Source organism: Trichosurus vulpecula, chromosome 4 (assembly GCF_011100635.1).
Source record: "Trichosurus vulpecula isolate mTriVul1 chromosome 4, mTriVul1.pri, whole genome shotgun sequence".
Lineage (NCBI taxonomy): Eukaryota > Metazoa > Chordata > Mammalia > Diprotodontia > Phalangeridae > Trichosurus > Trichosurus vulpecula.
This window is the reverse complement of record NC_050576.1, coordinates 354,825,145-354,897,233: the sequence shown is the minus strand read 5'-3', so window position 1 is coordinate 354,897,233 and position 72,089 is coordinate 354,825,145. Positions and strand designations below refer to the sequence as shown.

The 72,089-nt window shown below is 36.5% G+C and overlaps 1 pseudogene; it reads left to right on the top strand.

Annotated features, from left to right (window-relative positions):
- Positions 1–33,265: 33,265 nt before the first annotated feature.
- Positions 33,266–43,082, top strand: LOC118847242 (annotated as a pseudogene).
- The last annotated feature ends 29,007 nt before the right edge of the window (positions 43,083–72,089 follow it).

Genomic DNA, 72,089 nt, shown 5'->3' with positions numbered 1-72,089 from the left:
TAGTGAAATGGATCGTAAACCAGAATCCAAAAATATCTTGTGTATGAGAGAAACACTTGAGACAGAAAAACACATAAAGAGTTGAAATGAAGTGGTGGAGCACAGTCTTTTATGCTTTGCCTGAAATAAGGATAGGGGAGGTAATCATGATCTTAGACCAAGCAAATGCAAGAAATAGACCTAACTGAAAGAGATAGCCATGGTAACTACATTTTGGTAAAAAATCAAAGTACCACAGACAATGAAGTATTATAAAAACATTACAGAAAGTTTCTCTGATAGAGACCTCATTTCCCAAATATATGGAGAACTAAGTCAAACTTATAAAAAAAATAATGAGCTATTGACAATTGATAAATTATCAAAGGATATGTATAGGCAGTTTTCAGAAGAAGAAATTAAAATTATAGTCATATAAAAATAATCTAAATCACTGTTCTTATGGTGTGTCCTTCATTTTCAAAGAGGAGTAATGACATCACAGGGGGACACCTTGGCTCATGTGTGGATTGGATTTAAGCGAGGGCAAGTTTCACAAAATCATCAGCCTCACTCTCTCTTCCCAAATTATTGAAATCCCGTGGTAAGAAAAAAGTCAAGACAACTGGAGATGGTCAGGAATGAAATGGATGATGACCTTGGTGTCTTCAATTACTCACTGTGTACTAAAAGCTCCACAGAACTTACTTCAGCTGCCTCCATCATTTTTCGAACAAATTGTTCTGATCTGCTCATTTTGCCAGGGTAAGTCATTACACATTTGGGGTAGACATCCCACTAGTTCACGGATACGTTTAAGACTGGCCAGTTACCCTCAACCTGTTTTTGCCTGTCTTCTAACATGTTTTACTGGTGTGTGGCTGTTGTGCATGATATACCTTCTTCAAGCCACTGGTGAGAGTTTAGTGTCACATGTACACCAAAAGTGAATTAGTAGTAAGGAAAAAAGAACTTAGGAGCCCCTCACATATAAGACATACTAGTCCTCCTTAAACACCTATACACCCTTTCAAATCACTATTGATAAGAGAAAGGCAAATTAAAACAACTTTGAGTTTCCACCTCACACCTATCAGGAGTGGATGAGGGGAAATAGGTAATTATTGAAGTATTGGTAGAGTAGTGAAATGGTCCTACCATTCTGGAGAACAATCTACAAGCATGTCCAAAGGGCTTTTGATCCAGCAATACCAATACCACCTCTCTGTATGTGAAAAAAGGTCAAAAGAAAAAGTTCATATGTGTGTAGGTATGTATGTACACATACACACATGTACATATATATACATATATGCATATATATGTATATGTATATATGTGCATATATATGTATATGGATATATATGGATATATATGTATATGTGTATGTGTATATATATATATATATGCATACACATACACACATATTTATTTGCTCATCGTGAGTTCTTTGTAATTGTCTTGGATCACTGTACTGAACAAAGCAGCCAAGTCATTCACAGTTAATCATTACTTCAACATTGCTATTACTATCCATGGTGATCTCCCAGTTCTTTTAAACTTCACTTTCCATCAGTTATATAACGGTTGTAATGTTGTTGTTTTTCTGAAACCATCCCCTTATTATTTCCCACAGAACAATGTCACTCCATCAGAACTATATGCCACAATTTTTTCAACCATTTCCCAATAGATGTACAGCCTCTTGTTTCTAATTCTTTGCCACCAGAAAGAGAGGTGTTACAAATAATTGTATGTGTATGTGTATACACATGTATGTGCATGTGCATGCATATGTGATAAATGTATTCAAGAGGGGAATTTTTTCCTAATAATTGTTTTGGATTGTGATGCCATCAGTGACATCAGGAATGTGCATTTAGAGGCAAGGACATTGAACATACTTTTGGAAATGTTGAGTATAAAGCAATAGCAGAACTACAAGACATATATGTTCTTATGAAGTCAATATTTCATGATGATAGTTCAAAGAAGAAACTATGACTGAAAAAGTTTTGTGTAGTTTATCCTTTGCACACTATATATAATACACACACATTCATATATATATATATATATATATACACACACACACGCACATATATCCCCTTTTTGGGGGGATGAAGAAGTAGAACTTAAGGTCCCGTTCATCTATTGGGAAATGACTGAACAAGCTGTGGCATATGCTTGTAAAGGAGTAACTTTGTGATGTGGGAAACAATGAAGGGATGGTTTCAGAAAACAACAACAACAACAACAACAACATGGCAGTACCTTTAAATTGATGCAAAGTGAAAAGAACTGGGAAATCATTGTGCATAGTGACAGCTATGTTATAATAATAGCAACTGTGAATAACTTGGCTATTACAATCTGTTCCAGTGATCCAAGATAATTACAAAGAACTCATGATGAAAAAAAATCCTATTCACTTCCAGACAAAGAAATGATGAACTGAGTGAAAATTGAAGTACAAATTTCTCACTTTTTTTTTCTTTTTTGTGATGTAGCTAATATGCAAATATGTTTAGCATGATTTCACATGCATAATTGATAGCATATTGTTTGCCTTCACTTTTAGTGGTGAGGATTAGGAGTGAGAGAAAGCATCTGAAACTCAAAATTGAAAAAAGTTTAAGATAGAAATACATTTTAAAAATAATTATACAGTTCTCAGACTAAGTTTTATCTCTTACTCTCAATCAATATGTGGTATACATCCTTTTTCTGATTTTATATATTCTTGGAGATGTAGTTTTAGAATAAGTCTTGTGTATCATTAGTACTACATGTTAGCCTCCTTATATTATAGTACTTAGACTTTATTATTTCCTATTAAATATGAGACTATCCTCAAAGACTAGAACTTTTTGTAAGATCATGATTTTATTATATATTTAGATTCTTGGTATTTGTTTTTCAATGTGCAATATAAATTTTGATTTAAAAAAAAGCTGTATAGCTTATCTAATGTCACAGACTTTTCCTGTAATAACAATGAGGGCATACACACACACACACACAGACACACACATGCACACACACACTCACACATATATATATTATATATATATATATATAATATATATATATACATACATACATACACAAATATGCATATAAGACATTTATATATAATAAAAGATTGCTACTTGGAATCTAAATTTCAAAATATTTAACGTCAGAAGATTAGTGATTAAGTGCTTAATTAAAGCATGACAGCACATTTCAAAACTCTCTATCTGGATGAGGATATATTTCAATACTGTTGGGTGGAGAGATTACAAATAAGTGCTTTAAAAAAACTGACAAATTATCCATACAATTTTTATAGATTAGAGAGGTCAGTGAAGAAAAAATAGCATCATTTATTTTGGAACAAGCAATGTCTACTACATAGATAATATTATTTTTCTGATTGTCAGATGTTTTCTTTTGTTTATATTGAGAGATTTCAAATAGTATCCAAATTTCCTTATTTTTAAGAAGACATATTTCATTTTTAATATCATACTGAAAGAAGATGAATAACTTAAAACATTTTATTATATTTATTAATTTTTCTTGTCAAAATCATAACAGACACTTTTTTATCTAACAGAGTTAACATTATTACAATTAAACATTAAATAATTAAAACAAGAAGATATATACTTAGGCCCAAAACATTTCTGAACAAAGCCTTCAATTTTGAACACCTACATTTGAACAAATTTGAGTCCAGATGTTGTATCTACTTATGTTTCTCTACCTGAAAAATATTTTTAATGGTGTTAAACAAATAATTACCAAGAAGTTGTTTTATTTTCTGTTTTTTCTGAAGAATTTATAAATATATTTAATTTTTATTGTAACATCAAACAATTTTTAGTATTCTAGAATGTTTTTAGGCTTACCTTTGTGAAAGTTAAAGTTGAATTTCCATTCAATTCCAAACATGCATTTTTAAGTAACTAGGTTAGGCCTTGGGGACACAAGTAAACTTTAAAATTCATACCCTGCTTTCCCTCAGTGTGCTGATGTTGTACTAGATTTTTCATATGAACCGATAACTAAAATCAAGAGTGTACTGGTAAGGTTTGACAATCTGTTCTCCAACAACCCAAAACAAAATTTTAGTTTAATGCTTATTATTAACATTTTTACTTCAGTTTTGTATATTTAATTAGTCAATAAACAAATCTAGCACAGTTTTCTAGTTTTTGACATTTGCAAGGAGAAAATGTTCATACTAAAAATTTAGCAATCAGATTTCAGTAATCAGAACAACCTGGTTCCAACACATCCCTCCCTGAACAATGCAAGGGAGAAAGTGATAAGGACAAAAGACAGAACCAATGTATCAAAGATCCTTTGAGGAGAGAGAGAAAATAGTTTCAATTGAGGTATTGGTGATGGTACTCAAACTGAAGAAAAAGAAAGATTCATAAGAAGCTCTTGAAAATAGAAGTCATTTAAGAAAAGCAGCCTATGCAAATGCAATTGCAGTCAGATTACAATTTCCATGCCCTGTAGTCTTTCAATGGTTTCCATTTAATGATTCAACCCCAATATCTTATTCATGTGAACACAGACTGAATTATCTCTGTGACAGACTGTTCCCCTACCAAGTATCAGACTCTGTTACCACTACCCCCCATTCATGTTATTTCTTTTCCTCTCAAGATGGGGATTTTTTGCCTCACAATTATTATGAATGGTGGTGCCATCAGTGACAACAGGAATGTAGTTTCATAGGTAAGGACACTGATTATACTTTTGGAAATGCTGAGTTTAAAGAACTAATGGAACTACAAGATGGTGATGTCCTTATACAGTAGATATCCCATGATAATATTTCAATGAAGAAGCTAAGACTGAAAAAGTCAATTTGTAAATCATTCACATATAACTATCAATTGAATCCATGAGATCAGCTTTCAAAGAAAGAGAACAATATTAAAAAAGGTGAAAAAAGTGTATGGACAAGGTCAGTCTTGTTTAGAGGTGATGGCCAATGAAAAAGAAAATGAGAATGAACTCTCAGATTGATAGGATAAGAACTAGGGGAAACTGTGCAAGTGGAGGAAGAGAACATTATTTAGGAACGACCTATGAACATCAATGAAAACTAAAGAAAGGTAAAACAAGAAAGAGGTCTGACTTTTTTTAAAAAAAGGTTATACTATTTGGAAATTAAAAAGTAATTAATAAATTATGAAAGGGTAGTTTCAGGACAATGGTAGGTGAAGTAGTTTCAATAGATGCTAAGAAGTGGTACAATAATAGAGTTGTTCAGAAAAAGAAGGAGCTTTAATAGGCAAATATTTATAACACGTAAAAGTTTCCCAGAAAGTTCTAATTATTTCTCTGGAATCCTATTACATGTACTGAAAACACTATGTGGACACATATGTATATACATGATTATTTTAAAACACTGTATTTTAATATATCAAAAGTATAAGAAATCCCTTAACAAAAAAGATGATGCATTTCATGAAAGAATCAAGTCAATCCAGGAGTTTCACAGACAATGGACGTGGGTGATCAATGAGTAATGGGTTTAAAAAAATTAGTAGATTCATTTGATTGTATCATGTATAAATGCATATTACAGTTGTGACTCTAGTGCCAGTAGCTTCTTATTTCAGGTACAAATGTGATGAAATGAGGCACTCACAAGTTACTGAACATTTAACTAAGTTTTCCTTTGCAGTGACACAGAAAGAATATGTAACAAAAAGTCAGTACCTTTTACCTTCGTTAGACAAAGCCCTCATTATTTCCATCTAGAAACATCCATCTAGAAACAGGCCTTGTCAATAAGTAGATACCCACCAAGTCTGAGAAGCATAGATTATATAAGGCTGGGACTTGTGTGTCCCTGGATGACCAGGAAGAATAGTCAAGGAAGCTGACTCCAATCAGGACCTGAGAGCATCTTTTTTCTTCTTTTGAATAAGATGTGCTCATATTATGGTACTGAGAAAAGAAGTTGTGTTATAGAAATGCTGGTCCTGGTGCAGAAACAAGAAGGCAGAGTGAATGCAAAAACTTGCCTGAACTTTACAAAAGGCCCCTTTAAACAGCTTTAAAATCACATCTGAAAATGAAATCTGGTGAAACAAAACTAACAAAAGGACTAGTGAAATTATTGTTCCAGTCCAAGAATACTTAGAAGTCAGTGGCAAAGGTCTGTCTCACTTAGATGAGAGTGGGGTGAAGTGTAGTGCAGGCCTTGCTTCAGCAAATCATCAGCAGGCCTTAAAAATTACTGAATTGGCAGTGGTGATTCTGTAGTTCTCAGCCTACAGGGAAAAAAAGAGGTTGGAGACTTCATCAGAAGGATATTACAGGGGCCCTTTGCTACCACTCGGGATAGGACTTTATTACATTACTGATAAAATTTTCCAGGTTGAAGTTTCAGGGTGAGAGGAGCACTAGAACAGGAGACTGTGCAGGAATAGTGGAGTGGGCACCCTGGTCACAGTTGTAGGGTGGAAAAGAGTGCTTGTGTTCACTCACAAACCAAAGCACTGATGAGGGAAACTGACCACACATCTCACCAGATAATATCACCTTGGAAGAACTTAAACCTTGTAGACCTCTAGATCAATCTCTTAAAAATCAATGTTAAAAACCTGAAGTTTGCAAACTGCCCAATCAACTCCAGTAGCAGAGCCTAATTATAACCTAAAGTTAAAAAACAAGAAATAGGCTGGAAAGATGAGTAAATAACCAAAAAAAATTGCCTTACAACAGACAGTTACTATGATGACAGTAAAGAAGAAAATTAAAATACAGAATATGTCAACAAAGTCAAGATTGCTACATCCAAAGCCTCAAAGAAAATTGTGGATTGGTACTGGGTCCAAAAAGAATTCCTAGAAAAGCTCAAAAATCATTTAAAAATCCGGTAAGAGAGGTAGAGTAAAAAGGGGAAAAGAAATGAGAAGGATGAAAGAAAATCACAAGTTAATAGTTTGGTAAAGAAGAGACAAAAATGGTGAAGAAAAACACCTTAAAAAACAGAATTGACCAAATGGTAAAAGAGGTGTCAAAATCCCCTAAAGTGAAGAACTTTAAGCAGAATTGGCCAAATGGAAACAAAAAGACATAGAAAAACTCACTGAAGAAGTAATTCCTTAAAAACTAGAAGTGTGGAAATGGAAGTTAATGACACCATGAAACATCAACAAACAATAAAACAAAATGAAAAGAAATTTCTTTTTAAAAAAAAAGATGGAAGAATTTGTGAAATATGTGATTGGGAAAACATCTGACTAGGAAAGTATATTAAGGTGAGATAATTTAAGAATTTTTAGACTACTGAAGGGCAGAGGCAAGATGGCAGCTGGAAAACAGGAACTTGTTAAAATATCCCCCAAATCCCCCCAAACACCTGTAAAAGTGGCCCTGAAAAATTCTAGAGCTGCAGAAACTATGAAATAGCAGAGGGAAACAGATCTCCAGTCCAGACGAGGCTGGATGGTCACTGGGAAGGGTCTATCACAGGATGCTGAGAGCGTAGGGTAGCCCAGCCTGGGCTGTGCCCCAACAGACCAGAACCAGGAATTATCCAGCTGGAACAAGCCTTGGGCCCATGAAACAGTGATCTGTGGCAGTTACCAAACTTATCAACCCACAAATGCCAAAGAGCAGGTTAGGGGGAAACTGTGGGGTCGATTTCAGAGAGGTATGGCTGCCAGTTCTGGGGCTGGAGGAGGTTGTGCAGTAGCAGTGGTAGCAGCATCAGGAAGCTCCAAAGCACCGGTGTCAGCAGCTTCCTGAGTCCCTGGCCCAAATGTTGGGAGGAATCTAGCAACAGATCAGAGCAGGAGTACAAGGACCACTTTGAAGGCACAAAGGTAGATTCTCTTGTTGTGCCTTGCTTGGATCTGTATTGCGGTCCTGGTTCAAGGGTCAAGTAATTGGCTTGGAACATTAACAGTCAGTGAAAATAAACTCAGACTCAAATACAAACTCTAAATTCCTTTCTTGGTGACAAAGAAGATCAAAACATACAGCCAGAAGATGTCAGCAAAGTCAAAGAGCCTACATCAAAAGACTAAAGAAAAATACAAATTGGACTCAGGCCATGGAAGAGACCCCTTTACTTTTCCCTTCCCCTCCCCCTTCCCCATCTTCTTCTTCTTCTTCTTCTTCTTCTTCTTCTTCTTCTTCTTCATCTGCTTCTGCTTCTTCACTTTCTTCTTCTTCTTCTTCTTCTTCTTCTTCTTCTTCTTCTTCTTCCTCCTCCATCTTCTTCTTCTTCTTCCTCCTCCTCCTCCTCTTCTTCTTCTTCTCCTTCTCCTTCATCTTCCTTATTATTTTCCTCTCCTTCTTCTCTGTTTTTACATGTAATTGCTCTGTCAATATGAATATAATTTTCTGCACTCATACTTTGTAAGCCATTTGATTTTTTGAAAATCATTTTTCCATTTATTTATTTACTGCTTTTTCATTTGTGATTTCTTGAAATATAGTTCCGATAAAATTGAGGTACTCATATTGTTATAAATTGAGCTACTTGACTAGACCTTTAAGCTCAAATCACTCTGGGTCTCCTGAATGGCTAATAATAGTCCCCAAGCCTCTTTGGATCATTGCTTGGTTTTTGATACCTTAGAATGAGTGTAAATAGCAGGTTTTTTTTTTTCTGTCCAGAGACTGTAAGGATCTTCCTGTCCTGATCTGATCATTTTGGGAAGGTAAATTGGATCTTCTTTTGTCTTAAATCTTATCTAGCCATTAGTGAATGGGCTTTGCTTCACACAAACTGAGTCCTGGGAAAGATGTAGTTTAGAAAGGCCAAGGTAACCAACTGAATCCTGGGTCATTGCCAGTTATTTTGATTTTTGTCTTCCCGTTGGACTCAGATAACTCCAGAGAGGATATTGAAGCTAATAACTTTGAGCACCTCTGACTCACTTAAATTCAGTTCTCATGCAAGTCAAGACATTACCCTCTTGATATCATCAGTTCTCTTTTAGAGCAAAGGACAGATATCAATACAAAGTTGCTAGAAAGTTCTGATGGATACATGATGAAGCTATCTACCTCCAAATAAAGAATTGGTGGAGTATGAATGCAGAAAAAAACATAGTTTAAAACAAATATTTTTTGAATGTTTTTGTCTCCTTTACAACGTGCTTAATATGAAAATACATTTGGCATAACTATACATGTATAAGCTGCATCAAATTCCTTGACTTCTCAGTGAAGAGGGAGGAAAAACAGGGAGGGAAAGAATTTGGAACTTAAACTTTTTAAAAATGTAAAACAAATTTGCATGTGATGGGAAAATAAAATAATAGAAAGAAATGCTGGTTCTATCACAATTAAACATACAATTTGCTAATTTTTACTTTGGGGTCCTTAAGTGACTATGGTAAGGACTTGGAATGCAAATTTTTAAAAAAGCAAGACAGTCCATGACACTTGAATTTAGATTCTAATTGAGGAAGAAAATACACATTAAGGAGTCCTTGCTAAAGGATGAGGTATTTTGGACTGGGAAATCATAGACATCAAGAATGGTGACTGGGAATTATCATAAATATGTATTTTCAGTAATAGTGGTGTTATGTGGTATAAGGGGTGGCAGAAATGGAGATAGGTAAGGTTTTATCTGATATACCAAATAAGGTGATGTCAAGAACATTGGAGCACAGCAGCAATGTGATGTGTCAGGTTGGACTAATTATAGAAAGGTCTCACCAAGTCTTAAGAAAGACCAAAGTATTTCAAGGTCAGAATGTTATTTACCTGTTGTAATGTCAACAGAATAGTTGGACTATAGAGAACTCTCACAAAGTGTAGATATGGTATAAAAAATAAAAATGAGGTTTTGAACAAGATTTGGAGAATGGACCTTAACATCACTAAATTAAGGGATTCATATTTTATTCAAAAGACAATTGAAAATCTTCAATAAGAGGGTGAATTCTATGTATTAGTGATATAATGTTGACATCTTTATGAAGGAGATATTAATGATGTCACAGACTGTGGAAAGATCAATCCAGTTAGTAGATAATTATAATAGCAAAACAGAATATACTAAGGCCACTACCAACCTTTTTGGGGGCTCTCATCTTTGATAGTGGTATTGAGGTCCTGGGTTCTATTTCCACTGGGACATAATGCAAGTCCTCCATGCCTTATATTTTGAGATAATGAACATAAAGTATCTGCTTATTAATCTATTATTAGTCTTCCTCTTAGTCATTTGCTAATAGCAAAGCAATGCTTAGAAAGCCCACTCATTCTTTACTTTTTCATGTTGGAACAGAGTGGTTTTTGGTTACATAAGTCATTTTTATAACACTTCTGGTAAACAAGTCATAATTGGTAATATTCAATAATTGGTATAACTACACCATGTGTTTCCTTCACTGCTAGTATGAAGTTGATTCATTAAATATTATGTTTACTAGTGTTCTGCAAATATCAAAATGTTATATAAAGGTAAGATAATCCAATAATACAACATCCACAAGAGTGCATGGGAGTAAAAGTAATAGGTAGCAAAGACCACTATATGATTAAAGAAATTAGTGTAACAGCTCCCAAATGACCAAACTACAGTTTTATTAAATCTCTCTGAACTTTGTGTAAGAAGTGTTACATCCTTTTCATTGGTCCCATAAATGGAGAGCTTCCATACAAAAGTGTAAAATTAATGTTGCTAGCAGCTGTTGTGGGGGTAAAAGAGCAACAACACCAGGACACAGAAGGGCCATTAGCACAGGTCCTTTGATCTGCTTTTCTAAGGAAAGCCACTTTAAGGGGCTAATAATCTCACTTTAAATAAATATTACATACATGTTTCATTTAGTTCAGGGGAAAAAGCCAGAATGCTGAACTTCAGACAGAATACAAACAGAAATTACAAGCATACATTATATAAAAAGAGCAAATAAACACAAATCAGTCTATCAATAGCAATATATAGTTACCAGAAAGAAGCACCAACATCTGGGTTTTCAAATCTGGGGTGTGGGGGTTGCTTCAATGGCTACCCAGAATCTCTTTCATTGAATGTGCCACCCAAAACAAAATGCCAACCTTAGATCTTATGTAGAAGTCTCAGGGTCCTGGGACACTTCATTACCTCAGTGCTGAGAAGCATTCAAACAAAGAACAGCAAATAGTCCTATTTTGCTTGCCATTACATTTGAAAAGCAATATTTCATCAAAGGTACTTCATTACCTCAGTGCTGAGAAGCACTCCAAAACCAAAGACAAAAGAGTCCCACTTAACCTGCCCCATTCAAACAAAGGCAAGACACACTAAAGACATTTGATGGCCTTAGCATTCCAAAAGAGAAGAACAGCAAAAAAAGTCCCATCCTAAGTACGATAACAAAAAGTCTGTTCCAGTAAAGTTCCTAAATTACTACTTAAATCAAGTTCCTCATTTGCTCAAAAATGATCAATTAGAGCTTCAATATCTAGAGATAATAACGTTCAAATAGATTGACATTCAAGAGTTTTCACAGATGCGCCCTGTCCTTACTTATTAAACTAATTTCCCAATTTCTCTCACTGTGAATCTTATAATGCAACTAATTTGTTCTACTTATATCACAGACTGCCAAGATGGCAGAGTAAAAACAATCGCATCCCTGAGCTCTCTCAAATTCTTTCAAATACCTCTTGAAAAGTAAATCAAAGAGTTTTGAGAGAGGTAGAATCCCAATAGGCAACAGGATGTGGCAGATTTCCAAGCTAGGAGAGTCCAGAAAGAGAGAGAGCTGTGGTACCTAGCTTGGAGAGCACTTAGTGTGAGGAACCACCCCAGAGAAGAACACAGCAACATAAGAGAATGACACCAGGTCCAACCCACCAACTGTAGTGCTGATCCCTAGGCCTCTCCACACAGGATGGAGACTGTTGGAGAAAGATAAGATAGAAGCACAGAGCCTCTGGCAGCAGCAGCAGCAGCTATTCCTGGAGCTATCAGCCCATAGTCTAAAGGTTTAAAACTCACCTTCTTGAACTTCTTGGAACCCCATAATAATACAGAGAATACTGCCCTAGAAGAAACCCTGGAATAGAGGAGCCAAAAATGGGGATGCTGAAGAGGGTGAGGAGACAGGCTCTTCTTGCAGTGATTGAAGGAGACCAGCATGGAAAGACAAGCATTCCAGCAAGCCCCACCTTACCAGAGCAGTAGGAGTTCCTGAGCCCCAGGAGGATGGAGCTGGCAAGCACCATCACCAGGATCCCGGGTGTGCTTTGCACTGACAGGGGAATTGGCAGACGCCAGTGCAGACACATGATCCATGATGGTGGATATGTTGAAAATATACAGGGTGTCCATAAAGTCTGTATGCAATTTAAAACTTTGTAACTATATGTCAAAAAAAGAATCTGTAAAAAGCAAAGGAAAGAAGAAACCTTTAATTTTTTATTGTTCTTGGTCATTTGCAACATGTCCACCATCATTACTAATACAAAGGGTAATATGATTTGGTAGTCTGTGGAAAACATTTTCTAGCTGATTATCAGTAATGCCAGCAATCACATCACATGTTTTCATCCACTGGGATATGGAATTCCTGTGCTTCTTTCTTGTACTGAGTTCTAAACTCTCTTTGGACAACAGTGGTAGATTTTAGTTTAGCCAACCAAAGAACACAGTTTATTTTCTCTTCTAGTGAAGCCATGGGTCAACAGTCACCCTGAAAAATAAGTCATTTTTAAGTTGAATTTCTAAAAACAAAAATAAAATAAACATATAATTTCTAAAGACTAAAATAAACTATCTACATCAGGCTTTCTAAACCTTGTTACAGATTCTTTCTATCACATATAATTACAAAGTTACAAGTATTTTAAATACCATATGTATGTCAATTCTGAGAATGGTACAGTTATTATGGCAATAAAAAGGGATACAAATAGAGTGAGGATGTCAGTATGAAATAACTGATATATTGATAAAAATATAATTAAGGGTTATAAAGGGATGGTACTGGGAGAAGAGGTAAGGAGTTGGTAGAAAAGGGTAAGTAATATCACATGAAGAGGCAGCAAAACATATTATATTAGAGGGAAAGAAAGGAGGGAGGAGAAGAGTATTTGAGCTTTGCTCTCATCAGATTTGGTTTAAGAAGAGAATGAAATACTCTGATAATTATAGAAAACAAACCTGCCCTACAAACAGTAGGAGGGGAAAGGGGAAAGAAAAGGTGGGTGGTCAAAAAAGAGGAAAGAAGTAGCAAGGGGAAAAGGGTAAGATAAGGGAGGGGAATCAATAGGGAGATTAAGCTGAGGAAGGCAGTGGCCAAAAGCAAAACTCTTCTGAGAACTAGAAGGGAGAAATAAAATGATACATTGGTGGAGGGGGAGGATGGAGAAAAACACACAGATTGTAATCATCACTGTGAATGTGAATGGGATGAACTCGCCCATAAAATGGAGGTGAATAGCAGAATGGATTAAAAACCATAATCCTATAATATCTTGTTTTCAAGGAAAACATTTGAAATGGGGATACACACAGTGTAAAGAAAAAAGGCTAGAGTGGCATATATTGTGCTTCAGCTAGATTAAAAAAAACAGGGGTAGCAATCCTAATCTCAGAAAAAGCAAAAACAAAGATAGATCTAATTAAAGGGGATAAGGAAGGACACTGTATCCTGCTAAAAGTCTCCACAGACAATGAAGTAATATCATTGCTTCATTAACATATATGCGCCAGGTACTATAGCATAAAAATTTGTAGAGAAGTTAAGGGACTTACAGGAAAAAATGGACAGCAAAACTATACTAATGGGGGAGGTCAACTTCCCCCTCTCTGAACTTGATAAATCTAATCTCAAAATAAACAAGAAACAAATTAAGGAGGGGAATAGAATTTTAGAGAAGGTAGATATGATAGACCACTGGAGAAAACTGAATGGGAATAAAAAGGGATAAACCTTTTTCTCAGTGGTACCTGGCACATACTCAAAAAACTGACTATATACTAGACCATAAAAACCTCACAGTGCAGTGCAGAAAGGCAGAAATAGTCAATGCATCTTTTTCAGATCATGGTACAAGAAAAAATATTTGTAATAAAGAACCATGGATAGATAACCTAAAAATGACTTGGAAACTAAATAATCTAATCCTAACAGATGAGTGGGTAAAAGAACAAATCATAAAAAAACAATTAATAACTTCATTCAACAAAATGACAAAAATGAGATAACATACCAAAACTTATGGATGCAGCAAAAGCAGTTCTTAGGGGATGTTTACATGAATAAAAGAGAGAAAAAGGAAATCAATGAATTAGGCAGGCAACTGAAAAAGAAAAAAACTAAAAAAAGAACAAATTGAAAATCCCCAATTAAATATCAAAGTGGAACTACTGAAAACCAATGGAGAAAATGATAAAATTGAAATCCAGAAGACTATTCAACCAATAAATAAAACTAAGAGGTGGTTTTATGAAAAAGAAAAACAATATAACTGATCAACATTTGGTCAATTTGATTTTAAAAAAGGGAGAAGAAAAAAAAATTACCAGTATCAAAAATGAAAGGGTGAATTCACCTCCAATGAAGAGGAAAGTAAAAGAATAATTAGGAAATATTTTGCCCAGTTCTATGTCCATAAAGTTGACAACCTCAGTGAAATAGAGGAATATTTACAAAAATATAAATTTCCCAGGGTAACAGAAGAGGAAAAAAAAATACCTAAATATTCCCATCTCAGAAAAAGAAATTGAGCAGGACATCAATGAATTTCCTAGGAAAAAATTTCCAGGGCCAGATGGTTTTACATGTGAATTCTATCCAATATTTAAAGAACAGTTAGTTCCATACTTTCTAAACTATTTGGGAAAATAATTGAAGAAGGAATCTTATCAAATTCTTTTTAGGACAAAAATCTGGCACTAATACCTAAACCAGGAAGAATCAAAACAGAGAAAGAAAATTATAGACCAATTTACATAATGAATATTGATGGAAATTTTTTAAATAAAATATTAGCAAAAAGATTGCAATAATTCATCACAAGAATAATATACTATGAACAGGTAGGATTTATTCAGGAATGGAAGGCTGGCTTAATATTAGGAAAACTATCAGCATCGTTGATCATATCAACAACAAAACTAGTAGAAACCATATGACTTTCTCAATAGATGCAGAATAATTTTGGCAAAATACAACACCCATTCCTATTAAAACACTAGAAAGCATGGGAATGAACGGAGTCGCTTCTGAAAATTATGAATAGCATCTACCAAAAAGAGTCAGCAAGCATTACCTGTAATAGGGATAAACTACTTGCATTCCCAATAAGATTGGGGGGGAGCAATGATGTACATTATTACCCCTATTATTTAATTTAGTACTAGAAATGTTCACTTTAGTAATAAGAGGAGAAAGAGAAATTGACCAAATTAGAACAGTCAAAGAAGAAACTAAGTTATCACACTTTGGCAATGATGTGATGATTTACCTAGAGAATTCTAGAGAATTAAGTAAAAATCTTCTTGAAATAATAAAAAAAAAACTTTAGTAAATTCGCAAGATATAAAATATACCCACATAAATCATTGGCATTCTTATATATTACTAACAAAGCCCAAAAGCAAGAGACAGAAAGAGAAATTCTATTTAAAGTTACTGTATACACTATATATATTTGGGAATCTACCTGCCAAGACAAACCCAGGTCCTATATGAACACAATAAAAAAACACTTTTCACACAAATAAAATCTGATCTACATAAATGGAAAAAAAATCAGGTGCCCATGGTTAGGTCGAGCTAATATAATGAAACTGACAATTTTACCTAAATTAATTTACTTATTCAGGGCCATAACAATCAAAATGCCAAAAATTATGTTTTTCAGAGTAACATTTTCCATACTTTATTATTTAATACTGTTTTAGTTTTCAGCATTGATTTCCACAAGATTTTGATTTATAAATTTTCTCCGCATTTACACCCTCCCCCCCACTCCAAGATAGCATACAGTCTGATTTCCCCATTCCCTAGTCAGCCCTCCCTTCTGTCTCTCCACTGTCCCACCCCCCATGCCATTTCCCCTTACTTTCTTCTATGGAAAGATAGATTTCTATGCCGCATTGCCTGTATATCTTCCTTCCCAGTCACATGCAAAACAACTTTTTTTTTTAAATTGTTTGCTTTTAAAACATTGAGTTCCAAATTCTCTCCCCTCTTCCCTCCCCAACCACTCTCCCTAAGAAGGCAAATAATTCAACATATGCCACACCACACATCTATCTTTAAGTAAAACACTCCTTTGTCACCAAATAAAGAATCCAAAGTCTGAGATGGAATCTGGGTGTGTTTTCACTGCCTGGCCATATTCCCAACCAACTAACTTGACCCTTGAATTTTACAGCCTAAAGAAGTCAATAAAGTGCAAGAGCCTACACCAAAAGTCTCCAAGAAAAACATGAACTGGTCCCAGGCCATGGAAGAGCTCAAAAAGGATTTGGAAAAGCAAGATAGAGAAGTAGAGGAAAAATTGGGAAGAGAAATGAGAAGGATGCGAGAAAACCATGAAAAACAAGTCAATGACTTGTTAAGGAGACCCAAAAAAGAGCAAAAGAGCACCAAAAAGCCAATGAGGAGAAGAATGCCTTGAAAGGCAGAATTAGTCAAGTGGAAAAGGACGTCCAACAGACCACTGAAGAAAATACTACCTTAAAAATTAGATTGGAGCAAGTGGAAGCTAGTGACTTGATGAGAAATCAAGATATTATAACACAGAACCAAAGGAATGAAAAAGGAGCAAAATATAGTTAGTCTTTCACAACATGAGTATTGTGGAAGGGGTACACATGTGGCCTACTTTTAATTGCTTGACTTCTTGGGGAGGGTGGGTGGGAAGTGAGGGGGAGGGAGAATTTGGAACTCAAAGTTTTTCAAAACAGATGTTCAAAAACCAAAAAAAAAGTTTTTTGCATGCAACTGGAAAATAAGATACACAGGCAATGGGCAGTAGAAATTTAGCTTGCCCTACAAGAGGGGAAGGGAAAAGGGGATGGGAGGGGAGTGGGGTGACACAAGGGAGAGCTGACTGGGGAACAGGGCAACCAGAATATACGCCATCTTGGGGTGGGCGGGGAAGGTAGAAATGGGGAGAAAATTTGTAATTCAAACTCTTGTGAAAACCAATGCTGAAAACTAAATATGTTAAATAAATTAATTAAATTAAAGTACAAAAAAAAGGAAAACACTCCCATAAATAGTCGTGCTGTTAAAGACTACCTATATTTCCCTTCATCCTGTCCTGTCGCCCTTTATTCAATTTTCTCCCTTGACCGTGTCCCTTTTCAGAAGTGTGTGCTTTTGATTGATTCCCCCATCTGCCCTCCCTTCTATTGTCCCCCCTTTTTATCCCCTTCCCCCTACTTTCATGTGAGGCATGGAATCCGATACAGCTTCTGCATATAACTTCACATTGAACTTATTTACACAAAAGTCAAGTTATAAAGAAGAACTTTTTCCAAGGGAATGAATCATGAGAAAGAAGAAGCAAGACAAAAGAGAGAGAGAGAGAGAGAGAGAGAGAGAGAGAGAGAGAGAGAGAGAGAGAGAGAGAAATAAGGAAAAGAAAAAAAAAAGTAGAGCAAACAGTTTGCCTCAATCTGCATTCAGTCTCCATAGTTCTTTCTCTGGATGTAGATGTCTCTCTCCCTCATGACTCCTTTGGACTTCTCTTTGCATCTTGTATTGCTGAGAAGAGTGAAGTCTTTCAGGGTTAGCCATCACAGAATCCATATATCTGTGGTTGTGTATAATGTTCTCCCAGTTCTGCTCCTCTCACTCAACACAATATCATGTAGGATTTAACAGGTTATTATGAAGTCTGTATCTTCCCTATTTCTTATAACACAAGAGTATTCCACTACATTAGTATACCTCAACCTGTTTAGCCATTCCCCAATTGATGTGCATCCCCTTGATTTCCAGTTCTTTGCTACTACAAAAAACCCACTATAAATATTTTTGTACATAAAAGTACTTTTCCCACTTGTGTGATCTCTTTGGGATACAACCCTAGAAGTGGTATTGCTGGGTCAAAATATATGAACATTTTTATAGCCCTTTGGGCATAGTTCCGAATTGCTCTCCAGAATGGCCGGATCAGTTCACAACTCCACCAGCAGTGTAAAAGGTTTCAATTTTCCCACATCCTCTCCTCTATTTGTCATTCCTCTGTTTTGATATTTTAACCAATCTGACACTAGAAATGTGGTACCTAAGAGGTGTTTTGAATTTGCATTTCTCTAATCAGTAGTGATTTCAAGCATTTTTTCATATGCCTATAGATATATTTAATTTCTTCCTCTGAAAACTGCCTGCTCATTCCTTTGACCATTTCTCAATTGGGGAATGACTTGTATTCCTATAAATTTGGCTCAGTTCCCTGTATATTTTAGAGTTGAGGCCTTTATCAGAGACGCTAGTTATAAAGATTTCATCCCAATGTTCTGCTTCCCTCCTAATCTTTGTTTCAATGGCTATATTTTATACAGGAATATTTCAGTTTAACACAATGAAAGTTATCCATTTTGTATTTTGTAAGCTTTTTATTTCTTGTTGTGTCATGAATTCTTTGCTTTTCCATAAATCCGATGGGTAAACTATTCCTTGCTCTCCCAAATTGCTTATAATATCAGCCTTCATTCTTAAATCATGAACCCATTTTGAATTTATTTTGGTATATGCTGTAAGATATTGGTCTATGCCCAGTTTATGCCCACTATTTTCCAATTTTCCCATCATTTTTTGTGAAATAGTGATTTCTTAGTCCAGAAGCTGGATTCTTGGGATTATCAATGAGTAGATTTCTATAGTTGTTGACTACTGCATATTTGGTACCTAATCTATTCAACTGATCCATTACTGTTTCTTAGCCAGTACCATGTAGTTTTGATGAGTGCTGCTTTATAGTACAGTGTAATATCTGGTGTGACTAGGCCACCTTCCCTAGCATTTCTTTTCATTAATTCCCTAAATATTCTAGACATCTTGTTCTTCCAGATGAATTTTGTTATTATTTTATCCAGCTGTGTAAAATATTTTTTGCTAGTCTGGTATGGTGCTGAATAAATAAATTAATTTAGATAAAATTTTCATTATTATTATATTAGCTCAGCCTAACTATGAGCAAGTGATATTTTTCCATTTATTTTGATCTGACTTATTCATGTGAAAAGTGTTTCTAATCATGTTCATATAGGCCCTCGGTTTGTCCAGGCAGATAGACTCACAAATATTTTATAGTGTCTACAGTAACTTTAAATGAAATTTCTCTTTCTATCTCTTGCTGTTGGGCTTTGTTAGCAATGTATAGAAATGCTGAGGATTTATGTGCATTTCTTTTATATACTGCAACTTTGTCAAAGGTGTTTATTATTTCAAGTAGGCTTTTTTTTTACTTGATTCTCTAGGATTCTCTAACTAAATCATCATATCATGGGCAAAAAGGTGATAATTTAGTTTCTTCTTTACTTATTTTAATTCATTCAATTACTTTTTCTTCTCTTATTGCTACAGCTAACATTTCTAGTACCAAATTGAATAATAGGGTTGATGATGGACATCCTTGTTTTACCCCCGATCATATTGGGAATGCATCTAGCTTATCCCCATTACAAATAATGCTTGTTGATGGTTTTAGGTAGATGCTATTTATAATTTTAAGGAAGGTTTCTTTTATTCCTATGCTTTCAATTGTTTTTAATAGAAATGGCTGTTAAATTTTTCAAAGTCGATATTTCGGGGCGGAGCCAAGATGGCAGCTGGAAAGAAGGGACTACCATGAGCTCCATGCCGAGTCCCTCCAAAAACCTATAAAAATGGCGCTGAACCAATTCTATAACTGCAGAACCCACAAAACAGCAGAGGGAAGCAGGGCTCCAGCCCAGGACAGCCTGGATGGTCTCTGGGTGAGATCTATCCCATACAGAGCTCGAAGCTGGGAGCTGGGAGCTGGGAGTGGGGAGCTGGGAGCTGGGAGCAGAGCAGAGCCCAATATGAGTGTCTCAACCAACCAGACCAGGAGTCAGGCGGAGCTGGCCCTAGCGCCCTGAATCAGTGAGCTTTAGCAGTTACCAGATTTCTCAACCCACAAACATGAAAGACAGCAGAGAATGTTAGTGGGAAAAGCTGTGGGAGTGGAAGGAGTTTGCAGTTGGGCCACCGCCCCTGGGGCAACGGAGGTGGGGCTGCTACAGCTGCTGTTGCTTCTGGCCCCAGGCCCACCTGGTGGGAGGAATTAAGTGGCAGATCAGAGCAGGAGTGCACAGCCTGCTGAAGATCTAAGCCCAGTCCAGGTTGGGGGTTCTTGGGGAAGGAGAAGTGCTGGTGTGGCAGAGCTTGTGCATCCTCCCCAAACGTGGAACATAGAACTCTTTAGTCTACAAGCAGTCATACCCTGATGAAAAACTCTAGGGTCAAGTTAGCTGGTTGGGAATATGGCCAGGCAGCGAAAACACACCCAGATTTAGTATGAGACTTTGGATTCTTTCTTTGGTGACAAAGAAGACCAAAACATACAGGCTAAAGAAGTCAACAAAGTGCAAGAGCCTACACCAAAATCCTCCAAGAAAAACATGAACTGGTACCAGGCCATGGAAGAGCTCAAAAAGGATTTGGAAAAGTAAGATAGAGAAGTAGAGGAAAAATTGGGAAGAGAAATGAGAAGGATGCGAGAAAACCATGAAAAACATGTCAATGACTTGCTAAAGGAGACCCAAAAAAATACTGAAAAATACACTGAAGAAAACAACACCTTAAAAAATAGACTAACTCAAATGGCAAAAGAGCTCCAAAAAGCCAATGAGGAGAAGAATGCCTTGAAAGGCAGAATTAGCCAAATGGAAAAGGAGGTCCAACAGACCACTGAAGAAAATATTACTTTAAAAATTAGGTTTGCAGCAAGTGGAAGCTAGTGACTTGATGAGAAATCAAGATATTATAAAACAGAACCTAAGGAATGAGAAAATGGAAGACAATTTGAAATATCTCATTGGAAAAACCACTGACCTGGAAAATAGATCCTGCAGAGAATTTAAAAATTATTGGACTACCTGAAAGCCATGATCAAAAAAAGCGCCTAGATATCATCTTTCAAGCAATTATCAAGGAGAACTGCCTGGATATTCTAGAGCCACAGGGCAAAATAGAAATTGAAAGAATCCACTGATCGCTTCTGCTAATAGATCCCAAAAAGAAATCTGCTAGGAATATTGTCGCCAAATTCCAAAGCTGCCAGATCAAGGAGAAAATATTGGAAGCTGCCAAAAAGAAACAATTTGAGTATTGTGGAAACACAATCAGAATACCCAAGATCTGGCAGCTTCTACGTTAATGTGGAGGTCAATGAAGCTAGGAATAAAACCTAGAATCACCTACTCAGCAAAACTGAGTATCATGCTCTAAGACATAATAAGGATTTTCAATAAAATATAGGATTTCCATTGATTAGGTTTTGTTTGACTGAGTCTTGATGTCTCAGAGTCATTAGCTTCTACTTGCCCGATTCTAATTTTTAATGTTTTGTTTTCTTCCTTTATTTTCTCCATCTTTTCCACTTGGTTGATTTTACTTTTAATTGAGACATTTTGTTCATTTATATTTTGATTTTCCTTTACCAATTCTCCAATTTTACCTTTTAAAGATTTGTTTACCTCATTGAATTTTTTTTTCCATTTTTTCTTTTGCTTCCCTATTTTGGTTTTTAAAGTCCTCCTTGAGTTCTTCCAGGAATTCTTTGTAGTCTGGAGGCATGTTCACTTTCCATTTTGAGGTTTCAGATGTGGGTGTAGTGTCCATGCTGTCCTCTTCTGAATTGGTATTTTGGTCTTCTCTGTCTCCATAATACGAATCAATGTTCTTTGCCTTCTTAGCATGTTTTTTCATGGTGTTTTTATTTCTCCTGTCTTTTAAAGTGGATCTCTGTTTCTGAGGCTCATGGAGCTCTGTCACAAGTTTTTTTGTGTTAGAATCTGTGGGTCTGCTCACTGGCTTTATGTTCTATGGCCTCTGGTTTCATGAGGTGTGGGTGAGGGGTGATCTGGCTGCTGGAGTGTCTCCTCTTCCCCTGGACTGTTCTACAAAATGGGTGGTCTCAGCCATTGTCTGTGCTGATGATTGCCACTTCCCGTTGCTGGGCAAAGCCAAGTCTGGGTTCCTAGAATTAACATTTGTTAGCTTAGCCCCCTGGGGCTCAGTTACTCTCATTGTTCTGCTGTGGTGAGGGCTGCTAGGAAACCTCTCTTTCTGCAGTAGTCTCCCTCCACCACAGGAAGGGTCCTCTCCCCCACTTCTCTCACTACTGAAGGCCCCTTCTGGCTCCTCTGTTTCTCCTGATGTATTATCCTCTGGGTTTATTCAAAGGAGGGATAAAAGCCTTTTTACCTAGCCATCATGGATCCCAGAAGTTGAAGAAGCTGAGTTTCAAACCTTTAGACTTTGGGTTGGAGGCCGCTGGGCTAGCTGCACCTGTGTCCGCAGTCTCTGTGCTCTGACAGACTCATGTCATGGGCTGAGAGGCCTGGGGCTCAATCGAGGCTGTTGCCAGCACTTCCACCCTGAGCTTGTTCCAGCTCCCGGTGTTTAGCTCACCCAGCGCTCTCCAAGACACGTGAGCTGACTGGATTCTTCTGCTGTTCCTGGTTGGTTTGGTCTGGGTGCTTTTCTGTGATAGAGCTCCTACCCCTATCTGTCTACTACTGGCTTCTATCTCTCTCAGATCTGCTCAGATTCACTTCTCTACGCATATCTGACAGGATTTGTGAGAGAGCTCTGGTGGTTCCTTCCTTTCACAACACCATCTCGACTTGGAACACTGTTACACTGCTGGTGGATTTGTGAACTGATCCACCCATTCTGGAGAGTGACTTGGAACTAGGCCCAAAAGGCTATAAAAACATTCATACCCTTTGACCCAGCAATATGACTTCTAGGGTTGTACCCCAAAGAGATCACATGAGTGGGAAAAGGACCTGCATGTACAAAAATATTTATAGTGGCTCTTTTTGTAGTAGCAATTAATTGGAAATCAAGGGGATGCCCATCAATTGGGGAGCTGCTGAAAAAGTTGTGGTATATGAATGTAATGGAATAATATTGTGCTATAAGTAATTGGGAAGATACAGACTTCATAATAACTTGGAAATCTTATGTGATATAATGCTGAGTGAGAGGAACAGAACTAGGTGACCATTATACACAACCACAGATATATGGATTCTGTGATGACCAACACTGAAAGACTTCACTCTTCTCAGCAATACAAGGTTCAAAGGCAGCTTGAAAATACTCATGAAGGAAAAAGCTATCCACATCCAGAGAAAGATTTATGGAGTCTGAATGCAGATTGAGTCAAACTATTTGCTCCCTCTTTTTTTTTCTTTTTTTCTTCTTTGTTGGTTTTGTGTCTTCTCTCATGATTCATTCCATCGGTTTTACTGGTACTTCATAATTTGAATATATTGTAAACAAGCTTAATGAGAAGGTATATGTCAAACTTATGTCAGATTACATGCTGTTTGGAGGGTAGGGGAGAGGGAGGAAGGAGGAGAAAATTTGAAACTCAAAAATTTGTGGAACTGAATGATGTAAACTCAATTTAAAAAAAAAATATTTTTTTTAAAAATTGGTCATCAAAAACGTTGCTATTACTATGTACAAAGTTCTGGTTCTGCTCTTCTGCTCACTTCACTCAACATCACTTCATATAAGTCTTTCCAGGTTTTTCTGTTTCTCTCTCTCTCTCTCTCTCTCTCTCTCTCTCTCTCTCTCTTTCTATCATGTATTTATTTAATAATAATTTGCAACATTCACTTCCCCTCTCCTATGCCAAGATGTTATTCAATATAATATAGATTCTACATATACATTCAGATTATAGATATTTGTACATTAGTCATGTTGTAAAGAAAAATTAAAACCAAAGGGAGGATTCACAAGAAAGGAGAAACAACAACGAGAGAGAGTGAGAGAGAGAGAGAGAGAGAGAGAGAGAGAGAGAGAGCAAATAGTATGTGTCAATCTGTATTCACACTCCATAGTTCTTTTTCTGGATGTGGATGGCATTTTTCCTCATGAGTCTTCTGGAATTGTCTTAGATTATTGCATGGCTGAGAAGAAATAAACATATCAAAGTTAGTTATTGCATAATAATGCTGTTGCTATTACTGTGTACAGTGCTCTCTTGGTTCTGATCACTTCATTCATCATCAGTTGATGTAAGTCTTTCCACATTTTTCAGCTCATCATTTCTTATGGAACAATAATATTCCATTACATACATAAGCCACGATTTGTTCAGCCATTCCCTAACTGATAGGCATTTTCTTAATTTCCAATTCTTGGCTCCACAAAAAGAGCTGCAATATTTTTTTTTGTACATAAAGGTCCTTTTCCCTTTTTTATCATCTCTTTGGGATACAGACCAAGAAGTGTTATTGCTGGGTCAAAGGCTATGCACAGCTTTATTTCCCTTTGGCCATAGTTCCAAATTGTTCTCCACAATAATTGGATCAGTTCACAACTCCACCATCGATACATTTCCCACAACTTTTCTAACATTTATCATGTTCTTTCTGTCATGTTAGCTAATCTGATAAGTGTGATATGGTACCTCAGAGTTGTTTTGATTGGCATTTCTCAAATCAACAGTGATTTAGAGCATTTTTTCACATTACAATAGATAGCTTTAATTTTTTTTCATCTGAAAATTGCCTGTTCATATACTTTTACCTTTTGTCAATTGGGGAATGACTTGTAATCTTATAAATTTTATTGAGTTTTCTATATATTTTTGAAATTAAACCTTTGTCAGAGACAGACTGTAAAAAATGTTTCCCGGCTTTCTGCTTCCCTTTAATTTTCCCTTCTAACTTTTATTGTTATAAATTTTACTCAGTTCTCTATATATTTTAAAAATGAGGCCTTTATCAGAGATACTGGTTGTAAAAAAAAAATTGTTTCCCAGCTCTCTGCTTCCCATCTAATCTTGTTCACATTAGCTTTCTCTGTGCAAACATTTTTTTTTAATTTAATGTAATCAAAATTATCCATTTTACATTTCATAATATTTTCTATCTCTTGTTGATCATAAATTCTTCTGTTCTCTGTATATCTGACAGATAAACTATTCCTTGCTCTCCTGGACCCTTTATGTCTAAATTGTGTACCTGTTTTGATCTTGTCTCATACAGTGTAAGATCTTGGTCTATGCCTCATTTCTGCCAAACTAACTTCTAGTTTTCGCAAGAGTTTTTGTTAAATAATGAGGTTTTTAATCCCAGAAGCTGTAGTCTTTGGGTTTATCAAACAGTAGAATGCTGTGGTCGTTGACTATTATGTCTTGTATATGTAACCTATTCCACTGATTCACCACTCTTTTCTTAGCCAGTACCAAGTAATTTTGATAACTGCTACTTTATAATACAGTTTTATATAGGGTACAGCAAGGCCACCTTCCTTTGCATTTCTTTTCGTTATTTCTCTTGATATTCTGGAACTTTTGTTATTCCAGATGAATTTTGTTATTATTTTTTTAGCTCTATAAAACAATTTTTGGTAGTTTGGTTGGCATGGCACTAAGTAAGTAAAATGGTTTAGGTAGAATTGTCATTTTTATTATATTAGCTTAGCCTACCCACAAGCAAGTGATATTTTTTCCAGTTATTTAGATGTAACTTTATTTGTTTGAATGATTTTGTAATTTTGTTCATTTAATTCTTGCATTTGTCTTGGCAAGTAGACTGACACATATTTTACATTGTCTACAGTTACTTTAAATGGAATCTCTCTCTCACTCTCTCATATGGAGATACACACATACATACATATACATATACATACATATACATACAAACATATATACACAAACCAATTTGTATCCAAGAAAAAAATAAAATAATTTACGTGAAAATTTTTTTTCAACATTTGAAATAAATAGCAAATTGTACATGGTAGATTTGATAGTTCATGTACAATTGTCATTTTTATTGTATTGTGTTAAGAAAATAATTGTTTTGTTCCATAAATTAAAAATTAATTTTTAAAAAAGTACTTAATGGTATACAACAATGGAGACTTGCACTTCTTCAACAAGAGGTCAAGATAGGTAAGGGAAGTAAGTGTAGCTAGTGCTATACTCCCACCCCCAGGGTGTTCAGGTTTGGGGAAAGCTGAGGTGTTATACAATTGAAGGGGAGAGGGAGAGGTGGAACAAAAACAGCCAAGCACATGGTAGGTGCTCACAGTCTATAATTTTGAGAGTGTAACTCCATAGAATACCCTGCAACTTCCTTAGCCTCACTTTCAGGAAAACTAAGTTGAATGAAGAGTGCTTTATTTCTTTCCAAAGTAGGTCTATCACTAAACTGACCTCTTTGCTCACTCCTAAATAAAATATTCCTTCTCAGCTCTGTTCCTCATTCCAATAAATATGTTCCATCCTTTTCCCCACCTCTTAGAATCTCTAGTTTTCTTCAAAGATTCACTAAAATGCTCTTTCTCTCATTGATACTCTAAGACATTCAATTACTAATAATCTCATAATTACTTTGTATTTGATCCATGTTAGTCTCTGTGTGTGCACTACATAAATATAATCTTGCCTTTCTACATGTTTTCTACATATAGAATAGAAAATATGTTCAGAACCTTTTATTTTTATCTTTGTATCCCTAGTGTATAACCAAGTCTCTGATACATAGTAGAAACTTAAAAAATGCTTATTGAATGAATGGATGACTAATTGAAATAATGTAAATAAAAATCAACTGCAAAATTGAATGAGAAATGTTCAAGATATTGGAATTCTGTAAGTTTATTTATTATTTCTTTGTTCACAAATTCTTTGCCTTTTCTGATACAATCTTGCTTTGAAGTTTGGGTCCACATTAATCGTGCTCATTGACTACAAAACCTTGATTCAGAATCCAATCATGGTATAAAAAGGTGTCTACACAATGTACTACCATGAGAATCCATTGTTTCCTCTATAGGTTTATATCCATGTGTTTCCGTGTCGGTGGGTGTGAGACTTGGAGTTAGAGGATGTTTTGCAAGAACAGCCCTAAGAATTTTATTAAGTAAGCCTAGTTATGCTTGCCTGCCATCCCTTTCCAGGATCCTTGTTATTTCCTTCAACATCCCTTTAAAAAATATAACATCTCATTCCCTTGTGCTGCTTTTAATTTTCAGATATCTCCACTCTGCCATACCACACAGACCTACTTTGTATTGTCACCATTCATGCCTCAGACCTTTTTCCCTCATTAACTTGCTATAAAAAATGTTTTAGTTTTTCATCTCCCCAGGGCCCTTTTCTCAGGTTTCTAAAGTGTGTTATTAAAGTAATTTGTGCTGATGTGTTAATAGGTGCTCATTTAATATGTTACCATTGCCAGGTAAAATATTAAGGCCCTCAATATCTGGTGTGGTTCTGAATTCTATAAGCTTTCTTAAGTATGAAGATAAGCCACCAATATAACTAATAGTAATAGAGAGCCAGAAGGTAGAGGACATCTAGCACATATCTGACCTTTCTTTTTCTTTTCCTCCTTTTTTTGGAAGAAGAGATTTAATGAGGAAATGTTAAGTTCAAAGGATATTAATTGACTCAGTAGCATTTAGTAAGGAAACTGTGTTGAACTTGAGGGATTTTGTATCTATACCCTTCTAAATTATTTATGAAATATTAATAAAGTAATTGGCACTGTAGGGATAATCAGCATATTGACTTGCAGTAAATTTCTATGAAAAAATACAAAATAGAAAATACAACTTTTGCCCCACTCAACATCATTTCTGAATGAATCTTCCTGATGCCCAGAAACTTTGTACTTCAATGATGTTTTCTAATTATGCAAGGCCAACCAATCACCTCAAATATTAGATAACTATGGTAAACATTTTCCATTTTATTTTTTCACCCAACAAAACTTCAACTTCTAATCTTTGTAAGAGAATCAGTAACATAGTCATTGCTTGTTATGAGTATAATTTGGCCCAGAAATTCATGAATGTGTGATTAAGATGTTTGCATTTCTAAGTAGGTCTTCTGAAACCATTTTGATCAATCTCCCCCAAAGTGAGTGTTGTGGTAAAATTATGAACAATATATTTAATGTCAATTTGTTTATTTTTTTTTTACTAAATAAACTTTAGTAGAGATGACATGGAAATTTTCATTTCATATTATGACAAAAAATAAGCCTGCCAATCAAAAAACTGAATACTCACTACTTCAAAACATTTAATTTCAGTACAAAAGACAATCATTTTTTAAAAGATCAACATTTCAGTAATAATTTCTGGAACAAGGAACATGAACAAGATGAAAATAACAGAGGTTATCTTGAATACATTCAGCACAATTATCACTACTTCATAGTAATTTTAATGCTTAAGAGAAAAAAAAAGATTTTCCTATGTTCTTAGCTAATCAACAAACTTGCTTCAATTTTCTTGAATTTATATGATAAACAGAAAAAAATATTTGGTGATGCAAAAATGTGTAAGTATGACACAGGTATAATGTAAATCTGTATATTTGTGTACAGCTCCATATATAATAATATATAGAATAATATATGCACTTACACATGTATGTATATATATATATATATATATATATATATATATATTTGTATTTGTGTATATGTATTTCACATAGATGCTATATACTTGGAATTTTAAATAATAGTAGCATATATCTCTTTATAAATTTATATGAAGTACAATGTAAAAATAATTGAAAATGCATAATTATTTTCTTGATGCATTCTAGGAAGTAGAAAAAAAGATACATTATATGTTCATAAACTTATCATACACTAACATAATTTACAGCATATTATTTTAAGATAAATAATATTGGCTTTTAAAGATCACCATATATATATATATATATATATATATATATATATATATATATATATATATATATATATATATATATATATATATATCTTCCAAGTATGCATACCTCTTCTGTTTATTTCATAACAATTTTGTAAATATTTCCTGATTTAATCAAGAAATAAAGCAACTATTTGCAAAATGTAACCAGAATAAAGCAAGGATATTATTTGTTTTTAAAGGGTTTAATCAACCTTTAATAAAATTAGTTACAAAGATGGTGGCTGGAAAGCCGGAACTAGAGTGAGCTTCCCACCAAACCCCTCCAAAAACCTATAAAAGTGGCTCTGAACCAATTCTAGAACTGCAGAACCCACAAAACAGCAGAGGGAACCAGGGCTCGAGCCCAGGACAGCCTGGATGGTCTCTAGGTGAGGTCTATCCTGCACAGAGCTGAGAGCAGAGCAGAGCAGAGTGGAGCAGAGTCCAATGTGGGTGGCATGGACCAACCAGGCCCGGAGCTGGGCAGAATGGGCCATAGCGCCCTGAATCAGTGAGCTGCAGCAGTTACCAGACTTCTCAACCCACAAACACCAAAGACAACATTCCCATTACTGGGAAAAGCTGCGGGAGTGGAAGGAGTTTGCAGTTAGGCTATCACCCCGGGAGCAACAGAAGTGGGTCAGCTACAGAACTACACCTGCAGTTGCTTCCGGCCCCAGGCTGACCTGGTGGGAGGAATTAAGTGGCAGATCAGAGCAAGAGTGTGCAGCCTGCTGAAGATCTAAGCCCAGTCCTGGTTGGGGGTTCTTGGGTAAGGAAGAGTGCTGTTGTGGCAGAGCTGGTGCATCCCCCCAGGCTTGGAACATAGTTCTCTTAACTCTACAAGCAGTCATACCCCACTGAAAAACTCAAGGGTCAAGTGAGTTGGCTGGGAATATGGCCAGGGAGCGAAAACGCACCCAGATTGAGTCTCAGACTCTGGAATCTTTCTTTGGTGACAAAGAAGACCAAAACATATAGCCTAAAGAAGTCAACAAAGTCAAAGAGGCTACAACAAAAGCCTCCAAGGAAAACATGAACTGGAGTCAGGCCATGGAAGAGCTCAAAAAGGATTTGGAAAAGCAAGTTAGAGAAGTAGAGGAAAAATGGGGAAGAGAAATGAGAAGGATGCGAGAAAACCATGAAAAACAAGTCAATGACTTGCTAAAGGAGACCCCAAAAAATACTGAAAAATATACTGAAGAAAACAACACCTTAAAAAATAGACTAACTCAAATGGCAAAAGAGCTCCAAAAAGCCAATGAGAACCATGCCTTGAAAGGCAGAATTAACCAAATGGAAAAGGAGGTCCAAAAGACCATTGAAGAAAATACTACATTAAAAATTAGATTGGACCAAGTGAAAGCTAGTGACTTTATGAGAAATCAGGATATTATAAAACAGAAACAAAGGAATGAAAAAATAGAAGACAATTTGAAATATCTCATTGGAAAAACTAGTGACCTGGAAAATAGATCGAGGAGAGATAATTTAAAAATCATTGGACTACCTGAAAGTAATGATTAAAAAAAGATCCTAGATATCATCTTTCAAGAAATTATCAGGGAGAACTGCCCTAATATTCTAGAGCCAGTAGGCAAAATAGAAATTGAAAGAGTCCACCGATCGCCTCCTCAAATAGATCCCAAAAAGAAATCTCCTTCGAATATTGTAACCAAATTCAAGAGCTCCCAGATCAAGGAGTAAATACTGCAAGCAGCCAGAAAGAAACAATTTGAGTATTGTGGAAACCCAATCAGAATAACCCAAGATCTGGCAGCTTCTACATTAAGAAATCGAAGGGCTTGGAATACAATATTCTGGAGGTCAAAGGAGCTAGGATTAAAACCAAGAATCACTTACCCAGCACAACTGAGTATCATGCTCCAAGGCAAAATATGTACTTTTAATAAAACTGAGGACTTTCAAACTTTCTCAGTGCAAAGACCAGAGCTGAATACAAAATTTGACTTTCAAACACAAGAATCAAGAGAAGCATGAAAAGGAAAATAAGAAAAAGAACAAGAAAAAAGAAATTGCAAGGGACTTACTAAAGTTGAACTGTTTTGTTTACATTCCTATATGGAAAGATGATGTGTATGATTCATGAGACCTCAGTATTAGGGTAGCTGAAGGGAATATGCATATATATATATATATATATATATATATATATATATATATATACACATATATATGTCTATATATGTATATGTGAGCATGTATGTATGTATATATGTATGTGTATATATATGTGTATATATATATGTTTGGAGAGAGAGAGAGAGAGAGAGAGAGAGAGAGAGAGAGAGAGAGAGAGAGAGCGGGAACTGGGTAAGTTGAAGATGAAGGGAAGATATTTAAAAGAAATAAAATCAAATTAAGGGATGATAGAGGAATATATTGAGAGATGGAGACAGGGAGAGATAGAATGGGGTAAATTATCTTGTGTAAAAGTGGCAAGAAAAAACAGTTCTGCAGGTAGAGAAGAGAAGGCAGGTGAGGGGGAATGAGTAAATCTTGCTCTCATCAGATCTGACCTGAGGAGGGAATACCATACACACTCATTTGGGTATCTTACCGCACAGGAAAAAAGGAGAAATAAGATTAAAAAGGTGGGATGATAGAATGGAGGGCAGATGGGGGTGGAGGTAATCAAAAACAAACACTTTCAAAAGGGGACAGGGTTAAGGGAGAACATTCAATAAATGAGGATAGCTTAGGAAGGAGCAAAATATGGTTAGTTCTTCTCAACATGAGTATTGTGGAAGGGTTATATATAATGATCTGCATGTGGCCTTTGTTGAATTGCTTGACTTCTTGGGGAGGGTGGGTGGGAAGGGAAGAGGGGAGAGAATTTGGATCTCAAAGTTTTAAAAACAGATGTTCAAAAACCTAAAAACATGTTTTTGTTTGCAACTAGAAAATAAGATACACAGGCAATGGGGCATAGAAATTTCTCTTGCCCTACAAGAAAGAAAGGGAAAAGGGGATGGGAGGGGAGTGTGGGGACAGAAGGGATGGCTGACTGGGGAATAGGGCAACCAGAATATACGCCATCTTGGAGTGGGGGGGGTAGAAATGGGGAGAAAATTTGTAATTCAAACTCTTGTGAAAATCAATGCTGAAAACTAAATAGAAAAATAAAATAAAATTGGTTACATTTTATGTTCAATTACAATGGAAAAGCTTACAATAATTTCAGTTAAATTTGTATTTGTAGATGCTTATTTCTGGGACTGCTCTAAATGTACTGATCTCAAAGTAGTACATGATGTAAAGATAGTTTAGGGCAATGCAAAAACAAAGAAACACTCAAAACGTAAGTTCCATTTCCTTATCCTCAGTTCTTTAAGCTCATCATAAAAGCAGACTCTTAAATAGTGAGTAATTGATAATTAAGGCAGTAATTCATTAAACTGGACTTCTCCACAGTGCTCAATAAACCTATTTGAATTAATCCAAGTGTTAAGTAATCCAATTTAAACTACTTTTTTCTAATCGGGAAACAATCTGCTTAACAAGGGAAACATCTTAAGAACTATAACCTAACAAGAAGAGCATTTAGTTACCAGGAGTCTTACTTAAATATATATAAAATTTGACAAAGAAAATCAGCAATTTCCTCAAGATAGTTGGCCATTAGCCTGAATAAAACATCTATTTTCCCTTACACTTTAGCAATCAGAAATTTAATGAAAGTACTATTTAAAATCTAAATTAAGTTATCTCTTCTCATTGGCTTTCTCTTAATCAATAGAATGATATAAAACTGTCAATCCTACTTTGAGACACATATTTATTCAAGTTCATTCTAAAAGGAAACAAACAAAAAGGAACAAAGGTGAAGAAATCATAGAAACATTATGTAAAATGGCTTACCCATTTGAATGCTTACTTCAAATAAAGAAATCTCAGGGTCAAAGGAATCTTTGCCAGTTACTGTGACACTATACTCCATAATGACAGAATTATATGAACAAAATTGACAATTAATGATCCTTTTGTTATCCAGGTTCTTGTTAACCTGCAAGTCTGAAATTTATTCTTGACAACTGTCAAGAGAGCATTTCCAAATAATTCATTTTTCACTGGGCAAAATTGTTTCAAAACTTGATGTACTCTTACAGTTGCAAATAATCGAAAGAGTAGGGATAAAATTACTGAGGGCTCTCATAAAGGAAATTTTTGATCACTAAAGCAATTTTACTTTTAAATGCTCTTCTGAGGACAGAACCCATTGACTGCTACAATTTTCTATTAATTGTTTTCATCTATATGAAAACATAACCTCGGCAGTCTGTCTCTCCCTGCTTGCCTTCCTGCAGCCATCACCAACACCTCCACCATTCCCCACTGGCCCAACCCCCCCACCCTGACTGTGGGCTCTTTTCTTAGATTCAGGAGCAGTGTCCACGAAGACTGCCCAGCCGCCCAGCAAGCCCAGTGCTGTGGGCAAGGAAATGTCCCAAGAAGAGAAACTGAGGCTTCAGAAGGAGAAAAAGCAGCAGAAAAAGAAGCGGAAGGAAGACAGAGGGTCAGAACTGGAGTCTGCTCCCACTGTGTCCACTGGCCAGTGTCAAGTGGGCCCACCAAAAGAGGTTCCAGGCCCTGGTGGTCAGGAACCTCAGGTGAGAAAATTCCATGTGGGCAGGGACAAAGGGGGAGACGACAGGATAATCTTCTCAGTCCCACCCTGACACATTTGGAGAAACCCCCTTAAGAGCAAAACATCCTCCAGAGCATGTTCAGATGAATAAGACCACAGCTTTAAGGAGACTTATTAAGAAACCAAAGTGGCAAAATCTGCCTTCTCAAAAGGATTATGGCTCCAAATTAGCCTATACTCCCACCTGCACCAGTACAGCCCCTGTATTCCTCTAACCAAGTATATGAGCATCCCATCCCCTGTGATCCATCCATTTGTGGTGCTTTCCAGCAGATGATTCAGGACTACAACACACCTCCTAATGTAGAACTCCCCAAATATCTGGTTAATAAGCTCAAACCCCATGTCAACTTCTTGACTCAGTGTCATTCACTCTCAGCCAGCATATACAGTGCCATCAAGTTCCTTACAAAAGAGATCACCACTGTGAGCAGCACCAAATGAGAGAAGGAGGCAAAGTCAGAACTATGAGTAACCATAGACTGGCTGTGCAAGAGAAGATTGTGTTGGCAGCTCAGGCAATCTTCTGCTCAACCTATGAGAAGATCAGTAATGAGGATATAATACTGGTGTATGAATGTTCATCCCCAGTATTCTTTATTCCTGAAAAAGTCTGGACTAGAGGCCGGCAATTTGGGGTGGGAGCAGTAGATCAGCAACAACAGCTTGGGGGACAGTGTCCTTTACGTTGTCTGGTATGTTTTGGAGTCCCTGCCTATTACTTGGTTCTTGTAGCTTACTCTCTGTTCCCTGAGGTATCTAAGGTGCTGTTAGTGGCTCATGCACTCCTGTACAAGGAACTGTGATGTCACGGATTAAGACAACACAGCTAGACCTGGTTGTTGGAGCTTATAATGTAACAGTTTTGGTCTGCTATGACACCTACACATTTTGTGACCATGTACAGAGTGATGCCTTTGTTTCAAATGAGCTTGATGGGGGGTGGAGACAAGATGGCGGCTGGAAAGCAGGGACTTGGGTGAGCTCCCCTCCAGGACCCTCCAAAAACCTATAAAATTAACTCTGAACAAATTCTAGAGCTGCAGAAGCCACAGAATAGCAGAGGGAAGCAGGGTTCCAGCCCAGAACAACCTGGATGGTCTCTGGGTGAGGTCTATCCTGCATGGAGCAGGGAACTGAGTGGAGTAGAGCCCAGCCTGGGCTACTCCAGGACCAAACAGACTGTAAGACAGGGGGAACAGTCCCTAGCACACTGAATCAGTGAGCTGTGGCAGTTACCAAATTTCTCAAACCACAAATACCAAAGACAACAGAGAAGGTTAGTGGGAAAAGGTGTGAGAGAGAGTGAAAGCAGTTTGTGGTTTGGCCACCACACTGGGGGCAGTGGAAGAGGTACAGGTACAGAACTAGAGCTACAGTTGCTTCCCGCCCCAGGCCCACCTGGATAGGAAGAATTAAGTGGCAAATCAGAGCTGTAGAGCAGAGCCTGTTTGAGATCTGAGAAATGGTTGAGGTTCGTGGTTCATGGGGGAGGAGGAGCACTGCTGTGGCAGAGCTAGCTGTGTAGAAAAAGGCTCTGAAAAAAAAAAAAACAGTTCAACTCCTCAAGCTTGGGACAAAGTAAGCTCTACTCTGCAAGCAGTCATACCCCCACGAAAAAATCAAGGGTCACGTATTTGACTGGGAACGTGGCCAGGAAGTGAAAATGGACTCAGATTCAGATTCTGATTTTGGAATCTTTCTTTGGTGACAAAGAAGACCAAAACATACAGCCAGAAGTCAAAAAACTCAAAGAGCCTACAGCAAAAGCCTCCAAGAAAAGCATGAACTAGTCTCAGGCCATGAACGAACTCAAAAAGGATTTGGAAAAGCAAGTTAGGGAAGTAGAGGAAAAATTGGGAAGAGAAATGAGAGTGATGTGAGAAAACCATGAAAAAAATAAGTCAATGACTTGCTAAAGGAGACTCAGAAAAAACACTGAAGAAAATAAGACCTTAAAAAATAGACTAACTCAAATGGCAAAAGAGCTCCAAAAAACCAATGAGGACAAGAATGACTTGAAAGGCAGAATTACCCAAATGGAAAAGGAGTTACAAAAGACCAATGAAGAAAATAAAACCTTGAAAATTAGATTGGAGCAATTGGAAGCTAGTGACTTGGTGAGAAATCAAGATATTATAAAATAGAAACAAAGGAATGAAAAAATGGAAGACAATGTGAAATATCTCATTGGAAAAACCACTGACTTGGAAAATAGATCCAGGAGAGATAATTTAAAAATTATTGGACTATCTGAAAGCCATGATCAAAAAAAGAGCCTAGATATCATCTTTCAAGAAATTATCAAGGAGAACATCCCTGGTATTCTAGAGCCAGAGGGTTAAAATAGAAATTGAAAGAATCCCCAGATTGCCTCCTGAAATAAGATTCCAAAAAGAAAACTCCTAGGAATATTGTTGCCAAATTTCAGAGTTCCCAGATCAAGGAGAAAATACTGCAAGCAGTCAGAAATCCAAGGCAAAATATGGATTTTCAATAAAATAGAGGACTTTCAAGCTTTCTCAGTGGAAGGACCAGTACTGAATAGAAAATTTGACTTTCAAACACAGGAATCAAGAGAAGTGTGAAAAGATAATCAAGAAAGAGAAATCATAAGGGACTTAGTGAAGTTGAACTGTTTTGTTTACATTCCTACATGGAAAGATGATGTGTATAATTCATGAGACCTCAGTATTAGGGTAGCTGAAGGGAATATACATACATACATACATACATATATACATACATACATATATATATATACACACATATATATGTACACCAACATCCACACCCACACCCACACCCACCCACACCCACTCACACCCACACCCACACCCACACCCACATATATATGTATATATGTATATATATAGACAGAGGGCACAGGGTGAGTTGAATATGAAGGGATGATATCTATAAAAATAAAATCAAATTCAGTGATGAGAGGGGAACATATGGAGAGAGGGAGAAAGGGAAATATAGAATGGGGTAAATTATCTCACATAAAAGTGGCAAGAAAAAGTAGTTCTGTTGGGAGGGATGAGGGGGCAGTTGAGGGGCAATGAGTGAATCTTGCTGTCATCAGATTTGATCTGAGGACGGAATAATATACATATCCATTTGGGTACCTTACCCCACAGGAAAGAATGGGGAAGGAGATAAAAAAGGGCACATTATAAGCGAGGGCAGATAGGGGGAGGATGTAATCAGAAGCAAACACTTTTGAAAAGGCAGAGTGTCAGGGGAGAAAACTGAATAAAGGGGTATAGGATAGTAAGGAGCAAAATATAGTTAGTTTTTCATAACATGAGCACTGTGGAATGGTTTCGCATAATCATACACATGTGGCTTATGTTGAATTTCTTGCCTTCTTAGGGAGGGTGGCTAGGGAGTGAAGAGGGGAGAGAATTTGGAACTCAAATTTTTAAAAGCAAGTGTTCAAATAAAGTTTTTGCATGCAACTAGGAAATAAGATATACAGGCAATGGGGCATAAAAATCAGTCTGGCCCTACAAAAATGTAAGGGAAAAGGGGAAGGGGGGGAGTGGGGTGACAGAAGGCAGGGCTGACTGGGGAACAGGGCAATCAGAATATATGGCATCTTGGATTGGGGGGGAGGGTAGACATGTGGAGAGAATTTTTAATTCAAACTCTTGTGAAAATTAATGCCGAAAACTATAAATGTTAAATAAATAAATAATGGTTTTAAATGAGCTTGATGAAGCTGGTGATCTGCTGTGTGAACAAGGAGATGAAGTGTCATGGAATAACTGGCAAAAATACTGTTTTCTGTGTCTGCTGAGTTTGGTGTATGATGTAACGCCTCCAGAATTGTTGGACCTAGTGATCACAGAGCTCAGAATTATTCCTTGCTGTTCTATGCTTCTTTTCATAAGAGTCTAGAGTGATGATCACTGACGTGTGGAATGTCTAGGGTTAATAAATGATATCCTCTTTCCCCCTAGCCAAAAAAAAAAAAAAGAAAACCTACAGCCTTGCTAATTCTTCATGTATTTTGCCTCATGAATATAGTAGATAGATATATAGTGTTGACTCAGAGCTATGCTGGTATAATCATCATCATCATCATCATCATCATCATTAATGATAATGTAAAGTGCTACAATATATTATTTGATTTGATTTGCTTACCATAACAACACTATTAGGGTTTTTTATTACTATATCTATTTTTTGATGTCTAACCTGAGACTGAAAGTGGGTAAGTTACTTCTCCAGAACCACAGAGCTATTTGGCATTTTATTTTTTTTTATCTTTTTTAAATTAAGACTTTTTATTTTTAATTGACAACACTCAGTTTTGCATGATTTTCAGTTACAGATTTTCTTCCCTCCCCCCCCCAAAACGGCATGGAATCTGATATGTCTTCTACATATAACTTTGCATTAAACTTATTTACACACTATTCAATTTGTAAAGAAGACTTATGACAAAAGGAATGAATCATGAGAAAGAAGGAACAAAATAAAAAAAAAAAAAAACAAAAAACAAAAACAAGAAAAAAGGGAGAGCAAATAGTTTGCCTCAATCTGCATTCAGACTCCATAGTTCTTTCTCTGGATGTAGATAGCTCTCTCCATCATGAGTCCTTTGGAGTTCTGTTTGAACCTTATATTGCTGAGAAGAGCCAAGTCTATCAAGGTTAGTCATCACAGAATCAATATATCTGTGGTTGTGTATAGTGTTCTCCTAGGTCTGCTCTGCTCATTCACCATAATGTCATGTAAATTTTTCCAGGTAATTATGAAGTCTGTATCTCCCTAATTTATTATAGCACAATAGTATTCCATTACATTCATGTACCAAAACTTGTTCAGCCATTCCCAAATTGATGGGCATCCCCCTGAATTCCAATTCTTTGCTCCTACAAAAAGAGACACTATAAAGATTTTTGTACATATGCGTGATTTCCCACCTGCGTGATCTCTTTGGTATATAGCCCTAGAAGTGTTATTGCTGGGTGAAAGTGAATACACATTTTTATAGCCCTTTGGACATAGTTCCAAATTGCTCTCCAGAATGGATGGATCACTTTACAACTCTACCAGCAATGTAACAGTGTTCCCATTTTCCCACATCCTCTCCAGCATTTATCATTATCCTGTTTTGTCATTTTAGTCAATATGACAGGACAGATATGGTACCTAACAATTGTTTCAATTTGCATTTCTCTAATCAGTAGTGATTTAGAGCATATTTTCATATGCCTATAGATATCTTTAATTCCTTCCTCTGAAAACTGCCTGTTCATATCCTTTTACCATTTCTCAATTGGGGAATGGTTTGTGTTCCTATAAATTTGGTTTGGTTCCCTATACATTTTAGAGATGAGGCCTTTATCAGAGACACTGGTGGTAAAGATTTTCTCCCAATTTTCTGCTTCCCTTCTAATCTTTGTTGCATTGGCTTTTTTGCGCAAAAACTTTTCAATTTAACATAATCAAAAGTATCCATTTTTGCATTTTGTAGTGCTCTCTATCTCTTGTATCATGAATTGTTCACATTTTCATAAATCTGATAGGTAAACTATTCCTTGCTCTCCCAAATTACTTATAGTATCAGCCTTTATTCCTAGATTATGAACCCATTTTGACTTGATTTTGGTTTATGGCATAAGATTTTGGTATATGCCCAGTTTCTGCCCTATCATTTTCCAATTTTCCCAGCAATTTTTGTGGAATAGTGAAATCTTAGCCCAGAAGGTTGATTCTTTGGGTTTATCAAAGAGCAGGTGACTATAGTCATTGACTACTGTGCCTTGTGTACTTAATCTGTTCCACTGATCCACCACTCAGTTTCTTAGCCAGTACCAAGTAGTTTTGATGACTGCTGCTTTAAAGTACAGTTTAATATCTGGTATGGCTAGGCCACCTTCCCTAGCATTTCTTTCCATTAGTGCCCTAGATATTCTAGACCACTTGTTTCTCCAGATGAACTTTGTTATTATTTTATCCCGCTCTGTAAAATAAATTTTTGGTGGGTTGATGGGTATGGTGCTGAGTAAATAAATTAATTTAGGCAAAATTGTCCTTTTATTATATTAGCTCGGCCTAACCATGAGCAACTGATATTTTTCCATTTGTTTAGATATGGCTTTATTTTTGTAAAAAGTGTTTCATTATTATGTTCATGTAGTCCCTTGGTTTGCCTTGGCAGGTAGATTCCCAAATATTTTATAATATCTACAGTAACTTTAAATGGAATTTCTTTTTCTATGTCTTGCTGTGGGGCTTTGTTAGTAATGTATAGGAATGTCAAGGGTTTATGTGGGTTTATTTTATATCCTTCAACTTTGCTAAAGTTGTTTATTATTTCAAGTAGTTTGTTACTTGAATGTCTAGGATTCCCTAACTAAATCATAAAGCATCTGCAAAAAAAGTCACAATTTAGTTTCTTTTTTGCCTTTTCTAATTCCTTCAATTACCTTTTCTTCTCTTATTACTACAACTAAAATTTCTACTGCCAAATTGCATAATTGCATAATATTGGTGATAATGTATATCCTGATATTATTAGGAATGCATCTACCTTATCCCTATTGCAAATAATGCTTGTTTATGGTTTAAGGTAAATGCTACTCATAATTTTAAGGGAATCTCTGTTTATTCCTATGCTTTCTAGTGTTTGTAATAGTAATAGCTGTTATATTTTGTCAAAGGCTTTTTCTACATATATTGAGATTATCATATGCTTTCTGCTAGTTTTGTTGTTGATATAATCAATGATGCTGGTAGTTTTCCTGATATTGAACCAGTCTTGCATTCCTGGAATAAATCCTACTTGTTTGTAGTGTATTATTGTCCTGATAAGTTGATGCAATCTTTTTGGTTATATTTTATTTAAAATTTTTGCATCAATATTCATTAGGGAAATTGGTCTATAATTTTCTTTCTCTGTTTTGACTGTACCTGGTTTGGGTATTAGTACCATATTTGTATTATAAAAAGATTTTGATAGGACTCCTTCTTCGCCTATTTTCCCAAATAATCTACGAAGTATAGGATTTAATTTTTCTTTAAATGTTTGATAGAATTCACATGTAAAACCATCTGGCCCTATAGATTTTTTTCTAGGGAGCTGATTGATGGCTTGCTCAAATTCTTTTTCTGAGACGAGGTTATTAAGGTATTTTACTTCCTCTTCTGTTAAATTGGCCAATTTATATTTTTGTAGATATCCATCCACATACCTAAGGTTGTCAATATTTATGGACACATAATTTGGCAAAATACCTCCTAATTATTGTTTTAGTTTCCTCTTCATTGGAGGTGAATTCACCCTTTTCATTATTGATACTGGTAATTTGATTTTCTTTTTTAATCAAATTGACCAAAGGTTTAACAATTTTATTGTTTTTTTTTTCATAAAACCAGCTCTTGGTTTTATTTATTTATTTAATAATTTTCTTGATTTCAATTTTATTAATCTCTCTTTTGATTTTAAGTATTTCTAATTTGATATCTAATTGGGGATTTTAATTTGATCATTTTCTAGCTTTTTCAGTTGCACGTCCAATTCATAGACCTCCTTTTTCTCTAGTTTATTCATGTAATCATTTAGAGATATAAAACTTCCCCTAAGAACTGCTTTTGCTGCATCCCATAAGATTTGGTATGTTGTCTCATTATCATCATTTTCTTGAATGAAGTTATTAATTTTTCCTGTGATTCATTCTTTGGCCCACTCATTCTTTAGTATTAGATTATTCCATTTCCAATTAATTTTTAGCTTCTTTTTCCATGGTTCTTTATTACAAATAATTTTTATTTTATCATGATATGAAGAGGATGCCTTTCTGCACTGGATTTTAAGGTTTTTATGCCCTAGTACATGGCCAATTTTTGAGTATGTGCCATATATCCCTGAGAAAAAGTATATTCCTGTTTATCCCCATTCAATTTTTTCCAGAGTTCTATCATATCTGCCACTTCTAAAATTTTATTCACCTCCTTATCTTCTTTCTTGTTTATTTTGAGGTTAGATTTATCAAGGTCAGAGAGGGGGAGGTTGGTATCCCCCACTGCTATAGTTTTAATGGCTATTTCTTCCTATAACTCCCTTAATCTCTCCTCTATGAATTTTCATGCTATACTACTTGGTGCATATATGTTAAATAATGATATTGCTTCATTGTCTATGGTGCCTTTTAGCAGGATGTAGTGTCCTTCCTTATATCTTTTAATTATATCTATCTTTGATTTTGCTTTGTCTGAGATTAGGATTGCTACCCCTGCTTTTTTTTAACTTTAGCTGAATCATGATATATTGTACTCCAGCCCGCCAGTTGGCATTTTAATAACTTAGAGGTAAAGCATCCAGATTCAAGGCCTCTATGGAAGATTTATGGAAGGAACTGGCTAAGAGTTACAAATGGTTTCAGCAAACACACTTTGAAAGTTTGCTGTGGGGCACTGATATTGTCTCAGCAGAAGGGGCACTAGATCAGCAAGCCTCTCCTTATTCCTCTGGTCCTGGCATGTGTAATGTGAATAATCCTTGTGTTGCTTCTGGCAGATCTTAGTGACACCACAGTTTGAATTATAAGGGGTCCAAGTGAGGAATTAATCTGAGCGAGTTGTGCTGCTTCTTGACCACCATCAATGGGGTCAGAACCATAATTATTGGAAGTTTCCACTTGCTGTTGGAAAGCCAAAAGTGTTGGTGCCCTAGGGGAGTGAAATTTACTTGGAGAAATTATTTCTGATTCTTGAGATTTAATTTGAGGTATTGCTCCATTTGGCACTTGAAAATTTGAGTCACCTTTGCTGTTTTTCAGAGAGTCAACTTGTATATTATTGGTCTGGGACAGATTTTGGACTTTCTGTCTTAGTTTTTCTTCATTTTTAAAATTCTTTGTAAATTTGTAGCATGGCTTTGAAGAGACAGATAAGGTTACTGTAAGTGGCTAATCATATGTGGTGGTGATACTCTAGCATATGCTATCCCCTCAGCAGGGGATCATGAATGATTGATTAATGATGACTGAGTAAAAAACAGAGTTAGTTGTGTGGTGATATAGAAAACCTCTTAACAACAGGTTATAATGTATGAGGCATATTGTCATCCTCATCATCTAAACTTTGAGCATCAAGTTCCTAATCACTAAATGTACCTCATTTTGTGGATTTACAAGATGAATGTTCTTTCAGCACTGGTGGTGAGAAGTGTCACTTTTCAAGGAGGCACATCGCACTTATGCCCAAGCAATTTACAGGATTTTTTTTTCTTTCCTGAAATCAAACTTAAATTTATCTGCATGCCACTTCCATCCCATATTCCTGATTCTTTCCTGTACAGCTAAATAGGGAATCTAGATATGCTTTTGCGTGACGGCCTTTCAAATTCCTGAACACCACTTCCATGTATTGAGCATTTTCTTCGCTAATTTAAACATTCTCAATTATTTTAATGGATCCTCATATGAAATAAAAAAATAATGTGTTGTATTCTCCCTACCAAAATCTGTCTCTGTCTAAATATCCTTATTTTAGAGAAGATAAAAAATCCTCAAAAATATCAAGAAGGATAAGGATTGAGAAAGAACATCAGACTTAGCAATAAATAAGTCTTTAGTAATTTTAGAGAGAATAATTTATGTGATGATGACATTGGGAACAAATTTAAAATAAGAGATAAAAAAGGAATAGAACCACTGTGAATGCCAGAATAGTGGAGATCGATAGTGGAGTAGAGGAAACAATGAGGAAACCTTTCCCTACATTCTTCTCCAAAGAACTTTAAAATAATGCCATGAATCATATTCTGGAGTGGTAGAGCCTACAAAATGTTAGAATTATTCCAGGCAGAGACAACTTTGATAATAGGGAGAGAAATGTGACACACAGGTGGAGGCTGGCCCAAGTGAATCACTACAAGTAGGGTTATGAGGTGTGGCAGAAGCATCTTTAGTTTTTTTTTTTTTCATTTAATTTATTTATTTAACATATTTAGTTTTCAGCATTGGTTTTCGCAAGAGTTTGAATTACAAATTTTCACCTCGTTTCTACCCTCCTCCCCACTCCAAGATGGCATCTATTCTGGTTGCCCTGTTCCCCAGTCAGCCATCCCTTCTGAAACCCCACTCCCCTCACATCCCCTTTTCCTTTCCCCTCTTGTAGGGCAAGCTAAATTTCTACTCCCCATTGCCTGTGTATCTTATTTTCTAGTTGCATGCAAAAACTTTTATTTTTTGTTTTTGAACATCTGTTTTTAAAAACTTTGAGTTCCAAATTCTCCCCCCTCCTCCCTTCCCACCCACCCTCCCCAAGAAGTCAAGCAATTCAACATAGGCCAAATGTGTATCATTATGTATAACCCTTCCACAATACTCATGTTGTGAAAGACTAACTATATTTTACTCCTTCCTAACCTATCCACCTTTATTGAATTTTCTCCTTTGACCAGGGCCCTTTTCAAAAGTGTTAGTTTTGATTACCTCCACCACCATCTGCCCTCCCCTCCATCATCCCCGCCTTTTTTTTATCTTCTTCCCTCTTCTTTCCTGTGGGGTAAGATACCCAATTGGGTATGTGTGGTATTCCCTCCTCAGGCCAAATCGAATGAGAGCAAGATTCACTCATTCCTCCCTCACCTGCCCTCTTCCCTCCTCCCACAAAACTACTTCCTCTTGGCACCTTTATGTGAGAAAATCCACCCCATTCCATCTCTCCCTATCTCCGTCTCTCAATATGTTCCTCTCTCATCACTTAATTTGATTTTATTTCTTTTAGATATCTTCCCTTCATCTTCAACTCACCCTGTGTCCTCTCTCTCTCTGTCTCTCTGTCTGTCTGTCTGTCTGTCTCTCTCTCTCTCTCTCTCTCTCTCTCTCTCTCTCTCTCTCTATATATATATATATATGTATGTATATATATATATGTATATGTATATACACATAGATATATACATACATACACATTCACTTATATATACATGAACATATATATACACACATAGATATATACATACATACACATTCACTCATATGTATATATATATATATATATATATATATATATATATATATATATATATAGGCATATTCCCTTCAGCTAACCTAATAATGAGGTCTCATGAATCATACATGTCATCTTTCCATGTAGGAATGTAAACAAAACAGTTCAACTTTAGTAAGTCCCTTGCAATTTCTTTTTTCTTGTTCTTTTTCTTGATTATCTTTTCATGCTTCTCTTGATTCTTGTGTTTGAAAGTCAAATTTTCTATTCAGCTCTGGTCTTTCCACTGAGAAAGCTTGAAATTTCTCTATTTTATTGAAAATCCATATTTTGCCTTGAAGCATGACACTCAGTTTTGCTGGGTAGGTGATTCTTGGTTTTAATCCTAGCTCCATTGACCTCTGGAATATTGTATTCCAAGCCCTTCAATCTCTTATTGTAGAAGCTGCCAGATCTTGGATTATTCTGATTGGGTTTCCACAATACTCAAATTGTTTCTTTCTGGCTGCTTGCAGTATTTTCTCCTTGATCTGGAAGCTCTGGAATTTGGCGACAATATTCCTAGGAGATTTCTTTTGGGGATCTATTTGAGGAGGTGATTGATGTATTCTTGCAATTTCTATTTTCCCTGTGACTCTAGAATATCAGGGCAGTTCTCCTTGATTATTTCTTGAAAGATGATATCTAGGCTCTTTTTTTGATCATGGCTTTCAGGTAGTCCAATGTTTTTTAAATTATCTCTCCTCGATCTATTTTCCAGGTAACTGGTTTTTCCAGTTAGATATTTGACATTGTCTTCAATGTTTTCATTCCTTTGGTTCTGTTTTATAGTATCTTGATTTCTCATAAAGTCACTAGCTTCCACTTGCTCTAATCTAATTTTTAATGTAGTATTTTCTTCAGTGGTCCATTGGACCTCCTTTTCCATTTGGCTAATTCTGCCTTTCAAAGCATTCTTCTCCTCATTGCCTTTTTGGGGCTCTTTTGCCATTTGAGTTAGTCTATTGTTTAAGGTTTTGTTTACTTCAATGTATTATTCAGTATTTTTTGGGGTCTCCTTTAGCAAGTCATTGACTTGTTTTTTCATTGTTTTCTCACATCCTTCTCATTTCTCTTCCCAATTTTTCCTCTACTTCTCTAACTTGCTTTTGCAAATCCTTTTTGAGCTCTTCCATGGCCTGGGACCAGTTCATGTTTTTCTTGGAGGCTTTTGGTGTAGGCTCTAGCACTTTTTTCACTTCTTTAGGCTGTATGTTCTGGTCTTCTTTGTCAGCAAAGAAAGAATCCAAAGTCTGTGACTGAATCTGGGTTCATTTTCGCTGCCTGGCCATATTCCCAACCAACTAACTTGACCCTTGAATTTTTCAGCAGTGTATGACTGATTGTAGACTAAAGAATTCTATGTTCCATGTTTGGGGGCAATGTGCCAGCTCTGCCACACCAGCACTGCTCCTTCCCCAAGAACCCCCAACCCAGACTGGTCTTAGATCTTCAGCAGGCTGTGCACTCCTGCTCTGCTCTGCCACTTAATTCCTCCCACCAGGTGGACTGGAAGCAACAACAGCTGTAGCTGCCCCACATCTGCTGCCCCCAGGGCTGGAAGCCAAACCTTGAACTCCTTCCACTCCCGCAGCTTTTCCCACTAACCTTCTCTACTGTCTTCGGTGTTTGTGGGTTGAGAAGTTTGGTAACTGCTGCAGCTCACTGATTCAGGGTGGTAGGGCACATTCCTCCCAGTTCCTGGTCTGGTTGGTCCTCACCGCTCACACTGAGCTCTGCTCTTCTCCCAGCTCCCGGGTCCCGGCTCCCAGCTTCCCGCTCCAGACTCCCAGCTCCCAGCTCTGTGTGGGATAGACCTCACGCAGAGACCATCCAGGCTTTCCTGGGCTGAAGCCCTGCTTCCCTTTGCTGTTTTGTGGGTTCTGCTATTCTAGAATTGGTTCATAGCCATTTTTAATACGTTTTTGGAGGGATTTGGCAGGGAGGTCACGCTGGTCCCTGCTTCCCAGTCGCCATCTTGGCTCCGCCCCTGCATCTTTAGTTTTTGGAACTCTCAGGATATAGATAGTAAGAGGAACTGACAACAGATCAGAAAGAGATTACAGGAGACACCTGTGCTAGCACTAGATGGAGAGGGGAGAGTGGAAGTTGTTACACAATTCCTGTGCTTTTACTCACTTCTGGGTCACAGTTCAAGTGTGGAGAATAATACTTAAATTTAAAAGAATGCAGGGACTGTGAGGAGCAGTATCACTTTTAGTCACAAGGTTTCAGGCACCTGAGAAGCACTATAAATTGTAATATCAAGAGATCAAGGGCCTTCCTTTGTAAGACCCAGAGAGCAGACCAGAAGAACAATAAACACACCTGTCCCCATATCACAACGCTGTAGAAGTAACACATATCGAAACTCAAAAGATGAACTCTGAAAACAGTAGTGTAAAAAGTCTGAAACTTGGGATACTGCCCCTCCTCACCTCCATGCTGGAAACAGATCCCCAATTTAACATAAATTAAAAGTCAAGAAGGAGTCTGAAAAAAAAAAAAAAACGAGCAAACAACAATGAAAATTCTTACCACAAAAAGCTAGTATAGTGACAGGGAAGAGCAAGACAGAAACTCAGAAGAATACAGTGTATTCAAAACAATCACAAGTGATGCTTCAAAGAAAAACAGTGTATTTGACACGACTAAAAAGTATTAATGCGAGAGCTAAAAATGATTTTGAAAACAAGTAAGAATGGTAAAGGGAAAAATAGATAAATAAATGAGAGGGAAGGAAATTTATGAAAGACAGTTAATGGCTTGGTAAAAAACACACGAAAAACCTTGAAGTACAGAATATCTTGAAATAGAATTAGCTGAATGCATGACAAAATGTATAGAACATTCCTCCTGAAATAAAACATCCCTAAAAACAGAATAGGAAGAATAGAAAAACAGGTTTTAAAAGCTCACTGAACAAAATTATTTCTTAAAAATTAGAATTTGGGAAATTGAAATAGATGATTCCATAAGACATCAAGAAACAATATCAGAAGGAAGAGATGGAGAAAGGTCATTTGAAATAATTACAAACAATATAAAATGTGGGACTCTACCTGCCAAGATGACTGAGGAACTATATGAATATAAATACAAAACATATTTCATATAAATTATGGAAGATTTAGATATTGGAGAAATATTATTTTTTTCATGGGTAATTATTTTATGTGTAAACCAACCAATACAGTAAAATTACAGTTCTACCTAAATTAATTTACTTATTCAACATCATACGAATCAAACTACCAAAATTTTACATGAAGCTTGAAATATAATAACAAAATTCATCTGGAAGAATGGAAGGTCAAGAATATCAAGGGGATTTATGGGGAGGGGGGACTGAAAGGGGTCTAGTAATACCAAATTTCAAATTAAATTGCAAACAGTAGTCATCAAAACAATCTGGTTCTAGCTACAAAATGTAGTAGTGTACTAGCGGAATAATTGGTTTACAATTCACAACAGCAAATTATCATAACAATCAAATGTTTTAGAAGTCCAAAGATCCAAACTTTTTGAACAAGTTTTCATCAATTGACCAAAAAAATGCTGTGAAAACTGGAAAGCAGTTTGGCAGAAATTAGCATAGCCCCAACATTTCACAGAATATACCTAAATAAGGTAAAAATATACAATTGATTTAGATATAAAGGGTGAAATCATAAGCCAATTAGGAAATCATGGGAAAATTTTATTGTCATATATATGGAGAAGGGAAGAATTTAACGTATAAGAAAAGATAGAGAGTATGACAAGAAGTAAAATGAATAATTTTAAAAACATTAAATTTAAAATGTTCCACACGAAGGAAACCAAATGCAGCCAAGATTAGAAAGAAAGCAGGAAACCGGGCAGAAGGGCCAATGGGACAGGGAAAGGACAAAATGCTTCTCTGATAAACGTCTATTTCTTCACATGTATAGAGACCTGAGTAAAATTTGTAAAACTGTGAGTCATTCTCTAAAAGATTAATGATCAAAGGATATTATAGGAAGTTTTCAAAGAAATTATACTATTTATAATCATATAAAAATGATCTAAATAACTATTGATTATAAAATACAAATTAAAACAACTCTGAGATACCACACAACAAGTATCAGATTGTCTAACATGACAGGAAAGAAAAATGATAAATGTTGTACAGGATGTGGGAAAATTGAGACACTAATGCACTTTGGGTGGAGTTGTGAACTGGTCCAACCATTCCAGAAAACAATTTGGAACTTTGTCCAAAAAGCTATACTACTATGCAAACCTTTTGATCCAGTAATATCACTAGGAGGTCTCTACCCCAAAGAGACAAAAAGGAAAGAGACCTGTGCATAAAAATATTTATAGCACCTCTTTTTGTGGTGTAAAAGAATTAAAATTTGAGGTTGTACTGATCGATTGTGAAATGGCTGAATAAGTTGTGGCATATGATTGTGTTGTAATATTATTGTGCTATAAGAAATGAGGAGCAGGATGCTTTCAGAAATATCTGGGATTTCATATGTGAACTGGTGCAAAATGGAGTGAACGGAAACAGAAAAACACTGTAGATAGTAACGATATTGTGTGGTTATCAGTTGTGAATGTCTTAGCTATTCTAATAAATACAATGGCCCCACACAATTCCAATAGAAAATTGCTATCCCACTCCATAGAAAGAACTGTGGAAGTCTGACCACATATTGAAGCATGCTCTCTTTTTCACTTTCTTCATTTTTCTTGTTTTATTTGGTGCAACATGGCTATTTTTGAAATACATTCATCATTATTTCACACCTATGATTGTTCTTGCCTTTTCAGCATGTTGGCAAAGGGTCATATGGAGGAAGATAATTAAAAACTAAACTAAAAGAATGTGTTAAAATAAATACTCAATTTTAAAAATATAAGAAAAAAACAATCATAATAGCTTAAAACATAAATAAAAATCACCAAGGAAGGAAGAATCTAACAAAATATCTACCTATTCTTTGCTTTCAAATACAGATACTGTGTGTGGGTGGGAAAGGGAAATTGGAGGTTTGAATATAGAAGTATGAATAAATACCACAATAAGTGAATACATAACTATCAAAGATATTGCTGGAATATAATTTTCATTAAGAGTGAATAATAAGCTCATTATTAGATAATTGTTTATTGAATAATAGTGAAATATATGAGGAAATACAACTTTTATCAATAATATTATCCTTTTCACCAACAGTATACTTAGAATATTAGTTATGGGTCTCGTTTTAACATTTGAAGGAGTGAAAAAATTTTGAGTAAAATGTAGTAAATATACATGCTACCGTCATGATGGGAACGCTGCAGCCATAAAGACAGTCCAATCCCCTTTTTTTTTTTGGTTTGGTGGATGAGTGCTAGGGAATTGACTTATTTGCATAGAGAATAAACGTCCTTACATTATATTATAGTAATTCTCATATGGACTACATCATAGCTAAGGTACCCATGACTTCCAAAATCATATTTTCTTTTTGCCCAAAACATGCAAAATTGAACTTTAAGTGAAACATAATAACATTAGTCTAAAATATTAGTTTTCTAACAGTAAGAATCGCTAAAAGTCAGAAATAAAGTTTTAAGAAAAAGATCTTAGGTATCTTAAAGAGGACACATTTTAATCCTGGGTATCTGTTCTTTAGTTTAATCATTTCTATGTAAGGAAAGAGTCTCATTGAGAATGTGGAAAGAATTTGTCTGATAAAGTTTATGTCTCATTAATGAAGCTGTAATTTTTTTCTTTTCCACAAAATTGAAAAATGAGAAAAATAACTTCCTAAGTGAAGGACAGACGAGAAGGTATTCAAGAAGTATAAAAAATAGAGGATACCTTTTGTTTTATAATAGTCACAATTACTGCCTTTCCCCTTATCTCCAAGCCAATCAATTCCATACCTTGGATATATGTCTGAAATGGTCAAAGGAGAACTTGTTTTAAAAAAGCATTAATTTACAAGGAATTGGAAAGTTGAAAAGAAGGAATTAAATAAAATACATTAATTACAAAATTGTACCTTCCAAAGGATTTGAATATTAGGATATGAAAAGGAAAAAAAATAGAGAATGCATTTTCCTTTATGAACAATTGTTAAAGTATGTTTGTCTTAAAAAAATGTTTTCCTTCTATAATGAAAGCCCTTTAATTGCCAGATTACATTTCATTGTGCTTTCATTAGTCCTCGGAATCTGTGATGTTCACTCTGGGTTTACTATGGGTTTTCTTTGAGTACAGTTTAATGAATACATGAAAGATGTGAAGGACGAAAGATTAGGTGGAAAAATCAGGATTAAAACAACAAAATATCAATGAGAAGGAATTCAAATTATTTTTCATCTACTAGAAAGAATGTTAAATCATACATATATTCATTTAGCAGTAACTATGTGTAGTAGTAAAACCACTGCTCTTGAAATCACAAGATTGCATTTATCATCTGCATCATCACAGGAAAAGCACTTCATTAGTCTGTTTCTTCTTCTGTAAAATGGGATAATAACATTTGCACTACCTAGCTTATATAAGTCTTGTGAAAAAAGTTCTCTGAAAACTTTAACATGCAAAATTATATAATTTTGCTTACTTGTTATTCATGGGCTCATGGATGTGAAGCTGGAAACTACTTCAGAAGTGATCTCATTCAAACCACTTATTTATTTGTGATTTTTTTTAACATTGAATGAAACCAAGGCCAAAAAAAGTAAAGTGACTTAGTCAAGGTCATTTGATATTCAAACTTGATCACCATAATCACTCCTTTCATACTTTGCATTGAACCACATTGTCATACTCATTCAGAACATATTTATGTAATCATTTGGAAATGAACATCAAATTTCTATTATAGGATTATTAGTTGTAAGTGATAATATATATATATATATATGTATAATTTTTTACATATATATGTATATATGTAAATATCATATATATATTTAAAATCTAAGTCAACATACCAGATCCATAAATCAGTTTTCCAGCATCAGTTCTCCAGGAATGTTATGAATCTGCATGTTTGCTGGATGGACATTGAATATTATAGCTATCCATAAAGGCACATTATATGATTTCAATGTATGCAGCCTTGCCAGTTCAAAACCTTTGAAGATACTTTGCACATTTCTTTTACATGTTTGTGATTTTACTCCCAATGTTTATATACTCTTAAGTCATTATGAATTTTGTATGTTAATACTAAAACTGAAGCTCTTTACTACAGTAATACTTTGTTTTGTAGCCTTTTAACAGGAAAACAATGTATACTGTGCATGTAAGTAGGTATAGTAACCATGACACCACATCTCTGAGTTATAATATGGAAAACAAATATTTCCCAAGGAATAAAAAATTTAAGATGATTTGTACCGCTTTGAAGTAAATCATGCTGATCAGGCTCAGTTTGACTATGAGCTTATGATATCTAACCCCAGTTGGGTTTTACTGCTATATAACAGTCTTTTTTTAACCTTTTCTTGATGATGAAATTATACATGATGATATTTCCATATATTGTCCTCTGGCCTTTAAGTCCCAAATCCCTCCTACTCCACTTGCTTTCTGTAGGCAATGAGGCCTAAAAATATAATAAAAATGTGAAGAATGTGCTTGCCACCTAAGATACTGCAATATCTTTATCTATGTTTCCTTTCTACCCTGTATTTCAAAGGAAGAAGTATTCTTCCACCTATGCACTTGGTCCTATCACTTGTATCCTTTAAGATCTTATACCATTGTTCACCACTGCCAACAAGCATCTTCAATCCATACTTCTCTAATGGATTCTTCCTGATGACCTTTCAGGTTGTAAAACTGTTTCCAAACTCTCTTTCTGGAGCCTTTTCTCTTCCCTCATTTGCACTCAAGCTATCTTTTCTCTCTCTTTCCTTTCGCTAAGAAACCTCTCAAATGTATAGACTACATACATTGCTTTCACTTAATCAGCAATTCCTCCACATTCTTCACTCCTTGCACTCTTTATGTACACATCAGTAATATCCAATATCATGGGATCTCATGATGTTGAATCAGTTATTACTAGTATTTGTACAGAGTATAACATAATAAATTAAATCATTTAATGGTAATGTTTATTTGAAAATCTTTCCATCCATTAATATGCTCATGTGACCTGCTTAAGTAACATGGAAGACTAAGTTACATGAAGCCTGTGGTGAGAGGATCTTGCTGGTCAGATATATTAGGAAGAGTGGAGCAGGAAGGCTGGAGCAGAATGGAGGAAGTTGGTCAGAGGAGTTAGAACTGAGGGAGACAGAGGAAGTAGATAGCTGTTTGTGTTTGTGGGAAAGACTGAGCAGGGGGAAGGCACATAGCAGTGAGCCCTGCATTGTTATTGTGTATGGATTTCTGTGTTGCTCTGATGGATTTTGCTTTCTGTTGTTGAGATTTGACTTTCTGGTGTTTGAATAAATGGTTAGGTTCTGTCTTCCATATAAAGAGTCTGTCATATTTTGTGATTCAGAACTACACTAGCATAATCCTAGTCATTGTTGGTGGTGTGAATATCATGTTGGCAATACATTTGGTGTCACAAAAAGGGTTGTGAAATATCAGATCTTTATTAGGAGTCAAGAAGGCTTCAGAGGTAGTAATGAGTATCATGAGATGGGAGGATTGACCTTATTCATCCCTGGCAAGAGAATGGGCTAAAAGCACTGGACCCTGTGAAAAATGAGACTTGAGGCTACAGAAGGGAGAACTTAGAGATTTGGAAATATGTTTGCAAGGAATACCAATGAAACCAAGGAAAAAACCAGCAGGGGTGTACAGGAGAGCCTATTTTTTTTCTTTTTTTATTTATTTTAATTTATTTTCTCTGTATGTATTTTATTTAATCTTTTAGTTTTCAAAATTGATTTCCACAAGATTTTGAGTTACAAATTTTCTCCCCATTTCTACCCTCCCCCCATTCCAAGATGGCACATATTCTGATTTCATGATTCCCCAGTAAGTCCCCCACCCCATCCCATTTCCCCTTACTGTCTTGTAGGGCAGGATAGATTTCTATGCCCAATTCCCTAGATATCTAGTTTCCCAGCTGCATGCAAAAAATAAAAATTATCAAGCATCTTCTTTTCAAATTTTGATTTCCAAATTCTCTCCCCTCTTCCATTCCCACCCACCCTCCCTAGGAAGGCAAGAAATTCAACATAGATCACACATGTATCATTATGCAAAACACTTCCACAATGCTCATGTTGTGAAAGGTTAACTATATTTCCTTCCATCCTCTCCTGTCCCCCTTTATTCAATTTTCTCCCTTGACCCTGACCCTTTTCAAAGGTGTTTGCTTTTGATTAGCTGTTCCCCCTATCTACCCTCCCTTCTATCATCCCAACTTTTTTTTATCCCCTTCTCCTTCCTTTCCTGTGGAGTAAGATACCCAATTGAGTGTGTATGTTATTCCCTCCTCAAACTGAATCTGATGAGAGTAAGATTGGCTCATTCCCCCTCACCTGTCCCCTCTTCCCTTCCAAAAGAACTGCTTTTTCTTGCCACTTTTACACGAGATAATTTACCCCATTCTATCTCTCCATTTCTCCCTCTCAATATATTCCTCTCTCACTACTTAATTTCATTTTTTAGATATCATCCCTTCATATTCAAGTCATCCTTTCCCCTCTTTCTACATTCCTTTCACCTCCCCTAAAACTGAGAAAGGTCTCATAAATTACACATATCATCTTTCCATGTAAGAATGTAAACATAACAGTTCAAATTTAGTTAGTCCCTTATGATTTCTCTTTCTAGTTTACATTTTCATGCTTCCCTTGATTCTTGTATTTGAAAGTCAGATTTTCTATTCGGCTCTGGTCTTTTCATTGAGAAAGCTTGAAAGTCCTCTATTTTATTGAAAATTCATATTTTGCCTTGCAACATATTGCTGAGTTTTGCTGGGTAGATGATTCTTGGTTTTAATCCTAGTTCCTTTGACCTCCAGAATATCGTATTCCAAGTCCTTCGATCCCTTAACATAGAAGCTGCTGAATCTCGTGTTATCCTGATTGTGTTTCCAGAATATTCAAATTGTTTCTTTCTGGCTGCTTACATTATTTTCTTCTTGATCTGGAAACTCTGGAATTTGGCAACAATATTCTTTGGAGTTTTCTCTTTGGGATCTTTTTCAAGAGGCAATCAGTGGATTTTTTTCAATTTCTTTTTTACCCTCTGGCTGTAGAATATGAGGGAAGTTTTCCTTGTTAATTTCTTGAAAGATGATGTCTAGGTTTTTTTTTTTTTTTTTTTTTGATCATGGCTTACAGGTAGTCCACTATGTTTTTTAATTCACTCTGCTGTATCTATTCTCCAGGTTAGTAGTTTTTCCAATGAGATATTTCTCATTGTCTTTCATTTTTTCATTCCTTTGGTTCTGTTTTATAGTATCTTGGTTTCTCATAAAGTCACTAGCTTCCACTTGCTCCAATCTAATTTTTAAGGTAGTATTTTCTTCAGTGGTCTTTTGGACCTCCTTTTCCATTTGGCTAATTCTGCCTTTCAAGGCATTCTTCTCCTCATTGGCTTGTTGGAGTTCCTTTGCCTTTTGGGTTAGTCTGTTCTTTAAGGCGCTATTTTCTTCAGTATTTTTTGGGTCTCCTTTAGCCATTCATTGACTTTTTTTTTCATGGTTTTCTTGCATCACTCTCATTTCTCCTCCCATTTTTCCTCTACTTATCTTACTTGCTTTCCCAAATGCTTTTTGATCTCTTCCATCGCTTAAGCCTAATTCATGTCTTTCTTGGAGTCTTTTGATGTAGGCTCTTTGGCTTTGTTGACTTCTTCTGGCTGTATGATTTGATCTTCTTTGTCACCAAAAAGCAATCTAGAGTTTGGGTCTGAGTTTAAGTTTGAGTCAGAGTTTGTTTTCACTGCTTGTTCATGTTCCCAGCCATCTACTTGACCTGTGTGCTTTTTTCAGGATATGACTTCTTTTAGAGTACAGAGTACTTTGTCCCAAGCTTTAGGGTCGAAGCACTGCTGTTTTCAGAGCTACTTCTACTCCACTGTCACCCCAGGGTCTTTCACAGCAGTGCTCCTCCTCCCCCAAGAACCACCAACCAGGATTGCAATTCAGATCCAAACAGGGCACAGCAAGAGAATCTACTTTTGTGTCCACAAAGAATTCCTTACTGTATCTCTCTGATCTGCTGCTACATTCCTCCCACTATGTGAGCCAGAGACTCGGGAAGCCGCTGACACTGGTTGCTCTGGAGGCAGCCTCAGGAGCTTCCTGATGCTGCTACCACTACCACTAGTGAATGACCTCCTGCACCCCCAGAGCTGGTGCCAGACCTCTGTGAATTGGATCCCATAGTTTCCCCCTAACCTGGTCTTTGGCGTTTGTGGGTTGAGAAGTCTGGTAACTGCCACAGCTCACTGTTTCATGGCACTGAAGCCTCTTATGGCTGGCTGATTCTGGGTCTTGTCTGTCCTGGCAGGGCCCATACTGAGCTGCCCTCCACTCTTAGAACCTTGTGATAGACCTTTCCCAGCAACCATTCAGGCTTTCCTGGGCTAGAGATCTGTTTCCCTCTACTATTTCTTGGGTTCTGCAACACTAGAATTTGTTCAGAGCCATTTTTATGGGTGTTTGGAGAGATTTGGCAGGATTTGGAACTTAAGCAAGTCCCTACTTTCCTGCTGCCATCTTGGCTCTGCCCCCCCCCCTAAATTTTTCTAACGAGTTATCATCTTATGTGTCAAAGCAGAGACCAGAGCTTCTGAAGGAGAAATCTCAGATGGAAAGGGAGTTAGCTGGTTTGCATGGGGATCTTTCTGTGTTACAGTGTTAGGGCTCTCCTTTAGAAGATCAAGCTGGAACTGCTCTTCTTTTAGCTAGAAAGAAGCAAAAAGCTAACAAAAGGAATGTGCATGTAACCCTTGCACAGGCTGAACCTAGCTGCCCCAATGACCACCAGGAGAGTGCATTGGAGGAAAATGAAACAGTGTTAGATGAGGCTTCTCAGGCAGACATTCATCCAATACTAAGAAGAAAGTAGGAGAAACAGGGGGGAAATACAGTGCTTAGGGAGACAATTGAGGATTTAACTCAGCAGGAGTTCACAGATATTTTGAGTCAGTTCACCCAAAGGATGGGAGAATCAGTAGTATCTTGGACGGTGAGAATCAGTGATGAAGAGGCTAGTGGATTATTGATAGATAGCATAGATTGTTTGAAATTCATAGACCTTAGTCAGAATCCTTTTCTATATCTAGCTTTTATGGATCACCATATGCTAGGAGGTAACACTACATCCAATCTGGTAGCTTTAGCTGTGGACAAATGTACCAGACAATATACTCCTGACTCTATGTGGCTTAGGGGAGATGGACCCTGGTATTAACTTAGGGACTATATTAGAAAGTTAACGAAGGAAGTAATGAAAACTGCAATTATGACCAGAAACGCTGAGGTTTATCATGATGCCCCCTCAACATTGAAAGTGAATATGGCTTGTCCTTTTCATAAGCACCTAATTCTGACTCTACTAATTGGGGAGATAAGGCGTCCTCTTTAAGAGGTATTAGATGAGATTTCACAGTTAAGTAACTTAGAGGAGTACGAAAAAGATAAATTTCCTTCACAAAGAAAAGTAAATAACTGGTGAATTCAAAGTCAGAACAGATTAAACAGAAAAGAATTGTTTACTGGTCTATTGAGAGCAAGGATCGATTTTGGTAGAATAGATGACATTCCACCTAATGAGCTATGTGAGATCTACTAAAAATAGGTACTTAATATTAGACTGAATAGGCAAGTAGGAATAGATCCTCTTGAATCATTGTATCCAAGTTTATCACACTTTCTGGGAGAATAGGAAATTGGTCAAGCCCCAGCTCAGATCAAAGAAATACATAGCAATAAGAAGGGTAAGAATTAGTGTAGTTTTAGTTGGTTCATGGATTCCAGAAGCATGACTGACCTGCTTCTAGTTGTTGTCTCCTGATTTCTTTTTGGCTTTTTGTCTATTCATCTTGGCTGCTAGATTTGTTTTCTGCAAGTTTGGTAACATCCACCTGCAGATGCCTGACCACTTAAGCCAGATGTCACCCCCTGTCCACGACTGTGATGTGTCACTTTTGAACCTGGCATTGGCCAAGCTCTGGATGCCAGCTAAAGAACTGACCCCTCAAATGAGACCTCATGGGGGGAAGGGACAGCTCTATGACCAATTTCAGCAGGAAGTGCCTTCACTCCTTACCCCAAGATTCCAGGCCCCATTCATTTGAGGGGGGATGATGGGCTGCTTGAGCTCATGTCACACCCTAAGATATTGTTTTATGTGTTTATTTTGTGTTATCCCCGTTATATTGTTGTAAAGTTTTGTTGACACCATTTGCCCCACTAACATATGTAATGGATAAGAAAGATCTTGTGGCCAAATTTAACGGTAAAGTAAGTTTGAAGATCTTCCCATCCATTCATAGGCCTATGTGACCTGCTTAAGTCACATGGAAGGCTAGGTTACATGAAGCCTGTGGTGGGATGAGCTTGCTGAATGGGTGGATGAGGAAAGGTGGAGTAGGAAGGCTGGAGTAAAACAGAGGAAGTTAGTCAGAGCAGTTAGAGCTGAGGGAGAGAGAGGAAGCAGCTAGCTGTGAATGCTTGTGGGAAAGCCCAAACAGAGGAAAAGCCTTGGGAATGGCAGTGCCCCCTTCATTGTTACTGTTTATGGATTTCATTGTTGTTAAGATGGATTTCACTTTCTGTTGTTGGGATTTGACTTTCTGATGTTTGAATAAATGTTTGGCTTCTGTCTTCCATACAGAGAGTCTGTTATATTTTGTGATTCAGAACTATGCCAGTATATTCATAGTCACCATTGATGCTGTGAATATTGTGTTGGTGATACAATAACCCAAGAAGATATCACTGCAATCAAAGCCAACTGTCCTTTTTTTAGCAAATATGGCACTTATTCCTAAGGTATGTTTTTTTTTTTTTTAACTAAGAAGCCCTACTTGTGGAATTCTCTCCTCGAAGAATACCTCTCTTGCTTCAAAACACAGCTTAAGTACCACCTTCTTCAACAAACTTCCTGATGCTCAACAGCTGGTTTCCTCCCTTTATGTCTTCTATTTATTCACTTTATAGTTATTGGTATGCATTCTTCTATACTTATTCATATATAGTTATCTACAACCTTGTTAATTTCACTATTAGGATGTAAGCAGGAGGTTGTTTACTTGATTATGTTTGTATCTCTAACACCTAAAACTATGTCTGGTACATAAATAATTTATGAATGATTTTCAAGTAAGGGAGTAGCATGGTCAGGTTTGTGCTTAAAGATAGCTATTTTAGCTGGAGTTTGGATAATAGATTAAAGCAGGAAGAAAGTTGGGACAGAGAGGTCAATTAAAGGTTACAACAGTATTCCAGGAGAAAGGAGAAACATACTTGAAATGAAGAAATAGCTATGTAAGTAGACTCAATTTTCAGGTACATTTAGGTTATGGAGGTATTAACATTGGGGTTTCAAAACTAACTGGATATATGGGATGAGGAAAAGTGATGTTCTAAAAGAAGTAAAAAAGTTTATGAAATTAAGCAGCTGGTAACACCTTTAACAAACATAAGGAAGTTTGGAAAAGGGTGGGGTTTTGTTGGAAAAGAGAGTATGTTATAGTTTAGATATAATGTGTTTGAGAAGTCTAGAGGGCATCTAGTTTGAAACATTCAATAGGTAACTGTGGATGTTATACTGACATTTAGTGGAGAGCCTGGATGTGTGACTCTGGGCTGAATGGCATAAAAATAAAAGTTAAGTACCTGGAATCTGACAAGCAGACAGACAGAAACAGAGTGACAAACAGCAACAGAGACAGTGACACAGACAGAGTAAAATCTTATATTGTTTTTATTTTTTTTTAATTCCTAATTACATTTTAATCTCATTGTAGTGTTGCTGCAATTGATGGCCATCAGTTTGTGAGTTCCAATATGGATTATTATTGAACAAAAGAGAGAAGCAATGAAATTAGGGAGATAACCAAGAATATACTTCATGAAATTCTAGAAAAGAAAGAGCAGTCAGAAAAGGTTAATCAGTAGTTTCACATTCAGCACATAATACAACAAGAATTTGTTTTTAAAAATATAAAACATAAAAATGACATTTCCTTAAAATGAAAACTAATATTGTTTTAAAACTTATAATGAGGATAAGCTATATGTCTTCTCAATAAAATGAGGGATTAGCAAAGATGTTAATTGTCATCTTTTAAAACAATGCTGGAAATGATAAAAAGACAATAAAAAGAAATGGAAGGATTAAGAATAGACAAAGAGAAAACAAAATTATCACTTTGTGCAGATGATTATGATGGCTTAATCTGAAAATCATAGAGAGTCAACTAAAATGATTTGATATATTTAACAACTGCTTTAAAGTTTCAGGATATAAAATAAACCCACACAATTCATCAGTGAAACAAATTAGATACAAATATACAGAAGCCAATAAATAAACACACTATCTTAGTGTTCAATAATGTCCAATAAAATAGCTATCAGTTCAATAAACTCAATATTTGAAAAAAACATTTGGAAAATACTGAAAAAAAATATTGCACTAATTAAGTATCAGCCAACATATCACACTGTATGAGAAGAAACCACCAAAGTAATACGTGATTTAGACATGAAGTGTGACATCACAAACAATTTAAAGGGGCATGAAAGAAATTCTATCTCTGATTTGTGGATAGGGGACCATACTCAAACTCAACAATACTGTACCCAGAAAGTGATCAAATAAAGACAACAGGTTACCATATACATTCTTAGATTTCATCATGGAAAAAAAAAAAACCTCAGTGGACGTCCATTAAATAGGAAATGGCCGAGAAAGTAAGGCTATATGAATGTGAGAGAATACTGTTCTTCTGTAAGAAAAGATGTAGTGGATGGTTGGTTTTACAGGAACATTGAAAGACTTTTTATGAACTGATTCAAAGAGAAGTGGGCAGAACCAGCAGAGAAAAAAAAACATAAAATAAAAACAATATTTTAAAGACAACCAACTTGGAAAGACTTAGGAATTCTGGTAAACAAAATGAACAACTATGATCCCAGAGGACTTACAATGAATTGTATACCTCCAGATAAAATAGTGATAGACTCATTGAACAATCTAAAGCTTTCTTAAAGCACATGACTAATGTGGAAATGCATTTTACTTGGCTACACACATTTGTAAAAGGTTCTGCTTTTCTCAATTTCTCAGTGGGTTGGAAAGGAAGTGGGAGTTAAAGAATCTGGAAATGAAAATAAAATTTAATTAATAAAATAAAAATTATTCAGCTGATAATGTGTGAAGGGATAAGAAGAAGACATGGAAGTGGAGAGTATAGATAGCTGTGCCAAGGACTTTTACTTAGAAATGGAAAAGATTGGACAATAACTTTAAGGGCTCGAATGGTGTTGTGAAAGATTTTTAAGGATTGAAGTGACTTTTTAAAGTTTTTATTTCTTTTTCCTTTTTTTAAAAAAAGAATATTTATTTTCAGTTTTCAACATTCACTTCCACAAGATTTTGAATTCCCAATTTTCTCCCCATCTCTCCCCTCCCCTACTGCAGAGCAATGTGAATTGTGAATACCAATTGCTCCAATCTGCCCTCCCTTCCATCACCTACCCCCTTCTCTTATCCTCATTCCTTTCCGTTTTCCTGTAGGGAAAGATAGATTTATATACCCTATAGAGTGTATATCTTATTTTCCAGTGGCATGTAAAAACAATTTTTAACATTCATTTTTTAAGCTTTGAGTTCCACATTCTTTCCCATCCTCCCTCCCCACCCATCTTCATTGAGAAAATAATCAATTCAATATAGGTTATACATGTCTATACATGTGTATGTGTTTTTTACATGTGTAGTCATGCAAAATACTTCCATAACAGTCATGTTGTGAAAGACTATTTCCCTCTAACCTGTTCTGCCCTCCATTTATTCAATTCTCTTCTTTGACTTGTCCCTCCAAAAAAATGTTTGCTTCTGAGTGCCCCTGCCCCCAATCAGCCATCCCTTGCATTATCTCCTCTCTCTTATCCCCTTCCCTCCTGCTTTACTGTGGGGTAAGGTAGATTTCCATAAACAATTGAGTATCTATATTATTCCCTCTTAAGACAAATCTGAAGAGAGTAAGGCTCACTTATTCCCTCTCACCTCCTCCCTCTTCCACTCTGTTGTAAAAGCTCTTTCTTGCCTCTTTTATGTAAGATAATTTACTACATTCTACCTCTCCCTTTCTCTTTCTCCCAGTATATTATTTTCAACATTTAATTTTATTTTTTAGGTATCATCCCTTCATATTCAGCTCACCCTGTGCCCCCTGTCTATATTTATCTATCTATCTATCTATCTATCTATCTATCTATCTATCTATCTGCATATATATACACATATGTATACATATATACACATACATATGTACACACATATGAACATATACACATACATACTTATATGCACATATAAGCATATATGGATGCGTGTGTATTGCCACTAACCACCCTAATAGTGAAAATGGTCTCATGAGTTACAAGCATCATCTTTCATATAGGAATGTAAACAATTCAAATTTATTAAGTCCTTTATGCTTTCCTTTTCCTATTTACCTTTTAATGTTGCTCTTGTTTCATGTATCTGAAAGTCAAATTTCCTATTCAGCTCTGGTCTTTTCAACAAGAATGTTTGGAAGTCTTCTATTTTGTTAAAATTCCATTTTTCCCCCTGAAGTATTATACTCAGTTTTGTTGGGTAGGTGATTCTTGGTTTTAGTCCTATCTCCTTTGACCTCTGGACTATTGTATTCCCAAGCTCTGTGATCCCTTATGAGAGAAGCTGTTAAATCTTGTATTATCCTGATCCTGTTTCCACAATACTGATTTTTTTTCCTTTCTGGCTGCTTGCAATATTTTCTCCTTCACCAGGGAACTCTGGAATTTGGCTTCAATATTCCTAGGAGTTATCCTTTTTGGATCTCTTTCCAGAGTGGATTGGTGGATTCTTTCTATTTGTATTTTACTCTCTGGATCTGGAGTATCAGGGCATTTTCCTTGACAATTTCTTGCAATGTGATGTCTAGGTTCTTTTTTTAATCACAGTTTTCAGGTATTCCAATACGTTTTAATTTATATGTCCTGGATCTATTTTCCAGGTCAGTTGTTTCTCCAGTGAGATATTTCATGTCTACTATCTTTTCATTCTTTTGATTTTGTTTTCTTCTTTTCTTGATTTCTCATAAAGTCATTAGCTTCCATTTTCTCCATTCTAATTTTAAAGGAATTATTTTCTTCAGGGAGGTTTTGCATCTCCTTTTCCTTTAGGCCAATTCTGATTATTAAGACATTCTTCTACTCATGGGCTTTTTGGACCCCTTTTGCCATTGGGTTAATCTATGTTTAAAGGTGTTATTTCCTTCAGAATTTTTGGGGCCTCCTTTAGAAAGCTGTTTACTCACTTTTCATGATTTTCTTGCATCACTCTCATTTCTCTTCCAAGTTTTTCCTCCACTTCTCTTACTTGATTTTCAAAATCCTTTTTGCACTCTTCCATGGCCTGAGATTATTTAATATTTTCCTTTTATGTTTTAGATGTAGAAGCTTTGAGTTGGTTGTCTTCCTCTGGTTGTATGCTTTGATCTTCCTCATCAGCAAGGACATAAGGAAATACCTTTACATCAAGAGTCTTATTTCCCCAGAGTTTGCTCATTTTCCCTTACAATTACTTGACTTTTGAGCTCTCTGTTAAGTGGAGCGTGTGCTGCCCCAAGCTTCAGGAGTTTTGTGCAGCTATTTTCATAGATACCACTAGAGATATGTAAATTTTCTGTTCTTCCAAAGTTGTATGATGAAAGGAGAGGTGTGTACTCCTCTCCTGGCCTGTGCTATGGTCTGTGAGCAACCACAAGCTCTCTTTTCTTCCCAGCACTCTTCCTTGCCCCAGGCCCACCACCCAGGACTGCCACCCAGATCAGCTGCTCGATTCCCCCACCATCTGTAGGTGGAGAGCTCCAGAAACAGCCACTAATGTAGCACCACCTGCTGCCACCCTGAGGCTAGGGCTGGGGCTTTGGCCAGACCACCCTCATCTCTCACCTAGGGAAGAGACCTTTCCTACCAACTTTTGTAGCTTTCTTTGGCATTTGTAGGTTGAGAAGTTTGGAAACCTCTGCAACTGTCAGTGATTCACTGCCCTAAGGCTTGCTCCAGCCCTGTCTATGCTGGCATGGCCCATGCTGGGTTGTTCTCTGCTCCATGCTGGTGCAATACACCCTTCCTTTTCAGCCTTCCAGATTGTCTTTGTCTGGACATCTGTTTCGCTCTTTCATTTTGTGGCTTCTGATGCTCTAGAATTTATTTATAGTCACTTTTACAAGTGTTTTGAAGGGCTTGGGGGTAGAGCTCAATCAGGTCCCTATTTCTGTTCTGCCACCTTGGCTCTGGTCCCAGTATTGAAGAGTCTTATGAAAGTTTGAAGATGATTAGGTGAGAAATAGTTAAGAGAGTGATTTTTATTATTAAGCAGAAGGGCAGGATGATTGAAGTTGCAATCTGGTTGAGAAGAAAGAAGGAAATGATCAGAAAGGCATTTACAAGAGTTATTATTGAAGGAGATTATGTACTTACCATAAGAGACTGAGGGAAAGGAGGGGAAAATGGGGATTCTGAGATGAAGAGAAGGACTTAAAAGGGAGCTTATATCAAATGTCTTCAATATTTTCTTTAAAATAAGAGGTAAGATACTCGGTTGAGGGCAGGTGGGGATTATTCTTTCTTGGACTGAATAAGATGGCAAATCAAATAATATAGACTGAAAATAGTGTATTTCTTCAGTCAGGACTTAGTTCAGTCAGGAAGATGGCAGTTGGTAAGCAGGCACTAGAGTGAGCTCCGTACAGAATCCCTCCAAAAACCTATAAAAAATGGCTCTGAACCAATCCTAGAACGGCAGAACCCACAGAAGAGCAGAGGGAAGCAGGGCTCCAGCCCAGGACAGCCTGGATGGTCTCTGGGTGAGGTCTATTCCACATGGAGCTGAGAAATAGGTACGGAGTGGAGCAGAGCCCAGCCTGAGCAGCGTGGAACAACCAAACTTGGAGTCGGGCCTATGGGGCCCCTAGCACCGTGGGTATGTGAGCTGCAGCAGTTACCAGACCCCTGGACCCACAGACACCAAAGACTGTGGAGAAGGTTAGTGGGAAAAGCTGCAGGAGTGGAAGGAGTTCACGGTTCAGCTTCCAACCCCTGGGGCAGCAGAGGTGGGGCAGCTACAGTTGCTACTGCTTCTGGCCCCAGGCCCACCTGGTGGGAGGAATTAAGTGGCGGAACAGAGCAGGAGTGCAACAGCCTGCTGAAGATCTAAGCCCAGCCCAGGCTGGGGGTTCTTGGGGAAGGAGTAGTGCAGTCTGACAGAGCTGGCACCTCCCCCTCAAACGTGGAACATAGAACTCGTTAGTCTACAAGCAGTCATACCCCACTGAAAAACTCAAGAGTCAAGTTAGTTGGTTGGGAATATTGCCAGGCAGCGAAAACGCGCCCAGATTCAGTCTCAGACTTTGGATTCTTTCTTTGGTGACAAAGAAGACCAAAACATACAGCCTAAAGAAGTCAACAAAGTCATAGAGCCTACAACAAAAGCCTCCAAGAAAAACATGAACTGGTCCCAGGCCATAGAAGAACTCAAAAAGGATTTGGAAAAGCAAGTTAGAGAAGTAGAGGAAAACTTGGGAAGAGAAATGAGAAGGATGCAAGAAAACCATGAAAAACAACTCAATGACTTGCTAAAGGAGACCCCAAAAAATACTGAAAAATACAGTGAAGAAAACAACGCCTTTAAAAACAGACTAACTCAAATGGCAAAAGAGCTCCAAAAAGCCAATGAGGAGAAGAATGCCTTGAAAGGCAGAATTAGCCAAATGGAAAAGGAGGTCCAAAAGACCACTGAAGAAAATACTACTTTAAAAATTAGATTGGTAGGGGCAGCTAGGTGGCTCAGCGAGTAGAGCACCGGCCCTGGAGTCAGGAGGACCTGAGTTCAAATTTGGCCTCAGACACTTGACACACTCACTAGCTGTGTGACCTTGGGCAAGTCACTTAACCCCAACTGCCCTGCCAAAAAAAAAAAAAACCAAAAAAAATAGATTGGAGCAAGTGGAAGCTAGTGACTTTATGAAAAATCAGGATATTATAAAACAGAACCAAAGGAATGAAAAAATGGAAGACAATGTGAAATATCTCCTTGGAAAAGCCACTGACCTGGAAAATAGATCCAGGAGAGATAATTTAAAAATTAGTGGACTACCTGAAAGTCATGATCAAAGAAAGAGCCTAGATACCATCTTTCAAGAAATTATCAAGGAGAACTGCCCTGATATTCTAGAGCCACAGGGCAAAATAGAAATTGAAAGAATCCATCGATCGCCTCCTCAAATAGATCCCAAAAAGAAATCTCCTAGAAATATTGTTGCCAAATTCCAGAGCTCCCAGATCAAGGAGAAAATACTGCAAGCAGCCAGAAAGAAACAATTTGAGTATTGTGGAAACCCAATCAGAATAACCCAAGATCTGGCAGCTTCTACCTTAAGAGATCGAAGGGCTTGGAATGCAATATTCCAGAGGTCAATGGAGCTAGGATTAAAACTTAGAATCACCTACCCAGCAAAACTGAGTATCATGTTCCAAGCAAAATATGGATTTTCAATAAAATAGAGGACTTTTAAGCTTTCTCAGTGAAAAGACCAGAATTTAATAGAAAATTTGACTTTCAAACACAAGAATCAAGAGAAGCATGAAAAGGTAATCAAGAAACAGAAATTGCAAGGGACTTACTAAAGTTGAACTGTTTTGTTTACATTCCTACATGGAAAAATGATGTGTATGATTCATGAGACCTCAGTATTAGGGTAGTTGAAGGGAATATGCATATATATATATATATATGTATGTATATGTATGTATGTATGTATATATGTATGCATATGTATATATATATGTATATATATATAAGTGAATGTATATGTATGTATATATCTACGTGTATATGTATGTATATGTATGTATCTGTATATACATATATATGTGTGTATTTATATATGTATATGTATATGTATGTATGTATGTAAAAAAGAGAGAGCAGACACAGGGTGAGTTGAAGATGAAGGGAAGATATCTAAAAGAAATAAAATGAAATTAAGGGATGAGAGAGCAACATACTGAGAGAGGGAGATAGGGAGAGATAGAATGGGGTGGATTATCTTGCATAAAGTTGGCAAGAGGAAGCAGTTCTGTGGAAGGAGGGGATAGGGCAGGTGAGGGGGGAATGAGTGAACCTTGCTCTCATCAGATTTGGCCTGAGGGGAAATACCATACATACTCAGTTGGATATCTTACCCCACAGGAAAGAAGAGGGAGGAAGATAGAAAAAAAATAAAAGGGGGGGATGATGGAGGGAAGGGCAGATGGGGGTGGAGGTAATCAAAAGAAACACTTTGGAAAGGGGACAGGGTCAAGGGAGAAAATTCAATAAAGCGGGATGGGTTGGTAAGGAGCAAAATGTAGTTAGCCTTTCACAACATGAGTATTGTGGAAGGGTTATACATAATGATACATGTGTGGCCTAGGTTGAATTGCTTGACTTCTTAGGGAGAGTGGGTGGGAAGGGAAGAGGGGAGAGAATTTGGAACTCATAGTTTTAAAATCAGATGTTCAAAAAAAAAGTTTTTGCGTGCAACTAAAAAATAAGATACACAGGTAATGGGACATAGAAATTTATCTTGCCCTACAAGAAAGGAAGGGAAAGGGGGATGAGAGGGGAGGGGAGTGATATAAGGGAGGGCTGACTGGGGAAGAGGGCAACCAGATTATATGCCATCTTGGAGTGGGGGGGAGGGTAGAAATGGGGAGAAAATTTGTAATGCAAACTCTTGTGAAAATCAATGCTGAAAACCAAATATGTTAAATAAATAAATTTAAATTTAAAAAAAATAAATAAAAATTAAAAAAAAAGTTAATGAAATGAATTTTAGCAACTCAAAATTATTCTGACTTCCTCTAATTTATTCAGCAGTACATGAACTATGTGGCCTAAAGTAAAGAAATTATGGTTGCTCAATTGTTTGGCCATGTCCAAATCTTTTTCACACTATGGGCCATAGCAGACCAGGCCCTTCTATTCTCCACTATCTCTCAAAATCTGACTAGGTTCATGTTTGTTGTTTAAATGACACTTTCTACCCATCCCATTTCTGTTTTTTCTCTATTCCTTTTACCTTTAATCTTTCTTAATATCAGTGCTCTTTGCAATGAGTCCTATCTTCTAATGATGTGGCCAAAGAATTTTAGCTTTAGATTCGATATTTGACCTTCCAGTGAATGCCTGAATTTATTTCTTTAAATATTGACTGATTTAAAATCCTTGACGTCAAAGGGACTTTCAAAAATCTTCTGCAGCACAATAATTTGAAAGCATTTATCCTGTGGTACTCAGATTTCCTGGAATAGAGTCCAACTGACAGCCATTTGCTACTAGAAAGAAAAAAAAATCATAGTTTTGACTACACGGATTTTTTTGGTAATGTGGTATCCCTCCTTTTTAGTACATGTCCAGATTTTACCTAGCAATCCTTCCAAGGACTGTCTTTTAATTTCATGGTCACAATAACCATTTACAGTGATATTTGATACCAATAATATAAAATATGAGGCTGATTCCATTTTTTCTTCCTCTGTTTGCCTGGAAGTGATGGAACTAGTTGCCAAGATCTTTTCTTGTGTGCATGATAAGTTTCAAGTCAACTTTTACACTCTCCTATTTCACCCTCATCAAGGGGCTTTTTAGTTCCTCTACACTTTCTGCCATCAGACGGGTATCATCTGCATATCTGAGCTTGTTGCTATTTTACCTGGCAAAAATTTTGATTTGCCTGGCCTGGCATTTCACATTGTATATTCTGCGTATAAATTACATAAATAAGGTGGCAATGTATGGGCTTGTCATTCTCCTTTTCCAATGTTAAATCAATTAGTTGCTCCATGTTCAGTTCTAAATATTATTTCTTGGCCCATATACTGTTTATGCAGGAGAAAAGTAAAATGATCTAGCACTCCTGCTCTTTGAGGACTTGTCATATTTTGTTGTGATCTACAGATTTAAAAGCTTTTTTTAAATTATTATTTTCTTTATTTTTAGTTTACATCAATTAGTTCTACATGTTCTTGAGTTTCAAATTTTCTTCCTTTCCCTCCCCTCTCCCCGCCCCCAAAACAACATGCAGTCTGATATAGAATCTACATAAACCTTTGCATTAAACTTATTTACACAATAGTCAAGTTACAAAGAAGAATTATCACCAATGAAATGAATCTTGAGAGAGAAGAAACAAAACCACAAAAGAAGAGAAAAAAGAAAGCAAATGATTTGCTTCAGTCTGCAGTCAGACTCCAAAGTTCTTTGTCTGGATGTAGATAGCTCTCTCCATCATGAGTCCTTTGGAGCTGTCTTTGAGCCTTGTATTACTGAGGAGAGCCAAGGCCATCAATGTTAGTCATCACACAAACAATATGTCTGTGGTTGTGTATAATGTTCTGGTTGTACTCTGGAGTACTTCTCTCACTCAGTATCATATCATGTAGGTCTTTCCAGTTTATTATGAAGTCTGTATCTTCCACATTTCTTATGGCACTATAGTATTCCATTACATTCGTATACCACAACCTGTTCAACCATTCCCCAATTGAGGGACATCCCCTTGATTTCCAATTCTTTGCTACTACAAAAAGAGCCACTATAAATATTTTTGTACATATCTGGGTCATTTCCCACCTGCGTGATCTATGTGGTATACAGCCCTAGAAGTGATATGTATATATATATATATATATATATATATATATATATATATATATATATATATATATATATATATATATATATATAACAACATAATCCTATATAACGATGTAAACAATTTGCCCCTTTTGAAGATCAAATTTTCCATTGAGTTCTGGCTTTTCATCAGGAAGGTCTGGAATTTCCTTGTTTCATTGAATATCCATCTCCTTGCCAAAAATTATGCTCAGTTTTGCTGGGTAGCTGATCCTTGGTTGTAGTGAAAGCTCTTTTGCCCTTCAGAATATCATATTTCAATGTCTCCTTTCATTTAATGTAGAACCTGAAAGATCCTGCCTGATCCTAACTGTAGTTCCACAACATTTGAATTATTTCTTTTTAGCTGCTTGCAGTATTTTCTCCTTGACTTGATAATTTTGAAATTTGGCTATAATATTTCTTGGAGTTTTCAATTTGGGATCTCTTTCAGGAGGTGATGGGTGGATTGTTTCAAGGACTATGTTCCCCTTTGGTTCTAGGAACTCTGAGCAGTTATCTTCAATAATTTCTTGGAAGATACTATCCAGGCCTTTTTTTTTTTTTCATTGTGGCTTTCCGGCAGACCAATATTTCTTAGACTGTCTCTTCTGGATCTATTTTCTAGGTCAGCTGTTTTTCCAAAAAGATATTTCACATTTTCTTTTATTTTTTTCATTCTTTGCACTGTGTTTTACTACTTCTTGATGCCTCATAGAGTCATTAGCTCCCACTTGCTCTATTCTAAGCTTTAATGAATTTCTGTCTTCATTTTTATTTCGAGTCTCCTTTTCCAATTGATTGATTTTGCCTTTCAGGACGTTATTTTCTCTAGATTCTGAGTCTCCTTAGACATTTTGCCAATTTTGCTTTTTAAAGAATTGATTTCATCACTGTTTTTTTTCCATTGTTTCTTTTACCTCCCTAATTTCATTTTTTAAAATCCTCCTTTAGCTCTTCCAGACATCCTTTTTGGGGTGGAGACCAGTTCACATTCCCATTTGAGGTATCAGATGTGGGGCTAGTGTCAATAGTATTTGCTTCCAAATTGGTATTTTGATTTTCCCTGTCTCTATAAAAAAGAATCAGTAGTCCTCAGTTTTTTTTTTCATGTTCTTCTTCATGTTGGTTAGCTTTTTTCTGGCTTTACAGTGGATTTCTGCTTTTGGGTCTCCAGGAGCTCTGTCCCAGGTTTCTTGTTCTGGGAATTGTGAGCCTAGTTACTTGCTTTATGTACTTTGGCTTTTGGTTTTCTGAAGTATGGGGGAGGACTTGTTTGGCTGGCAGAAGTCTCCTCTTCCTCTGGGGCTGCTATCCAGCACCAGTTATCTCAGCTGTGGTCTGTACTTGTATATACCACTTCCCCTGGCTGTGCATGTCTAGGTTCCTGGTATTGACGCTTACTCGATCCATCCTTCTGGGACTCAGAAATTCTCACTGCTTGGTTACTTTAGCCCCACTTCTGTCTCCTCTATTCCAGGGTTTTTCCTAAGGGACTTTCTCTAGGTCATGGAGGGAGCGATGAGATCTGTTTACCTGACCATTATGTCTCCTGGAAATTCAAGAAGGCAAGTTTCAAACCTTTCGGCAGCAAGCCTCAAGAGTAGATGTCTCAAGGCTGCAAGTGCTGTGCTGCTGCCTCCTGTCACTTAGACAGACACCCATCCTGTGCTGGGAGGCCTGGGGATCTCTGCTGGTTTTGGGTGCCTAACTTTCTCCCAGCCTGGATCGCTGGCTACTTTCCACAGCTGCTTCCACTTTGCTATGGTTTGGTGCAGCTTTGTGTGCTGGGTGCTCTCTCACCCTACAGATCCATCCTGGGGACCCTGCAGACTCTCCTGACTTGGAAATGTGCCCCACTCAGTCTACTAGTGACTTCTAATTCTCTCAATTCTGCTCAGATTCAATTTCTAGAGTTATCTGACAGAATTCATGAGAGAGCTCCAGTAATATCCTGTGTCCCCCTAAAAGCTATATTACAGTAAATGAAGTAGTAGTGGATTTTTTTGGAACTCTCTTGCATTCTCCATAATCTAGTGAATGTCGGCAATTTGTCTCTTCTTCCTGTGTCTATTAGAAATTCAGCCTGCTTTTCTGGTAATTCTCAGTTCTGATATGGTTATTAAAGCCTAGCTCACAGAATCTTAAGCATAACCTTGCATGAATCTGGAATAAGTTCAATTGTTCAATATTTGAATGGTGCTTGGCATTGCCATTCTTTAGAATTGGGACATAAAGTGACCTTTCCCAATCCAGTGACCACTGTTGAGGTTTTCAAATTTAACCTGAGTTGAAATCTGGCCTCAGATACCTATATGTTTTATTCTGGGAAAGTTTCTTTACCTTGTTTGCTTAAGTTTCCTTATTTTTCTTTAAAAATGACCTGGAGAAACCTCTCCAGTATCTTTGCCAACAAAATTCCAAACAGGTTCACAAAGATATTATAAAATATTACCGAAATGACTTAACAGCAAACCGTGCAAAGGAAGATGTTTTTATAGAATTTCTACAAATGATCTTTACAACATAGTGAAGTCTTTTAAAAATACCTGTTGTAGATGCTGGTACTTCCCTTAGGAAATACAGAATGATTATTTATTTTTAAATAAATATTTCATCTG